Source organism: Ranitomeya imitator, chromosome 2, assembly GCF_032444005.1.
Source record: "Ranitomeya imitator isolate aRanImi1 chromosome 2, aRanImi1.pri, whole genome shotgun sequence".
NCBI lineage: Eukaryota > Metazoa > Chordata > Amphibia > Anura > Dendrobatidae > Ranitomeya > Ranitomeya imitator.
The window spans coordinates 351011296-351081242 of record NC_091283.1 but is presented as its reverse complement, the minus strand read 5'-3'; the positions used below and the strand labels follow the sequence as shown (position 1 = coordinate 351081242).

Genomic DNA, 69947 nt, shown 5'->3' with positions numbered 1-69947 from the left:
TACAAATTTATGCATTCTTTGATTTAAAAAAACAAACGTTCAATACATTATAAGATGAATACAATAATCCATGTGGAAGGGAAAAAAATATATTGCATACAAAAATAAATATACAGTGCATTGCGAAAGTATTCGCCCCCCTGGAACTTTTCAACCTCTTCCCACATACCATGCTTCAAACATAAAGATACCAAAAGTAAATTTTGGGTGAAGAATCGACAAAAAGTGGAACACAATTGTGAAGATGAACAAAATTTATTGGTTATTTGAAACTTTTATGGAAATTCAAAAACTGAAAAGTGCAGCGTGCAATATTATTCGGCCCCTTTACTTTCAGTGCAGGGGGCCGAATACTTTCGCAAGGCACTGTATATGTGTCAATGCACAAATGCAGCCCTACTCAGCTTAGCTAGTGTAAGGGTTCCACCTAGTGGTGGAAGAAAGCATTTCACAACAAAAGCAATGGGAGTACATTATTCTAATTTACTGAGATAATGACTTTTGGGTTTTCATTGGCTGTAAGCCATGATCATCAACAGAAATAAACACTTGAAATAGATCACTCTGTAATGACTATAAAATATATGAGTTTCATTTTTTTGTATTGAAGAACGAAAATAAATTAAACTTTTTGATGATTCTATTTTGTTAGAAGCACCTGTATGTGCTGAAGTGGTTAACCAGCAATTACTGGGGTCGGGTTTTTAGTGAGTAGTTGAGAGATGGGCGGAATGCCTACTCACAATATCTCCAGCTCAAGGGTTTGGCTGTGTTGTATGTTTGGAGAGGAAGGTCTCCAGAAGGTGGCTCCAGGTGGTGGTGTTGTCTGCGGGCAAAACCCGCTCACATGACTGTGATATACTCTATTTTGTTTTGCCATTATGCCAGAACGTCCATGTTTATTTTGCTAAACCCTGCTTTGGTTTATGCTGTGCTCTAATAAACCAGCAGATAGTTTACACAAGAAGCATTCCTGTTTTTACCTCTGCAAGCAGCTGAGTCATCCCTTCATAGTTGGTGCTGAGAATGTGGGCAACGATCCACGAACACGCGTTGCGGCTGTGGACAAACTGCATGTCCTGGTTAAAATCTGCCATCCTGCAGGAAACGTCCGGCAGCATGGAGGAGCTTGCCAAGCATCTGGTCCAGATCCAACAGCAGCAGAAGCTGGCAAGCCAACATCAGCAAATGGTGCAACAGGAAACAAAAACTGTTGGCACAGCAGCTCCAACAGCAGCAACAACAGGAGACACTAATGCAACAGATGGAACTCCTCACAGAGGCGGTTCGTGGGAGACCGGCAGTCTCCTTCCTAACTCCAGGTGATTACTAGTATGTGCGGAAAGTGGTAAGATGAGCTATGCAAAAGATGACTCTGGGGGATGATGTGAAAGCTTTTCTGACTGTTTTCGAAAGGGTGGCTGAACAGGAGAAACTTCCCCCAGAGAAGTGGGTGGAGGTGCTGGCACCATATTTGACAGACGAACCCCAAAAGGCGTATTATGGCTTAGCACTACAGGATGCCAAAGTACACTGCTCAAAAAAATAAAGAGAACACTTAAACAACAGAATGACTGCAAGTAAATCAAACTTCTTTGAAATCAAACTGTCCACTTAGGAAGCAACACTGATTGACAATCAATTTCACATGCTGTTGTGCAAATGGAATAGACAACAGATGGAAATTATTGGCAATTATTAAGACACACTCATAAAGGAGTGGTTCTGCAGGTGGGGACCACGGACTACATCTCAGTAACAATGCTTTCTGGCTGATGTTTTGGTCACTTTTGAATGTTGGCTGTGCTTTCACACTCGTGGTAGCATGAGACAGACTCTACAACCCACATAAATGGCTCAGATAGTGCAGCTCATCCAGGATGGCACATCAATGCGAGCTGTGGCAAGAAGTTTTGCTGTGTCTGTCAGCATAGTATCCAGAGGCTGGAGGCGCTACCAGCAGACAGTCCAGCACACCAGGAGATGTGAAGGGGGCCATAGGAGGGCAACAACCCAGCAGCAGGACTGCTACCTCAGCCTTTGTGCAAGGAGGAACAGGAGCACTGCCAGAGCCCTGCAAAATGACTTCCAGCAGGCTACAAATGTGCATGTATCTGCACAAACGGTTAGAAACAGACTCCATGAGGATGGTCTGAGTGCCCGACGTCCACAGATGGGGGTTGTGCTCACAGCCCAGCACAGTGCAGGACTCTTGGCATTTGCCACAGAGCACCAGGATTGGCAAATTCACCACTGGCGCCCAGTGCTCTTCACAGATGAAGGCAGATTCACACTGAGCACATGTGACAGACGTGACAGAGTCTAGAGACGCCATGGAGAGCGATTTTGTGCCTGCAACATCCTTCAGCATGATCGGATTGGCAGTGGTTCAGTAATGGTGTGGGGTGGCATTTCTTTGGAGGGCCGCACAGCCCTCCATGTGCTCGCCAGAGGTAGCCTTACTGCCATTAGGTACAGAGACGAGATTCGCAGACCCCTTGTGTGACCATATGCTGGTGCGGTTGGCCATGGGTTCCTCCTAATGCAGGACAATGCCAGACCTCATGTGGCTGGAGTGTGTCATCAGTTCCTGCAAGATGAAGGCATTGAAGCTATGGACTGGCCCCCCCGTTCCCCAGACCTGAGTCCTATTGAGCACATCTGGGACATTATGTCTGGCACAATCCACTAACGTCACATTGCACCACAGACTGTCCATGAGTTGGCAGATGCTTTAGTCCAGGTCTGGGAGGAGATCCCTTAGGAGATTATCCTCCGCCTCATCAGGAGCATGCTTTTTTAACTTAGGGTGCCAACCTCCACTGTCAGAAAGGGAATTGTGAAGGGCAAAACTAGTCCCGATCTTCCTTCATTTCTGCTCTTTTTTTAGATCACTATTTTTCTGTGCAAATGAGTGTGCATGTGTGTCTATGTATTGAGGTTTTAAACTAACTAAAAGAGACTTTAACGGGTTTTTTTGTAATGGTTTACATATTTGAGGTCCCATTAGTGATGAGCGAGTATACTCGTTGCTCGGGTGGTCTCCGAGTATTTGACTGCTCAGAGATTTAGTTTTCCTTGCCACAGCTGGATGATTTACGGCTGCTAACCAGCCTGAGTACATGTGGGGGTTCCCTGGTTGCTAGGGAATCCCAACATGTAATCAAACTGTCTAGTAGCCACAAATCATCCAGCTGCGGCAAGGAAAACTAAATCTCCGAGCAGTCAAATACTCGGTGACCATCTGAGCAACGAGTATACTCGCTCATCACTAGTCCCCATAGATTGGTTGCTTTGGTTGTTAAGATGGCTGTGTGGAGCTCATAATGCATGTAGAGGGCTTTGTGGTGTGTCAGACTGTATATAGGGGAATGTCGGCATACTTAATTCTGCTCAATATTAAGTCAATTATTACTATTTTATTGTATTATTATTGAGCAGAATTAATTTCATATTTAATGCAATGAATCACTCAGCAATATATATTCAGAGGTATAGCAGAAGATTGGATTATTAAAACTTAACCTTTAATAGGTATACAATAAAATGTATATAAAAAAAAATAAAAAATCATACAAACAACCGTGTACAACTGCCCTTAACCCAATGTGGTGGGATATGATGTACCTTAAATGTCAAAGTTGCTGTCTTCTGCATGCTATGAGACATACTCAAAAATAGGATATAATACTTGAGTACCGTTGTATTCGCAACTAAATGATTACCATAGGTGGTATTTGCTACCTTGTTTTTTTATACACCTTCTTGAAGTACTTGTTTTACCATATATTCATATTAAGATCTTTGTAGAAATTTCAACCTCTTATATTTTAGGATCATGTAATGAAAGTGCTCTTAGAGCATTTATTCTGGTATATCAATTAGGTCAGGGGGGAGAGATGGTAAACACAAAAAGGGAATCACAGTCTATGTAAGAAGGGAGTCATGTATGTGACTAGTGATGAGCGAATATATTCGTTGCCTGGTTGCTAGTGAATCCCCACATGTATTTATGCTGGCTAACAGATGTAAATCATTCAGCTGCGGCAAGAAAAACTAAATCTCCGAGCACTAAAAAATACTCGGGAGGACCCCCGAGCATGCTCGAGAAATCTCGAGTAACGAGTATATTCGCTCATCACTATATGTGACCATTCGTGTATTACAAAACCCCTATGTCTTCTATATAGGTACACCATAAAAAGATCACTGGGTTAAATATATCATCCAGTATACCAATATGCAGCCTGCTTAGATTGTACCATATATGTTCACAATATATGGCATCAAAAATTATCATGCTTCCTCCCTTATGGATCATAAGTATAGTGAGTCAGTGAGGTGTCATGGTCTGCTGAGTTTCTGGGATTAGGTGGTTTTAGGGTTAACCTGGAAAAACAGTTGATTCCTTCTGCTCAGGCAATGTTCCTCAACTCTGAGGACTGTTTTTTTTTTCAGCAGGACAATGCGCCATGCCACACAGCTAGGTCAATCGAGGTGTGGATGAAGGACCACCACATCAAATCCCTGCCATGGGCAGCCCAATTTCCAGACCTGAACCCCATTGAAAACCTCTGGAATGTAATTAAGAGGAAGATGGATAATCACAAGCCATCAAACAAAGAACAACTGCTTACATTTTTGTACCAGGAGTGGAATAAGGTCATTCAAAAGCAGTGTGAAAGACTGGTGGAAAGCATGCCAAGACGCACGAAAGCTGTGAATAAAAATCATGATTATTACACAAAATATTGATTTCTGAACTCTTTTTTGGTTAAAACATTAGTATTGTTGGTACTAAATGATTATGAACTTGTTTTTTTGCATTATTTGAGGTCTGCAAGCAATGCATTTTTTGTTACTTTGACCATTTCTCATTTTCAGAAAATTAAATACAATACTTATTGCTTGGAACTTCGGAGACATGTTGTCAGTAGTTTATAGAATAAAAGAACAATTTACATTTTACTCAAAAATATACCTATAAAGAGAAAAATCAGACAAACTGAAAATGTTGCAGTGGGCTCTTAATGTTTGCCAGAGCTGTATTCATATTAAGATCTTTAAGTATATATGTCACAGTACACCCATAATTTGAAAGTAAAAAAATCTCGGTCTAAAAAAGACAATTCTATATATATATACATATAGAGTATAGAGAATCACTCGGGTGTGCTGTGCAAAGCTACAGTGAACCCCACTGTGAGGAAGAGGCTAAAAAACCAACACAATACCACACGGATCAAAGTGCAGAAAAATTATACAAAGGCATAGGGTAAATAGTATATGGCTTTATTAATGGGATGCCTATATTTAACAAGAATCAATATAAAAAATATTTTTTAAAAACATAAATGAAATATGCGCAGTAACAGGATATATTGAGCTGTGTATATATTATACAGTAGTAACACCACCACAATACCAGGATTTTTACAAAGTTACAGGCTATACCAAAGTACGTGAAAAAGGAAATAAATAAAAATAAAAAAACAATTTATACCAAAACAAAACAATAGCCATATGTAATTTATGCCTACACGGCAAATAAAGTGACCAAGTGCCAAAGAATAGAAATAAAAAAATCTCCAAGTGCAAAAATCTAATTATGGTACTGTCTCACACATATAGTGTATATTGCACAGATATAATCCAGCCTGGTAAAAAAAGTTTTTGCAAACCTTACAGGGGCCCGTACATAGGTAACCTTACATGTATCAAAGAACAGTATGTGAAAAAAACAAGAACTGGAAAAAGCTGCCGTGGACTATAGTAAAGTGCAAGTTTCTACTGAGAAATAAAAATAGTCCTATTGAGGAACTAAAGTGCACATGTGCAGTGACCCACAATTAAACACAACGTAGTGTTTCCATGGAGTGTGTAATAGAAGCATGCAGTGGTATAGCCTAAAAATAGATTTCAATATACCTGAGGGGGTTAAATCTTGTATATGCGCTCACCCGACGCGCGTTTCGGAATGTATGTCTTCCTTCCCTCCTGACGAAGGAAGACATACGTTCCGAAACGCGCGTCGGGTGAGCGCATATACAGGATTTAACCCCCTCAGGTATATTGAAATCTATTTTTAGGCTATACCACTGCACGCTTCTATTACACACTCCATGGACACACTACGTTGTGTTTAATTGTGGGTCACTGCACATGTGCACTTTAGTTCCTCAATAGGACTATTTTTATTTCTCAGTAGAAACTTGCACTTTACTATAGTCCACGGCAGCTTTTTCCAGTTCTTGCTTTTTTCACATACTGTTCTTTGATACATGTAAGGTTACCTATGTACGGGCCCCTGTAAGGTTTGCAAAAACTTTTTTACCAGGCTGGATTATATCTGTGCAATATACACTATATGTGTGAGACAGTACCATAATTAGATTTTTGCACTTGGAGATTTTTATATTTCTATTCTTTGGCACTTGGTCACTTTATTTGCCGTGTAGGCATAAATTACATATGGCTATTGTTTTGTTGGTATAAATTGTTTTTTATTTTTTATTTTTATTTATTTCCTTTTTCACGTACTTTGGTATAGCCTGTAACTTTGTAAAAATCCTGGTATTGTGGTGGTGTTACTACTGTATAATATATACACAGCTCAATATATCCTGTTACTGCGCATATTTCATTTATGTTTTTAAAAAATATTTTTTATATTGATTCTTGTTAAATATAGGCATCCCATTAATAAAGCCATATACTATTTACCCTATGCCTTTGTATAATTTTTCTGCACTTTGATCCGTGTGGTATTGTGTTGGTTTTTTAGCCTATATTAAGATCTTTGTAGTAATTTGAACCTCTTATATTTCAGGATTGTGTAATGAAAGTGCTTTTAGTGCATTTATACTGGCATATCAAGTAGGGTGGAAAGGTAAATGCACCAAGGGAATCACAGTTTATGTAAGAAGGGAGTCATGTATGTGACAATTCGTGTACCTACAAACGACTGTCTTCAATATAGGTACACCATAAAAAGATCAGTGGGCTAAATGTATCACCCAGTATACCAATAAGCAGCCTGGTTAGACTGTACCTCTTATGTTCACCAAAAATTTTTCCGGGATCATGCTTTCTTCCTTATGGATCATAAGTATGTACACAGAATGTTTTCAAAGACACAAGCATTACTACACAGGTATAAATATCTAAAAATAAAGTTTGATCTCACCCATTTGGCCAGAGATTATCCCAAATTCAATGCTCTGCACTAATGTCAAGCCTCCCTACATTAGTGTAGTGCAGCAGGGTTGGTGTAGTGCAACAGATAGGCAGGCACCAAAGAACGTTCAACACAGTGTCTTTATTCTCAGACTCGCATACAGGAGTGATAAATCCGGATCGCAGACGGGTTTTAGCCAATACAGTCCATGTTCAAAACCCGTTGCCGTGGGCAATGGCACCGCCGTGTCTTTTTGGTGCATAAGCCGCCTTGAAGTGCCTGGCTCTGTGTTAGCTCCACCCAGGCCTGGGTGCACAGAGCCTCTTGCTCTGCAGCTTGCAAACTCCAAACTGACACACCCCAGACAAAACTGACAGACTTTAAATGGAATTGTGACCATAGAGCCACTTCCAAAACCAGGAGTGGAGAGAGGGATTCCCCCACTACCAAACGTGCAAATTCCTCTAAAAATTAAAGCCCTTTACTGGTTTTACTTTTAAAAATCTGACTGGGTCACTACTTTGACCCAATCCACTTTCTTTTATTTTGCCTTGTGAGTCACAGGCGTTCTGCAGTTAGTGGAGCGCCCCCAAGGGCTAGGGGATTACTCGGTACCGTGCCCTTTGGTTCTCGTCGGGGATGTCACGGTGGCTGACCCGGTCCGTGGCCCTAGGGGAACATCCGTTGATAAGATGGGAAAATGTCTTTAAAGGGATAATGTTCATGACGCCACCTGTGGTATTCGGTCAGGGTGACCGACGCTGCTTAGGGGTCCGCTGGGGTGATGTTATGGCAGCTAGATGGTATACCTTCCCACAGGTGAAGTATGTCCCCAGGGCTTCCCAGAGTGTAGATGGTGGAAGGTGGATGATGTAAGGCGCAGTGAATAACGAGGACACAAGGTTGCAGTCTCTTTACCTTTACTGAAGGCTTCAGCATCCACAGTCCAGGGTAGGGACCACAGGGTAGGCAGAGCCCGGCCGGTCTGAAGGCAAATCCAGAGTCCCCTTATCCAGGTGGAATTCAATAGCCTTCCTCTAGCACCTGAGTGTTGTAGTTCCTCCCTGATGAGCAACTCGGTGAGGTCCTCACAACTATTGTAGGTGTTAAGTCTCTTTCTCTCTGTCCCCCTGACGGATAGGACAAACCGGTATGACTGGTGGCCTGAGGCTTTTTATAGGGACCCTAGAGATGCCCCGGCCCCCACAAGTTGCCACCGTGCCTCCTGGGTATATGGTAGGGCAGCCAACGTGGAATCAACTGTCCTGCCAGTCTCTGAAGTAAAGCATAGAAATCCTTACTCCCTCGGTGTTCTGGCTACCGGCACTGCGCTTCAGAAGGAGGCAGCCTGCTTCTAGCTGGTCCCCCTCTGATATTCTTCTCCTTTTGCTATGACTTCATTTCTCACTCACTGCAACACAATTCCTTTCAATGTCTCCTTCTTGGGATGCTGCCGCATGGGATGCAGGCGCAGCTCCGTGTACTCTCGCTTTCCACAGTCTGGAGCTGGCTGGAACCCACTCCAACCAGCCTCTGCCAAACTCGGTCAGGGCTGACTGAGTAACTTCCTAACCAACCCACCAGTTTTACCCAAGTGTGAGGAGTGCCATAGTAGATAGAAGCTTAGCTCCCCTGCCGGACTGGAGTGTGAAGTGTGTTTTGTGGTTGTGATACCTGGACAGAAGATCTCCTTCATTGCCTTCAGAAGTAACATCACTCCCCCTGGTGGAAGAATAACATTACTGCATCGACCAGGACTCTGGAGCGCTGCATTAGCACAAGGCCCTCCAGCGGGTTTAAATAAGCCTCCGTTCGCATCCTGGGGAACACGTCAACCTTTGCATATGATCCCTCTCATGTCAGGAACACCGCACTGCACTTGCTCACTGAGCCAGTGTGAATGTCCTGAGTAAAACAAACTGTGCCCAAAGATACCTGTGGAGCGGGGCAGCAGCGGTGAAGATGTGTGCTTCAGACAAACAGGACCTGAAGCATCTGACTGCTGGGGTCATGGCCTAAGCTCCGGAGAGCTAGGAGCTGAAGGAAACCTCCTAGAAAAGGTAACTACGGGATAAAGTTACCAAGGGATTAGACAGAATGGATAGTCAGGACATGGCCAGGGGGTCATACACAGAGAGGACAGCACAGTACAAGAGAAGCAGGCAGAGGGTAGTCAGGAAGTAGCCAAGGGGTCATATACAGAGAGGGCAGTGCAGTACAAGAGAAGCAGGCAGCGACAAGTCAGGAAGTAACCAAGGGGTCATACACAGAGAGGACAGCACAGTACAAAAGAAGCAGGCAGAGGGTAGTCAGGAAGTAGCCAAGGGGTCATATACAGAGAGGGCAGCGCAGTACAGGAGAAGCAGGCAGCGGGAAGTCAGGCAGTAACCAAGGGGTCATACACAGAGAGGGCAGCACAATACAAAAAGGGCAGGCAAAACTCGTAACAGGGACACAGCCAAATCAGAACCAGGCAGACATAACGTAGCACAGGCACAAAGCACAACAGGGTCAAACACACTCAGCCAAGGGTCAGAGTGTAAGCTACAGGGAAAGGCCCCACAATGAGGCTGTAAGAAGCCTCCCAGAGTGAGGCCATCCAGTCGAGAGTAGTTTTGGCCCTCTACCGGTCTGCAGCTTTGTCCCCAATGACTGCTGCTTGACCTTGTTGCAATGGACTAATGTCTATGAATTTTTAAGGATGGAGGCAACATGACGCTCACTGTGTCCCTCTGCAAGTAAAGCTAGAATTCAGCCTATTTTCTCACTCACAACTTTTCTTTTCAACTCCTTTCTCATGGATAAACGTTATTTTTTCATTCCTATTACTTTTGGGATATTACTAGCACTTGTTTCGCCATCCAACTTGTCCTATTGCAAGAGGATTGTGAACACCACAGCAGCATTTTTTATACTTTCCTTCATTAAATAAGATTTTATTCAGGTGATCACCTAATCAGAAGCACATTAAGTAAAATGAGGTGTACTCTGGTTGGAATTCAACTGACACTGAAATGGAATGGCTGTCAGACATGTAGAGAAGCTGATTTTTATAAAACTGGGCAGTGGTCTCTTAATTTTTGCCAGAGCTGTATATGGTAAAACAAGAGCTTCATGAATATGTATAAAAAACAAAGTAGCAAATAGCACCTAATCATTTAGTTGAGAATACAATGGTACTCAAGTATTATATCCTATTTTTTAATTTTGAGTATGTCTCATAGCGTGCTGAAGATCGCAATATTGACATTTTAGGTACCTCATATCCCACCACATTGGGTTCAGGGTACCTGTGTATATACACGGTTGTTTGTATGTTTTTTTTTATAAATTTTAATATATACCTATCAAAGGTTTAGTTTTAATAATCCCCTTTTTTGCTATAACAGAATTAATTGTCGCCTATTGGTTCAGCTTCCAAAATAGTTATGGTCTATCATTTAGCCCCTTTGGAAAATTAATCTCCCCCCTACTCTATTTTGTATAGCGCTATGTTATTTATAGTCCTGTACGGGGAAAATTTGCAAGATGTGCTACATGCACCACTATCTCTGAAAGGTGGCTTTCCTTCATAGGATGCTGTCCTTCCCGTGGTTGTTCCTTCCCAGGGAAAGGCCTGGCTATTCACTGCTTGCGTCGAGAAACACGTGATGGTGTCTCCGCAGCTTCTTTACATGCATCTGCATATTTCCCATAAGGGATGGGGGCAGTGTTCTGGAATCACTGCGTTGAGAAACACGTGATGGTGTCTCCGCGGTGTTGGATGTTTTGGTCTCCCCGAGGCCAATCATCTGTGCCTTTATAGCCTTTTTACTAGGCACTGCTCCTAATAGCCAGATTCCTACTCCACAATGATGAGGGGCAAAAACCCCAAAACAGCTGTCTGTGGATGGATACCATGCTTGGCATAGGTGGCTTTCCTTCATAGGATGCTGCCCTTCCCGTGGTTGTTCCTTCCCGGGGAAAGGCCTGGCTATTCACTGCTTGCGTCGAGAAACACGTGATGGTGTCTCCGCAGCTTCTTTACATGCATCTGCATATTTCCCATAAGGGATGGGGGCAGTGTTCTGGAATCACTGCGTTGAGAAACACGTGATGGTGTCTCCGCGGTGTTGGATGTTTTGGTCTCCCCGAGGCGAATCATCTGTGCCTTTATGATCTTGTCCCTGACATCCTCTTTGGTCTTGCCCACGTTGTAGAGATTAGAGTCTGACAGTCTGTGGACAGGAGTCTTTTATAAAGGAAACTATGTAAGACAGCTGTCTTTAATGCAGGTAACGAGTTGATTAGGAGCGTCTAACTGGTCTGTAGGAGCCAGAACTCTTAATGGCTGGTAGGAGATCAAATACTTATTTCTCACTGCAAAATACAAATAGATTTATATAATTTATACAAATGATTTTCTGGATTTTATTTTTGAGATTTTATCTTCTCAATGTTAAAGTGAACCTACTCTTAAAATTATAGACTGTTCGTGTCTCTGTCAGTGGGCAAACTTACAAAATCAGCAAGGGATCATATACTTATTTCCCCCCCACTGTATACCTCTTTTAGGCTACGTTCACATTAGCGTCGCGTCGCTGTTGCGTCGGCGACGCAGCGGCGACGCGCCCCTATGTTTAACATAGGGGACGCGTGCGTCTTTTTGCACGCGTTTTCCGACACGTGCGTCGTTTTAGACGCTAGCGTCGGACGCAAGAAAACGCTACAAGTTGCATTTTTCTTGCGTCCGATTTCGTCAAAAAACGACGCACGCGTCACAAAATGCGCACGTTTTTGCGCGCGTTTGCGCGCGTTTTTCCGTGCGTCGCCGACGCAACAGCGACGCGACGCTAATGTGAACGTAGCCTTAAAGCATCACATAATTTTTGCCTAGTCAACAGCCGCCCGGCACTGATCCCTAAAGTTGAGTTTTCTGTCCACCCATATGCCCAAGTCATTTTCAGTGACAGTTTGACCCAATATTTTATCATTTACCACATTTGTATACATTTAATTTTCTGTCAAAGTACATAACTTCTGTAATATTAAATTATCCTTCACTGTGTAAACTTATTTGCCGTGCTTGGTATCATATGCAAATATTAAAATTCTACTCAAGCACAAAACAAAATCCATCTCACCACTTGCTATCCGTGCTCCAAAAGTGTGGGAATTGCACAGGAGCAGGGTGTGAAATCCAATAGAGAAGACAGAAAAATCCAGCTCACGGATGAAGTCCAAAACAGTGCATTTTATTTTCCAAGGTTCATAAAGCAAAAGATTAAAATTGTGTGTTCACAAAAAAAAAAGACAATACAGGCATCTTTGACGCGTTTCGACCCACAAGCGTTCTGTCAAGACACCATCCAATTGAGCATACAAGATTTAATAACAATCTGAGCATGTGCACACACCAATTTCCTGATTGCAAACAAATCAATTAAATCACAGGTGGGGAAGCACTACAGCTAAACATAAATTTCCCATGCATGGCTACAAAAGATTTAAATGTTACATAATATCATACACAGGGACATTATGATAATTTATATTGCCTCTATATTTTACAACACAATCAGTATTGAACACATTCCATGAAAAAAAACATATTTTTGCGGATAAAATAAAAATATAATATTTCTTTCTGACTTTAATTTGTCTCTGTTGGTGTGATGATTCATTTTACCATCAAAGTTGGTAGAATCTCAAAAAGGTTCTCCATTAGAATTTAAAATTCTACTCTATATGCAGTCTGTAAGATCATTAATAAATATGTTAAAAAGAAGAGGGCCCGATACTAACCCCCATAGTATCCCACTATTAACAGTGACCCAATCCGAGTCACAACTGAGCCAGTTGTTAACCCAGTTATAGACATTTCCTCCCTAGTCCTATTTCTCTCATTTTATATACCAACTTTTTTGTGTGACACTGTATCAAACGCCTTTCAAAATGTCAGACAACATTCACAGTGTTACTCTGCTTCATTCTGGAACTTACCTCCTCATAAAGGCTGATCAGATTAGTTTGACAAGACTGATCCCTCATAAACCCATGATCGCGTTGGGTGATGAGTTATTCTTATTGAGATACTCCAGGATAGCATCTCTTAGAAAACCCTCCTCCTTTGGCAAGGAGTTTCTCTGTTAAGATTTTATGCCTCCATTTGCTTTTTACACACTTTTTTCTCTATTATTAACGACTCGTCGCTACTCTTACAGCTCTATTTAGCATTAATGGTTTTCTCCTATTTTTAGCATGTCTATTTTGATAGGGTATTGTTATGTTTGCTAATGACAGGTGTTATGAAGGCAATCCAGAAACACAGTGTGCTTAGCGATCAGAGCGCACACAGTGATCTGACAAATACCCAAAAATACAAGAACGAGCTCTGAGACGTGGAAACTCTGTAGACTGCACACCTGATCCTATCCTAAACACAACTAAAAGCGGCTGTGGATTGCGCCTAACAACTACCTAGGCAACTCGGCACAGCCTAAGAAACTAGCTAGCCTGAAGATAGAAAAATAGGCCTGACTTGCCCCAGAGAAATTCCCCAAAGGAAAAGGCAGCCCCCCACATATAATGACTGTGAGTAAGATGAAAAGACAAAACGTAGGGATGAAATAGATTCAGCAAAGTGGGGCCCGATATTCTAGGACAGAGCGAGGACAGTAAAGCGAACTTTGCAGTCTACAAAAAACCCTAAAGCAAAACCACGCAAAGGGGGCAAAAAAAACCCCACCGTGCCGAACTAACGGCACGGTGGTACACCCTTTGCGTCTCAGAGCTTCCAGCAAAACAAAAGACAAGCTGGACAGAAAAAAAGCAACAAAAAAAGCAAAAAGCACTTAGCTATACAGAGCAGCAGGTCACAGGAACAATCAGGAGAAGCTCAGATCCAACACTGAAACATTGACAAGGAGCAAGGATAGCAGCATCAGGCGGAGTTAAGTAATGAAGCAGTTAACGAGCTCACCAGAACACCTGAGGGAGGAAGCTCAGAAGCTGCAGTACCACTTGTGACCACAGGAGTGAATTCAGCCACAGAATTCACAACAGTACCCCCCCCCTTGAGGAGGGGTCACCGAACCCTCACCAGAGCCCCCAGGCCGACCAGGATGAGCCGCATGAAAGGCACAAACAAGATCGGAAGCATGAACATCAGAGGCAAAAACCCAGGAATTATCTTCCTGAGCATAACCCTTCCATTTAACCAGATATTGGAGTTTCCGTCTAGAAACACGAGAATCCAAAATCTTCTCCACAATATACTCCAATTCCCCCTCCACCAAAACCGGGGCAGGAGGCTCAACAGATGGAACCATAGGTGCCACGTATCTCCGCAACAACGACCTATGGAATACATTATGTATGGAAAAGGAGTCTGGGAGGGTCAAACGAAAAGACACAGGATTGAGAACCTAAGAAATCCTATACGGACCAATAAAACGAGGTTTAAATTTAGGAGAGGAAACCTTCATAGGAATATGACGAGAAGATAACCAAACCAGATCCCCAACACGAAGTCGGGGACCCACACGGCGTCTGCGATTAGCGAAAAGTTGAGCTTTCTCCTGGGACAAGATCAAATTGTCCACTACCTGAGTCCAGATCTGCTGCAACCTATCCACCACAGAATCCACACCAGGACAGTCCGAAGACTCAACCTGTCCTGAAGAGAAACGAGGATGGAACCCAGAATTGCAAAAAAATGGAGAAACCAAGGTAGCCGAGCTGGCCCGATTATTAAGGGCGAACTCAGCCAACGGCAAAAAGGACACCCAATCATCCTGGTCTGCAGAAACAAAACATCTCAGATATGTTTCCAAGGTCTGATTGGTTCGTTCGGTCTGGCCATTAGTCTGAGGATGGAAAGCCGAGGAAAAGGATAGGTCAATGCCCATCCTACCACAAAAGGCTCGCCAAAACCTTGAAACAAACTGGGAACCTCTGTCAGAAACAATATTCTCAGGAATGCCATGCAACCGAACCACATGCTGAAAGAACAAAGGTACCAAATCAGAGGAGGAAGGCAATTTAGCCAAGGGCACCAGATGGACCATTTTAGAAAAGCGATCACAGACCACCCAAATGACTGACATCTTTTGAGAAACGGGAAGGTCAGAAATGAAATCCATCGAAATATGTGTCCAAGGCCTCTTTGGGACCGGCAAGGGCAAAAGCAACCCACTGGCACGAGAACAGCAGGGCTTAGCCCTAGCACAAATCCCACAGGACTGCACAAAAGTACGTACATCCCGTGACAGAGATTGCCACCAGAAGGATCTAGCCACTAACTCTCTGGTACCAAAGATTCCAGGATGACCAGCCAACACCGAACAATGAAGTTCAGAGATAAGTTTATTAGTCCACCTATCAGGGACGAACAGTTTCTCTGCTGGACAACGATCAGGTTTATTCGCCTGAAATTTTTGCAGCACCCGCCGCAAATCAGGGGAGATGGCAGATACAATGACTCCTTCCTTGAGGATACCCGCTGGCTCAGATAAACCCGGAGAGTCGGGCACAAAACTCCTAGACAGAGCATCCGCCTTCACATTTTTAGAGCCCGGAAGGTACGAAATCACAAAGTCGAAGCGGGCAAAAAATAACGACCAACGGGCCTGTCTAGGATTCAAGCGCTTGGCAGACTCGAGATAAGTCAAGTTCTTATGATCAGTCAATACCACCACGCGATGCTTAGCTCCTTCAATCCAATGACGCCACTCCTCGAATGCCCACTTCATGGCCAGCAACTCTCGATTGCCCACATCATAATTACGCTCAGCGGGCGAAAACTTCCTGGAAAAGAAAGCACATGGTTTCATCACTGAGCAATCAGAACCTCTCTGTGACAAAACCGCCCCTGCTCCAATCTCAGAAGCATCAACCTCGACCTGGAACGGAAGAGAAACATCTGGCTGACACAACACAGGGGCAGAACAAAAACGACGCTTCAACTCCTGAAAAGCTTCCACAGCAGCAGAAGACCAATTAACCAAATCAGCACCCTTCTTGGTCAAATCGGTCAATGGTTTGGCAATGCTAGAAAAATTACAGATGAAGCGACGATAAAAATTAGCAAAGCCCAGGAACTTTTGCAGACTTTTCAGAGATGTCGGCTGAATCCAATCCTGGATGGCTTGGACCTTAACTGGATCCATCTCGATAGTAGAAGGGGTAAAGATGAACCCCAAAAATGAAACTTTCTGCACACCGAAGAGACACTTTGATCCATTCACAAACAAAGAGTTAGCACGCAGGACCTGAAAAACCATTCTGACCTGCTTCACATGAGACTCCCAATCATCTGAGAAGATCAAAATGTCATCCAAGTAAACAATCAGGAATTTATCCAGATACTCACGGAAGATGTCATGCATAAAAGACTGAAACACAGATGGAGCATTGGCAAGTCCGAACGGCATCACTAGATACTCAAAATGACCCTCGGGCGTATTGAATGCAGTTTTCCATTCATCTCCTTGCCTGATTCTCACCAGATTATACGCACCACGAAGATCTATCTTAGTGAACCAACTAGCCCCCTTAATCCGAGCAAACAAGTCAGATAACAATGGCAAGGGATACTGAAATTTAACAGTGATCTTATTAAGAAGGCGGTAATCAATACACGGTCTCAGCGAACCATCCTTCTTGGCTACAAAGAAGAACCCTGCTCCCAGTGGTGATGACGATGGGCGAATATGTCCTTTCTCCAGGGATTCCTTCACATAACTGCGCATAGCGGCGTGTTCGGGCACGGATAAATTAAATAATCGACCTTTAGGGAATTTACTACCAGGAATCAAATTGATAGCACAATCACAATCCCTATGCGGAGGTAGAGCATCGGACTTGGGCTCTTCAAATACATCCTGATAATCAGACAAGAACTCTGGGACCTCAGACGGGGTGGATGACGAAATCGACAAAAATGGAACATCACCATGTACCCCCTGACAACCCCAGCTGGATACCGACATGGAATTCCAATCCAATACTGGATTATGGGTTTGTAGCCATGGCAACCCCAACACGACCACATCATGCAGATTATCCAACACCAGAAAGCGAATAACTTCCTGATGTGCAGGAGCCATGCACATGGTCAGCTGGGCCCAGTATTGAGGTTTATTCTTGGCCAAAGGTGTAGCATCAATTCCTCTCAATGGAATAGGACACCGCAAAGGCTCCAAGAAAAACCCACAACGTTTAGCATAATCCAAATCCATCAGATTCAGGGCAGCGCCCGAATCCACAAACGCCATGACAGAAAACGACGACAAAGAGCATATCAAGGTAATGGACAGAAGGAATTTGGACTGTACAGTACCAATGACGGCAGACCTAGCGGACCGCTTAGTGCGCTTAGGACAATCAGAAATAGCATGAGTGGAATCACCACAGTAGAAACACAGACCATTCAGACGTCTGTATTCCTGCCGTTCAACTCTAGTCATAGTCCTATCGCACTGCATAGGCTCAGGTTTAACCTCAGGCAGTACCGCCAAATGGTGCACAGATTTACGCTCGCGCAAGCGTCGACCGATCTGAATGGCCAAAGACAAAGACTCATTCAAACCAGCAGGCATAGGAAATCCCACCATGACATCCTTGAGAGCCTCAGAGAGACCCTTTCTGAACAAAGCTGCCAGCGCAGATTCATTCCACTGAGTGAGTACTGACCATTTCCTAAATTTCTGACAATATACTTCTATATCATCCTGACCCTGGCACAAAGCCAGCAAATTTTTCTCAGCCTGATCCACTGAATTAGGCTCATCGTACAGCAATCCGAGCGCCAGGAAAAACGCATCGACACTACTCAATGCAGGGTCTCCTGGCGCAAGAGAAAATGCCCAGTCTTGAGGGTCGCCGCGCAAAAAAGAAATAATAATCAAAACCTGTTGAATAGGATTACCAGAAGAATGAGGTTTCAAGGCCAGAAATAGCTTACAATTATTTTTGAAACTTAGAAACTTAGTTCTATCTCCAAAAAACAAATCAGGAATAGGAATTCTTGGTTCTAACATAGATTTCTGATCAATAGTATCTTGAATTTTTTGTACATTTATAACGAGATTATCCATTGAAGAGCACAGACCCTGAATATCCATGTCCACACCTGTGTCCAGAATCACCCAAATGTCTAGGGGGAAAAAAAAAAAGTGAACACAGAGCAGAAAAAAAAAAAAAATGATGTCAGAACTTTTTCTTTCCCTCTATTGAGAATCATTAGTTTTGGCTCCTTGTACTGTTATGTTTGCTAATGACAGGTGTTATGAAGGCAATCCAGAAACACAGTGTGCTTAGCGATCAGAGCGCACACAGTGATCTGACAAATACCCAAAAATACAAGAACGAGCTCTAAGACGTGGAAACTCTGTAGACTGCACACCTGATCCTATCCTAAACACAACTAAAAGCGGCTGTGGATTGCGCCTAACAACTACCTAGGCAACTCGGCATAGCCTAAGAAACTAGCTAGCCTGAAGATAGAAAAATAGGCCTGACTTGCCCCAGAGAAATTCCCCAAAGGAAAAGGCAGCCCCCCACATATAATGACTGTGAGTAAGATGAAAAGACAAAACGTAGGGATGAAATAGATTCAGCAAAGTGGGGCCCGATATTCTAGGACAGAGCGAGGACAGTAAAGCGAACTTTGCAGTCTACAAAAAACCCTAAAGCAAAACCACGCAAAGGGGGCAAAAAAAAAAATCCACCGTGCCGAACTAACGGCACGGCGGTACACCCTTTGCGTCTCAGAGCTTCCAGCAAAACAAAAGACAAGCTGGACAGAAAAAAAGCAACAAAAAAAGCAAAAAGCACTTAGCTATACAGAGCAGCAGGTCACAGGAACAATCAGGAGAAGCTCAGATCCAACACTGAAACATTGACAAGGAGCAAGGATAGCAGCATCAGGCGGAGTTAAGTAATGAAGCAGTTAACGAGCTCACCAGAACACCTGAGGGAGGAAGCTCAGAAGCTGCAGTACCACTTGTGACCACAGGAGTGAATTCAGCCACAGAATTCACAACAGGGTATACATTGTACAAAGGTCCTATTAAGGATGCTTATAAAAGTGTCCCATTTGCTTTGTACTTTTTTTTCTTTTTTAAAGACATTGTCCAATTTGATGGCATTAAGATCAGACCAGAACTGACACTCTTCCCTTTAAACGGCCTTCTTACTGTCACCTAGTTAGCGACCTCACAGCTCCATGCTACTTTATCCCCCCCCCCCCATCTACCCCAGCAAGCACCTGCTCAATTAGTAGCACACTCCTTTCTATGTTGTCAGTGGATCTCTGTGTTGCAATCTGCTCATTTAGATCCAGAACCTGGGCATCTAAATCTACAATATGAACACATTTAACGCAGCAGTATGCAACCTCAAACGACTGTTCAAGGACTGCATACATCCAACAAGTTGTACACTGGATGGCATGGTCAATAACTGAGCACTTTTTACTAATGGGGATTACACAACATAGAAATATAAGAAAGTAAATACAGTGACTTAGTATGGGTTACTCTCTTCTAAATTTTCTTAATCCAAGGTCACAAATTCAAGAAAAATCACACTTGGGAACAAATCATTCACAAACGCTTTAATTGATTTCAGATGCTTGAAATATAGTTAATTTTACCTTAGCTGCAAAACAACCTGCAACACAATTCAATGACTGCAAGGAAATTTTTAGATTTTTTGCTGATATTTATTGATAATTGCATACATTTCCTAATCATCAGCCAGAGCTCCAAATTGCTTACCCTTGCACATTTAAATGTGTGACTTACTTTGATAGTTTAAATATACACTGGAGAAAAAAAGTATTTAGTCAGCCACCAATTGTGCAAGTTTTCCCACTAAAAAAAGATGAGAGAGGCCTGTAATTGACATCACAGGTAGACCAAAACTATGAGAGTCAAAATGACTAAACAAATCCAGAAAAATCACCTTCTGTGATTTGGCAAGATTTATTTTGCAAATTATGGTGGAAAATAAGCATTTGCTCATTAACAAGAGCTCATCTCAATATTTTGTTATATATTCTTTGCTGGCAATGACAGTGCTCAAACGTTTTCTGTAAGTCTTCACAAGGTTGGCACACACGGTTGGTGGTATGGTGGCCCATTCCTCCATGCAGATCTCCTCTAGAGCAGTGATGTTTTGGGCCTGTTGCTGGGCAACACGGACTTTCAACTTCCTCCAAAGGTTTTCTATGGAGTTGAGATTTGGCTAGGCCACTCCAGGACTTTCATATGCTTTTTACGAAGCCACTCCTTCGTTGCCTTAGCGGTGTGCTTGGGATCATTATGCTGAAAGACCCATCCACATTTCATCCTCAATGCCCTTGCTGATGGAAGGAAGTTTGCACTCAATATCTCACGATACATGGCCCCATTCATTCTTTCATGTACATGGCTCAGTCGTCCTGGTCCATTTGCAGAGAAACAGCCTCAAAGCATGATATTTCCACCCTCTTGCTTCACAATAGGCATGGTGTTGTTTGGATGCAACTTAACATTCTGTTTCCTCCAAACACAACGAGTTTTATTTCTACCAAACAGTTCTACTTTGGTTTTATAAGACCATATGATATTCTCCCAACACTCTTCTGGATAATCCAAAAGCTCTAGCAAACATCAGAGGGGCCCGGACATGTACTGGCTTAAGCAGGGGGACACGTCTGACTGCAGGTTCTGAGTCCCTGGCGGCGTAGTGTGTTACTGATGGTAGCCTTTGTTACGGTGGTCCTAGCTCTACGCAAGTCATTCACTAGGTTTCCCTGTGTGGTTCTGGGATATTTTCCTCACCATTCTTGTGATCATTTTGACCCCACGGGGTGAGATCTTGATGGAGCCCCAGATCGAGATTATCAGTGGTCTTGTAGGTCTTCCATTTTCTTATTATTGCTCCCACAGTTGATTTCATCACACCAAGCTGCTTGCCTATTGCAGATTCAGTCTTCCCAACCTGGTGCTGGGCTACAATTTTGTTTCTGGTGTCCTTCGACAGCTCTTTGGTCTTCACCATAGTGGAGTTTGGAGTATGACTGTTTGAGGTTGTATACAGGTGTCTTTTATCCTGATAAGTTCAAACAGGTGTCATTACTACAGGTAATGAGTGGAGGACAGAGGAGACTCTTAAAGAAGAAGTTACAGGTCTGTGAGAGCAGAAATCTTGCATGTTTTTTAGGTGATCAAATACTTATTTTCCACCATAATTTGCAAAATAAATCTTGCCAAATCAGACAAGGTGATCTTCTGGATTTGTTTTCTCATTTTGACTCTCATAGCTGTGGTCTACCCTCTGAAGTCAATTACAGACCTCTCTCATCTTTTTAAGTGTGAGATCTTCCACAATTGGTCGCTGACTAAATACTTTTCTTCCCCACTGTATATAACTTTTCATGTACAATTTGTCAAAATAATGATTTAAAAGATATATACACATATATAATTGCTAGATCCCTGATATAATTTCGTTAACACATTTTACACATTCTCAGCATGAAAATGATATCCCTCTATGTGACTTTTCTTATGTTTAACAAGATTTACTTTGTAGGCAAAACATTTGTCACAGTCTGAACATGAAAATGGCTTCTCACCAGTGTGAACTCTCTGATGTGTAGAAAGATTTGTTTTCTGGCTAAAACATTTCCCACATTCGGAACATGAAAATGGTTTCTCCCCTGTGTGAGTTCTTAGATGAACAACAAGATTATATTTTTCGTAGTAACCTTTCCCACATTCTGAACATAAAAATGGCTTCTCCCCTGTGTGAGTTCTTAGATGTATAATAAGTTTAGATTTATTGGAATAACAAATCCCACATTCTGAGCACGAAAATGGCTTCTCACCTGTGTGAGCTCTCTGGTGTCTCAAAAGAAGCGATTTCTGTACAAAACATTTCCCACATTCCGAACATGAATATGGCTTCTCTCCTGTGTGGATTTTGTTATGTACAACAAGAGCTGAATTGGATGAAAAACACTTCCCACATTCAGAACATGAAAATGGCGTCTCGGCACGGTGAATTCTCTGTGTAACAAGAGTCAATTCGTGCTTAAAGCTTTTCCCACATTCTAAATATAAAAATGGCTTTGTTTCAGTGCAAGCTCTTTGATGTTCCACATCCCATGTGTTGTTTCTATTTTGACGAACAGTCTGTATGGAGTCAGAAGATAGTACATGTTGAAATGGATCAGATGATGGATCTTTGCTGCAAAGCGTTGAAGGTAAATGTGGGATAATGATATCTTCTTCCAATGTATCTGGTTTGATACCATGATCATCAGTTTTGAAATCTAAGCTCCAGGTAGGATCATCTGCCCAAAAAAAGTTTTTAAGATATTCAATTTAATTCAGTAAAATTCAATTATTAATTGATCAAGACAGTAGAGGTAACAAATCTTCAATCTAAGCACTAATAGATTATGATGCTAGCCTGAGGTTAAGCTCAAACACTCCCTTGAAGCTAACTGCAGGTTAGCACACAGCAAGGCACGGTTGTGAAGCAGTATGTTCATGTAAGAAAACCCATGGCACTGCAGCAAGTGTAGAGTTGGAATAGCACACGTGCTTTGCATTTTTATTAGTAAAATACAAAAAAAAAACCCATAGGATTAGTTTTTATATTTCTTCTATACAGAATGAAAGCCAATGAGGGAGATTTATTAACCCCTTCATGACATGCGCCGTACTAGTATGGCGCATGTCGTGTCTCCCCCTTTGATGTGGGATCCGGCACTGAGCCCACATCAAAGTCGCGACATGTGCGCGCAATAGCGGCAGGTGGAATCGCAATCCACCCACCGCTATTAACTAGTTAAATGCTGCTGTCAAAAGCTGACAGCAGCATTTAACTACCGCTTCCAGCCATCAGGCCAGAAATGCATGCATCGCCGACTCCCGTCACATGATCGGGGGTCAGCGATGCGTTGGCATAACAACAAGAGGTCTCCTTGAGACCTCTATGGTTGTTAATGCTGGCTTGCTGTGAGCTCCACCCTGTGGTCGGCGCTCATAGCAAGCCTGTAATTCTACTACATAGGGGCGATCTGAGGATCGCTGCTATGTAGCAGAGCCGATCAGGCTATGCCAGCTTCTAGCCTCCCATGGAGGCTATTGAAGCATGGCAAAAGTAAAAAAAAAATGTTTTAAAAAATATGAAAGAAATAAAAAATAAAAAAAAATATAAGAGTTCAAATCACGCCTCTTTCGCCCCATTCAAAATAAAACAATAAAAAAAAAATCAAACCAATATATATTTGGTATCGCCGCGTTCAGAATCGCCCGATCTATCAATAAAAAAAGGATTAACCTGATAGCTAAACGTCGCAGCAAGAAAAAAAATTAAAAACGCCAGAATTACGTTTTTTTGCTCGCCACGACATTGCATTAAAATGCAATAATAGGCGATCAAAAGAACATATCTGCACAAAGTGGTATAATTAAAAACATCAGCTCGGGGCGCAAAAAATAAGCCCTCACCCAACCCCAGAGCAAGAAAAATAGAAACGCTACGGGTATCGGACTATTGCGCAATTTTTTATTTTTTTAGCAAAGTTTGGAATTTTTTTTCACCACTTAGATGAAAAATAAACTAGACATGTTTGGTGTCTATGAACTCGTAATGACCTGGAGAATCACAATGGCAGGTCAGTTTTAGCATTTAGTGAACCTAGCAAAAAAGCAAAACAAATAAAACAAGTGTGGGATTGCACTTTTTTTGCAATTTCACCACACTTGGAATTTTCTCCCCGTTTTCTAGTACAAGACATGTTAAAGCCAAAGGTGTCGTTCAAAAGTACAGCTCGACCCGCAAAAAATAAGCCCTCACATGGCCATATTGACGGAATAATCAAAAAGTTATGGCTCTGGGAAGGAGGGGAGCAAAAAACGAAATGCAAAAACTAAAAAGGATGCGTCTTGAAGGGGTTAAGACTGACATAGACCTACAGCAGCTTTCTTCAGACTCTAGCACTGTTTTTCTGTGACATCACCACTCTGCAGACTGGCTGGATCACACATGCGCTCTACGTGACCCGGAAGTCTCTTTTTTAATAAAAATCCTATGGAGAGTTGGAACGAGTCTCCATAGCCTTTCATTGTGAAATTGATATTCATGAGCAGGCTAGACGGAATTGCGGTGACGTTACAGAAAAGAACAGTGCTGGACACATGAGAAAGTGGCGGTAGGCGAGTATATTAACCTCTTAAGCCCCGAGGGTGGTTTGCACGTTAATGACCGGGCCAATTTTTACAATTCTGACCACTGTCCCTTTATGAGGTTATAACTCTGGAATGCTTCAACGGTTCCCGGTGATTCTGACAATGTTTTCTCGAGACATATTGTACTTCATGATAGTGGTAAAATTTATTTGATATTACCTGCGTTTATTTGTGAAAAAAACAGAAATTTGGCAAAAATTTTGAAAATTTTGCAATTTTCCAACTTTGAATTTTTAGGCCCTTAAATCACAGAAATATGTCACACAAAATACTTAAGTAATATTTCCCACACGTCTACTTTACATCAGCACAATTTTGGAACCAATATTTTTTTTTTTTAGGGAGTTATAAGGGTTAAAAGTTGACCAGCAATTTCTCATTTTTACAACACCATTTTTTTTTTAGGGACCACATCACATTTGAAGTCATTTTGAGGGGTCTATATGATAAAATATAACCAAGTGTGACACCATTCTAAAAACTGCACCCCTCAAGGTGCTCAAAACCACATTCAAGAAGTTTATTAACCCTTCTGGTGCTTCACAGGAATTTTTGGAATGTGTAAAAAAAAAATGAACATTTAATTTTTTTTGTCAAAAATTTTTTAACTTCAGCTCCAATTTGTTTTATTTTACCAAGGGTAACAGGAGAAAATGGACCCCACAAGTTGTTGTACAATTTGTCCTGAGTACCCCGATACCCCATATGTGGGGGTAAACCACTGTTTGGGTGCATGGCAGAGCTCAGAAGGGAAGGAACACCATTAGACTTTTCAATGCAAAATTGGCTGGAATTGAGATGGGACACCATGTTGCTTTTGGAGGGCCCCTGATGTGCCTAAACATTGAAACCTCCCACAAGTGACACCATTTTGGAAAGTAGACCCCCTAAGGAACTTATCTAGATGTGTGGTGAGCACTTTGACCCAAAAAATGCTTCACAGAAGTTTATCATGTAGAGCCGTAAAAATAAAAAAACAATATTTTTTCACAAAAATGAACTTTTCGCCCCCAATTTTTCATTTTCCCAAGAGTACTAGAAGAAATTGTACCCCAAAAGTTGTTGTGCAATTTGTCTTGAGTACTCTGATACCCCATATGTGGGGGGTAACCACCGTTTTGGCACATGGCAGAGCTCGGAAGGGAAGGAGCGCCATTTGGAATGCAGACTTAGATGGAATGGTCTGCAGGTGTCACGTTGCATTTGCAGAGCCCCTGATGTACCTAAACAGTAGAAACCCGCCACAAGTGACCCCATATTGGAACCTAGACCCCCCAAGGAACTTATCTAGATGTGTTGTGAGAACTTTGAACTCCCAAGTATTTCACTCCAGTTTGTAACGCAGAGCCGTGAAAATAAAAAATCATTTTTTTCCTACAAAAATGTTTTTTTTAGCCCCTCAAATTTTTATTTTCCCAAGGGTAACAAGAGAAATTGGACCCCAAAAGTTGTTGTCCAATTTGTCCTGAGTACGCTGATACCCCATATGCTGGGGTAAACCCCTGTTTGGGCGCACGGGAGAGCTCGGAAGGGAAGGAGAACTGTTTTACTTTTTCAACGCAGAATTGGCTGGAATTGAGATCGGACGCCATGTCGCATTTGGAGAGCCCCTGATGTGCCTAAACAGTGGAAACCCCCAAATCTAACTGAAACCTTAACCCGAACACACCCCTAATCCCAACCCTAACCACATCCCTAACTCCAACACACCCTAACCCTAATCCCAACCATAACCCTAACCACACCCCTAACTCCAACACAACCCTAATCCCAACCATAACCCTAACCACACCCCTAACCCTGACACACCCCTAACCCTAATCCCAACCGTAAATGTAATCCAAACCCTAACCCTAGCTCCAACCCTAACCCTAGCCCTAATGGGAAAATGGAAATAAATACATTTTTAAAGTTTTTTTTATTTTTCCCTAACTAAAGGGGTGATGAAGGGGGGTTTGATTTACTTTTATAGTGGGTTTTTTTAGCGGATTTTTATGATTGGCAGCTGTCACACACCAAAAGACGCTTTTTATTGCAAAAAATATTTTTTTGCGTTACCACATTTTGAGAGCTATAATTTTTCTATATTTTGGTCCACAGAGTCATGTGAAGTCTTGTTTAATGCGGGACGAGTTGACATTTTTATTGGTAAGATTTTCGTTACATTTTTTGATCGCTTTTTATTCTGATTTTTGTGAGGCAGTATGACCAAAAACCAGCTATTCATGAATTTCTTTTTTGGGGGCGTTTATACCGTTCCGCGTTTGGTAAAATGGATAAAGCAGTTTTATTCTTCGGATCAGTACGATTACAGCGATACCTCATCTGACACTTTGCTGTGCACTGCGTCAGATCAGCGATCACACAGGCATAGCAGGGAGGCTTACCAGCGCTTGCTCTGAGCAGGCGCTGGTAAGCCACCTCCCTGCAGGACTCAGATGCAGCCCTGTGGCCATTTTGGATCCGGGCCTGCAGGGAGGAGGAGATAAGAGACCCTCGGAGCAACGCGAGCAAGATGGGAACCCTATTACCATCAGCTAAAGGAAAACATTACTAAATCCATTCATGGCCAGCAGACTGCAATTGCGAGATAATGCTTGATATATTTTTTTTTAATATCTACGGTCTCAAAATTTTGTTTTATCATTTCTATTTCATTACCTTTTTGCTGAAAAAAAAAGACTAAAATATGGCTGCAACATGTCTGTCTTTTATACTCGCACTCAATTGTCTCAGTTGTACAATAAATAACGGCCGGCGATGACGAGTTGATAAATTAACGCTCTGTAAGAAGATCGATCTTGTGCAAGCCTAGAGAGGTCCACCAGGGAATTCGCCATTACTTTGACAGTATCAAACCATCAGGTTGCTGGTCTTCCTTTTCACCTTGTTCCTTCTATTCTTCCGACATTCCGACATTCATGTCTTTTTTCAATGATTGCTCTTCATATGATGTGTCCAAAGTAGGCAAGTCGTAGCCTGGTGATCCTTGCTTCCAGTGACATTGTTTTGCTTCCTAAGCATCGTTTTATATAATTTACACTTAGAAATTTCAAAGCTGGTAATTGTCATTATTCAGGTTGGCCACTTTAAGTTTAAACTATCGGAATACAATATACTAAGTTTCTTGCTTGTATTCAAGAGATGAAAACTCTGAAAGATTCATTGCAAATCATGCATTTTTTTTTCATCCACCTAGTCCTCATGCAGATGCCTTTCAGATTAAAGCTGGGGCCATCCGACAACACATGTTGCATAACATGAACATGATTTTGCTTGTGAAATTGCATCTAATGTTTATCAATGGACCTCAGATGTAATGTGACGTGTCATAAAATCCTAACCTAATAGATTTTGGCTTGAATGTTTCTAATCGCATGCAACTTTGCTCCCAGCATAGTCAGTACAAGTTCCGTGGATGTTGATTACTTTTTATGCAAGAAAATCACAGCTTCAAAAATTCACGTGACAACAAATGGGTTAAAACTTGCACAAAAGCTTTTATACTTTGTGAATGAGCTTTGCTGTTGTGTGACTCATGTCATCGTGTGGACCAAGTCTTCAGTACATCTTTTGTTTGCAGGACTTACCATTGAATGCTGCCTCAGTAATGCATAGCTTTGGCATCAATATTTTGGAATGAGCTCTGTGGATTATTGCAAGTCAAGTCACATACAGTGGGGCAAAAAAGTATTTAGTCAGTCAGCAATAGTGCAAGTTCCACCACTTAAAAAGATGAGAGGCGTCTGTAATTTACATCATAGGTAGACCTCAACTATGGGAGACAAACTGAGAAAAAAAAATCCATAAAATCACATTGTCTGTTTTTTTAACATTTTATTTGCATATTATGGTGGAAAATAAGTATTTGGTCAGAAACAAACAATCAAGATTTCTGGCTCTCACAGACCTGTAACTTCTTCTTTAAGAGTCTCCTCTTTCCTCCACTCATTACCTGTAGTAATGGCACATTAAAACTTGCACTATTGCTGACTGACTAAATACTTTTTTGCCCCACTGTATCTTCCAGTCAACTCCCTGAGTCCAATACCTAAATCAATCAGTTGAAGTGTGGAGACAAGCATTCCACTCCAGGCCTTAGCCTTAGCATTTTACATTGCCGTTAATTAGGGACCTTAATTCACTCAATTTCTATTATACCCCTATCCCATGGCAATCCACGGAGACCACAATTTATTGAACATTTCAATTTTCCCTTTCTTCTTATAAAACCCCTTTTCCAGTGTCAGGCCCTGCTTCACATACTGGAGGAATTCTCCTCTTGACGGCGGTTCTTCCCTAATCCAATTTCGCGCTATTACCTTCCTAGCCATGTATAACAATCTGGCAATAGCTATCTTTAGGTTGTTATCCACTCCAATCTCATCCACGCATCCCAACAAGCACACAATTGGATCCCTTGGCACCGTGCATCCATATGCACCTTCCATACGACTCAAAACTACCAATCAAAAGGCAGCCAGTCTCGGACACGTCCACATCATATGAAATATATCAGCATCTGTAGATTTACACCTCGGGCATTCAGAATCATCACGCAAACCTGCCTTATATAGTACCATCGGAGACTTGTGAAACCCTGTGTATTACATAGAGCTGTGACAGTCTATACGGTTCGCTCAGTGACAGTCTTGGGACCCATTCTAGCACCGACTCCCAAGTCTCGTTATCCATTGGGCCCAGATCGCTCTCCCACTTAACTCTCGCCATTATTGGAAACCCCAATAGGAAAGTGTATAACAGGTCTTTATACAAAGTAGATATAACCCCCCCCCAGTAGTCCCTTCATTACACACATACTCCAGCACTATATCCCTTTGAATTCTAATACCTCCACTCCTATTCTGAGCTCTAAAAGCATGCCTCATCCGCAAATACTGATACTCCCCTGCAGTCCCAAGACCAAATTCCACCTGCAAGTGGGAAAATGATTTCAACTCACCTCGCTTAATTATTTGATACACGTACTGAATCCCTTTGACCTGCCATTCTGTCAGTACCCCCAGTGCCTCAAACTCCTGTAAATTATTGTTATGCCATAGCGGTGAGAATCTAGTTAAGTCCGTGATCCCACGAATATGTCTCAGCCTACCCCACAACCTGCGTATCAACAACACAGTCGGGTTTAATTTCCCCAGAGCCCCCAGGGATCCATCCTTCAAACATTGTACTACTGGCCTTCTTTTTGTCACCACTTCCATTACCGCTGTACCGCTCCAAATGACCCCTCAAGTGCCAATCTCTTTAGATGCTGACTTTTGGCTGCTAGAAAATATATTTCAGGGTTAGACAGTGCCAAGCCCCCATCTTCCTTGGGTCGCTGTAGTGTCTCCAGTTTGATACGCGGATATTGTCTCCCCCATATTAAATTCCTAAACAGAGAGTTAATCTGTCTAAATTTCCCGCGCGGTATCCAAACCAGCGCATTATGAAGAATATACAGTATTTTCGGCATCATTTTGATAAGATTCACCCTACCTACCACAGATAAAAGCAGCTTAAACCAAGCATCCACTTTTGCTTTAAGAACGCCTAAGATTGGAGTCAAATTCCTATGTATATAGTCAGTAACAGGCATAGATACCCATATTCCAAGGTACTTAAATTGGCTCGTCACCTCCAGTCGCCCATCCTCCAGTGGCGCCCCACCAGCGTCGTCCCCCTTAAACAAGATAGACTTACTCCAGTTTATCTTAAGTCCCGACACCGATCCGAATCGTTCAATAATCCCAATGGCTCCCTCCAAGGACACAACCGGGTCAGCCAGAAATAGCAGAATGTCATCCGCATACAACGCCACCCTTTCTTCAATCATCCCATATTTAAACCCAGTCACCTCATCAGACCGTCGCAGCTTAGCAGCCAGTGGTTCCACAGCCAGAGCAAACAAAAGAGGAGAGAGCGGACACCTCTGCCTCGTCCCTCTAGCCAGTTGTATGGTCCGTGATAACTCCCCGTTTACCCTAACCCTGGCCATCGGCATAGAGTACATCAGCCGAATCCAAGATATGAACTGCGGTCCAAACCCCATACTCCGCAACACCTGCCAGAGATACCCCCACTCCACACTATCGAACGCCTTATGGGCGTCTAAAGATGCAATAACTCTCTGGCTACAGTTATCAGATCTGAGTTGCAAATTCATATACAGCCTTCGTAAGTTTATCGCAGTGGACCTATCAGGCATAAAGCCAGACTGGTCTGAGTGCACCAGGCTAGAAATGACACTTGTCAACCTCATCGCCAATACCTTAGCCAGGAGTTTAACGTCTATAGTAAGCAAGGAGATTGGCCGATATGAATCCGGCTGTTTCGAGTCCTTCCCCTCCTTAGGAATCACCACTATTATGGCTTCTCGCATAGATGCCGGCAGACTTCCTCTATTCCTAGCCTCCTCCAGGACCGCCTTTAATCTAGGGATCAGCACTTCCCCCAAGTTTTTATAAATTTCGGCAGGAAATCCATCTACGCCAGGCGCCTTTCCATTAGCCATAGATTGCAATGCCCGACCCAACTCCTCCTCCGTGATGGGAGCCTCCAAATTCTCTCTATCTATGTCACTCAGCCTTGGGAGCTCCAATTCCTCAAGGAACGCCACTGTGTCCTCCATCGAACCATCCACCCGAGAGGAATATAAGTCCGCATAAAAATCCGCAAAAACCTCCAAAATCTCTGAAGTCCCAGAGACCGCCATACCGCTCCCCGACACCAGAGAGTGGACAAAGGAAGTATTTCTCTGGGCGGAAGCCACCAGCGACAGCAAATGACCCACAGATTCGCCCTCCTGGTAATAAGCCAGATTCATAAATTCCCTCTTCCTTTCAGCCTTAGGCTTGGTTCACACTACGTTAGTGCAGTCCGTTCAACATATCCGTTAAACGGACTGCACTAACGCAAGTGCCGGCACTTGCACAGCGCTAGCGCAGATGGAGCTTCTGCTAGCTCCATCTGCGCTAGCGGCGAGCTACCAGTGACGGACCCGGAAACGCTGCAGGCGGCGTCTCGGATCCGGCACTCAATGACGGCGCATCACTAGCGCACGCCCATTGTGGGCGTGCGCTAGCGATGCGCTCGCCATTGCTTGTAATGGCGGCGTTAACGGACTACGTTACACCGCGTTATGCCGCGGTGTAACGTAGTCCATTAAACGGGTTCACACAACGCAGTGTGAACCCAGCCTTACCCAGCAAAACTTCCTCCAGCTGACCCTGAGCTGCCTTTAACCTCCTCCCAGAGTACCCGTTATTATCATCTCGTCTTCAGCTATCCTCAACCCATCAATCGCCAACTTCTCTGCCTCTCTCGATTTCCGCTTACACCTGCTAATATCCCTAAACAGTAGCCCTCTTAAGTACGCCTTCATGGCTTTCCACACAGTAAGAGCGTCTACACTTCCCTCATTTATCTAAAAAAATTCTACCAACTCCTGCTTTATCTTTTCCAAGTCTATACTATGTAGCCAATAAGGGTGAATTTTCCACTCCCTCCTGCTCCCGGTCCGTGTCCCCACCGGTCGAAACTCCACTTCAACTGGACTATGGTCTGAGAGAGCCCTACGTAAATATCTCACATCCCCTACCATCGTATCCATCAAACGGTTACCCAGCGCCAAATCAATCCTGGACCTTTGTCCTTTGAGCTGGCGAGTAACATGAATACCCCCTTTCCCCAATATGTCTAACTCTCCATAAATCAATCATACCTACTTCCCGGACATAGGTCCCAAACGTAGTAATATGTCCCACTGTCCTATTCTGGGGTTTTTTGTTTTTATCCCAAAAGTCATCACATATATTATTAAGATCGCCAATATTTAGAAATGTTCAAGAAAAGCACATCCAGCCCATGAATGGCAGCGCTTCCCAGGACTCACATTCAAAGATGATATTTCATATTTTTTTATTTCATAACTTAAAATAGAAGAGATACAACGCGTTTCGGATACAGTATATATCCTTCTTCAGGTATCATAAAAACACAGTACAAATCCTACTAGTATAAAATTCAATTACACTTATATATAGTATCACACCTTTTATCCCAGTCTCAGAAACTTGATTTGGGGTGTGGACCAAGTTCAGGAAAACACCCACTGATTGATACAGCCTTGTTAACATTGATGCAAGAAAGAGAGAGAAAAAAAAAAAAAATAATAAAAATAAATAAAAAAATAAAAAAATATCAAAGGGAAAAAAAAAAAACACAAGAAGAAAAAAAAAATCACAAGAAAAAAAAAAAATCCTCTAAACTCTCTCTATGATATCATTCAATCCATTTGGAAATAATGTTCCCAAACGATATATCCAAAACGTTTCTTTCCTGTTTAAAAGAGCATTCCTGTTTGCAACTCCAGAGGGTATCTGCTCCACTGGAGTTACTTTTATGTTAAAAATTTTATTATGTTTAAGTAGTAGATGCCTTGAGAGACTATGTTTTAAAAAGCCATTTTTTGCTCTATTTCTGTGGCCATTAATGCGGGACCGCAGTGTCTGTACAGTGCGTCCCACATACTGCAAACCACAACTGCATGTGATGACATATACAACATGATCACTACTACAGGTGAGTCTTTGTGAGATTTCAAAGACATCACCAGTATTATTGCATTTAATAGTTTTAGCCCCATGATCTAGGATCCCACAGGTGCAACATTTTTTGGAGTTACATTTAAAAACTCCGGTGCCTTGAAGAACTCCACATAAAGTTTGATCCTTATTTTTATAAATGTTTTTTCTTTTTGGATCCAACTGTTTTTTTAATTTACTGGGGGCCACCAAATTTTTCAAAGTTTTACCCCTTCTATATGTAATCCCTGGTTTATCAGGGAGATGTTTTCCCAAGACAGGGTCACGCTTCAAGATGTACCAATATTTAGAAAGCACAGTTCTTATGATTTTATTGCCCCTATTGAATGTTGTCACAAAATTCAATTTCCAGCGATCATCACTTTTTTCCTTACCAGTAGTCAAAGTGTCCCCCTTCCTGGTTTTTCCTTTTAAACATTCTTCCTGTGTTTTTATTTTGTTGTCCCTATATGCACCATTTATCAAATTTTTCGGGTATCTTTTTTCTTTAAATTTTCTTTTTAAAATTTTAGACCATTTTTTCTTTATTAATTTGTGATGTAAAAAATCACAAATTAATAAAGAAAAAATGGTATTTCTTGATTTAGAGATCAGCCATAGTGGTAAAAAAATCATCACGAAATCCCACTTCAAAAAAGTGGATTCAAATGGCTTTTTAGATTTCAATAGTGCACATTACAAGAAGTGGAAGGTTAATATACCCCACAGCCAATTTTATCGCATCAGAAAGAATTGTACGAGAGAATCTGATTATGTAGCTCAGTCTAAAATTTTAAAAAGAAAATTTAAAGAAAAAAGATACCCGAAAAATTTGATAAATGGTGCATATAGGGACAACAAAATAAAAACACAGGAAGAATGTTTAAAAGGAAAAACCAGGAAGGGGGACACTTTGACTACTGGTAAGGAAAAAAGTGATGATCGCTGGAAATTGAATTTTGTGACAACATTCAATAGGGGCAATAAAATCATAAGAACTGTGCTTTCTAAATATTGGTACATCTTGAACCGTGACCCTGTCTTGGGAAAACATCTCCCTGATAAACCAGGGATTACATATAGAAGGGGTAAAACTTTGAAAAATTTGGTGGCCCCCAGTAAATTAAAAAAACAGTTGGATCCAAAAAGAAAAAACATTTATAAAAATAAGGATCAAACTTTATGTGGAGTTCTTCAAGGCACCGGAGTTTTTAAATGTAACTCCAAAAAATGTTGCACCTGTGGGATCCTAGATCATGGGGCTAAAACTATTAAATGCAATAATACTGGTGATGTCTTTGAAATCTCACAAAGACTCACCTGTAGTAGTGATCATGTTGTATATGTCATCACATGCAGTTGTGGTTTGCAGTATGTGGGACGCACTGTACAGACACTGCGGTCCCGCATTAATGGCCACAGAAATAGAGCAAAAAATGGCTTTTTAAAACATAGTCTCTCAAGGCATCTACTACTTAAACATAATAAAATTTTTAACATAAAAGTAACTCCAGTGGAGCAGATACCCTCTGGAGTTGCAAACAGGAATGCTCTTTTAAACAGGAAAGAAACGTTTTGGATATATCGTTTGGGAACATTATTTCCAAATGGATTGAATGATATCATAGAGAGAGTTTAGAGGATTTTTTTTTTTTCTTGTGATTTTTTTTTTCTTCTTGTGTTTTTTTTTTTTTTTTTCCCTTTGATATATTTTTTTATTTATTTTTATTATTTTTTTTTATTTCTCTCTCTTTCTTGCATCAATGTTAACAAGGCTGTATCAATCAGTGGGTGTTTTCCTGAACTTGGTCCACACCCCAAATCAAGTTTCTGAGACTGGGATAAAAGGTGTGATACTATATATAAGTGTAATTGAATTTTATACTAGTAGGATTTGTACTGTGTTTTTATGATACCTGAAAAAGGATATATACTGTATCCGAAACGCGTTGTATCTCTTCTATTTTAAGTTATGAAATAAAAAAATATGAAATATCATCTTTGAATGTGAGTCCTGGGAAGCGCTGCCATTCATGGGCTGGATGTGCTTTTCTTGAACTACTTATCCTGTGTGAGCCTTACTCTGGCTCTCTCACTTGGATCCACCCGAGGCAAGCTGCAAGCCCTGTATATTGAAAAGTATCTCAGAGGGAATTTGGAGGATACACGATCTAAAGCCATTTTAGTCTTTTATCAGGTGAGTGCATAAAATTGTGCATCCTTTAAAGACTATAATATTGTGTTTACGCACTTAGGGCGCCGCGATTTGTCTGTTCTTCTCTCCCAAACAGGTTTTTTTTTTAATATTTAGAAATGGTAACCCCAACGCTCTACCCTCTCCAGCACTTCTCTTATTTTCTTGCTTGAGTATGAGGGCGGAATATACATTGCCGCTATACACATCAACACTCCATTAATTTTACATTTCACCACCACATACTGACCATCCACATCCTCCTTTACCGCTACCTCCTCATACTGCACCCCCGCAGGTATTAACACAGACACACCCCGAGAGTACGTAGAGAAAGTAGAATGATACGCCCTCTGTATCCAGCGCCTATTCAATACATTCACCCTCTCCCGCACTAAATGTGTCTCCAGCAAACATATCATTGAGACCTTCTGTTCTCGAACATACTGCAACCCTGCCGTCCATCGTGTTTTATCCGCCAGACCTCTCACATTCCAACTCAATATTTTAATTCCATCCCCCATCATGTGGCTCATCATTCCTCATAATATCCAATTTCCCAAGTATGAGCTGTCCCAACCCTCCCGCCCCCCTACCCCTTCCCAACTTGCCCCCCTAACCCCCCCAATGTAGCACATTCTTCCTCTCATCAAGAGTGGGAATCCACTGCCCACTGCAAACACTCTCCCTTACTTAACCCTCTCCGTTCGCGTCCCGCTGCCATGGCAATCATAATTTCCCCCAACTTTTCACTTTATTATATGTTAACATTCCAACTTATATGAACATATAGAAAAAGTACCAAACCAATTTACAGTACCCGGCATAGCCCTCCTCCCCCATACTTAGTAGACGGTACTGTCCCTTCTGGCCAGTCCCTCAACTTGGCCCAGCAAAACCCTCAGCAGTTGCTCAACTCTTAAACCAATGCTAACAAGCGCAGAACCCTCTGCCAGCGACAGAGAAAACAATTCCCAACCAGATCTCGCCGAAATGTCAGTCGCCCATTCCCTTAAGCTTTTTCTCATTAGTATCAAGCCACTGGGTAGCGTCCTCCGGTGTCAGGAAAAAGTGGGTCTTATTAAAAGCCACCAGTCTCAGCTTTGCGGGAAACATCACCGAATACTGCACTCCCAACTCCCTCAATCGTCGCTTGACTCCAGTAAACTTCATCCGCTGCTTCTGAACCGCAGCGGAATAATCCAGAGTGTTACAGAACCCCCAGCACCAAGAATATGTTATGCAGTATATATTATGTATAATAGGTTCCATGTGAAATGCATCAGTCCACAGGCTGCGCCCCTGGGCAGAGAGGACACGATATCCCCCTTCTGTCCTCCCCCACCCTTGTAATTCCCACAGTAAATATCAGCAGGCTCCGGCCCCCTGCGGCTATTGTAATGTATGTCTGGCCTGCTTTTTCTATTGGCCTGCCCTGTGTATCTGTGTTATATATTCTGTGTGCTGTGAAGAAAGTGTGTTCTTTTAGACTGGAAATACGTGGAGTAGCAGTCAGCTTTTATATGTTCTCACGTAATCAAGGAATTCCAGCCAGCGTCCTTCATTCAGAATCCAGCAAAAGCAGAGTGGACCTCCTGAAACACGGGGGGTGCTGAAAGAGGTACTACAGCACAGTAGACCCCGTTACACGGATAAATGGCGATTTTTTGACCTCCAGCCGTCAGATCCTCCATCTCTCTAGCCTTTCTAAGGATAATGTCTCTGTCCCTGTAGTTTAGTATTTTGGCAAGCATGGTACGGGGATTCGCTCCTGGGGCAGGGGGCTGCGGTGGGACCCTATGAGCCCATTCAACAGCAAAAACTTTTGTCAACACTGTGCTCCCAATTTTCTCCAGCAGCCAGTTTTCAACAAATTCTGTGGGATTTCTCCCCTCAGTCTTTTCAGGCAGCCCCACTATACGTATATTATTCCTTCTGCATCTATTTTCCAGATCCTCATTTTTGGCTGCGAGCTCAGCTATTGCTTGGGCGAACTTCTTCTCAGCTTTTTGTAATTTCACTATGTGATCTTCTGCCGTGCTCACCCTCTTCTCCACCACTCCTATACGTTTGTCCATTTTTTGCAGGGCCGCATTAATCTGTGCCGTGTCCCCTTTAACCTCCTGCATCTGCTTGGCTAGGGAATTTAGGGATTGCTGGCATGAAGAGATCAGTGTGATAACATCCCTAAGGGTCGGCTCCTCTTCCTGCAATATGCCTTCAGGTCCCCCACTAGCCCCCGCCATGCTGCCTCTCTCCTTCCCCCTCTGTACCTCATGCTGCTCAGCCATGCCTGTAACCTCCTCCTCCTTGTCAGCTCCAGCTCCGGATCCTTGTTCTGCATCTGCAGCTTCCACCCTGGCATACTGCTGCAGCTTCGCTGCCACCTCCATGCGTCGCTGACATGCTGCATTCTCCCTGTCAGCGTCTTCTCTGACCTCGGCGCCATCTTGGCCGGCTCCTGCATCTCTGATGCCCGCGTCTTTCTGCCGCCTCCTGGTCATTGCTGCCGAATCGGCACCGCCGCTCAGCACCGCTGTGTTCTCCGGAACTTCAGCCAGCCGGAATTTGGTAAATATACCCGAAGATCGGGGTTAATTTAGGATTTTTTGTCCTTCTGGCAGCAGGAGCGCTCTTCCCTGCGTCCGCTCACATGGCCAGCTAGGACACGCCCCCCCTCCATGGGTATTTTCAAGAAACAAGCAGCAATGAATGTTGCAGACAGAAAATTGCAAACTGCCACTGTAGTGACCAGTACGCTCGTGAACAGTGCGTTGCAGTCACCAGTAAGTTATGCCCAGCCCTTAAGTTAGGCGGGCTCTCATCGCTTCAGAAATGCCAACCGTGGACGCTATATGTGGTTTAGGTACACTGTGGCTCAGAAGGGAGGGGGCATTTGGATCTGGATTTAGGAATGGAGAAATTGCTGAATTTCTTTTGAGGGGTGAGGAGTTATTTCACTTTTCCAGATCTTTTGTACTGCCAGTAACATGGAAGCCAAATATATTTCCATTAACAGATGACAGACCTGAGTGGGGACTTGCTTTTTAATGGACTGATTTGAAGCTTTTATTGGGAACATTTAGGGTTTCGATCTAACGCTCTTAGTGCCATGACTCAGATGAAACCTCCGAGGGATCCATTCACTATGAGGCAGCAGAGTTACTCCAAACTCAGTCTCCCATTTTTGCTGGGTATATAATCTAATACTATTCTAAGGGATAATTCTCTAAGGGATAATTCCGTCTTATATGGCCGGCTATTTGAGTCCATGCCTTACGGTTATTCATTTCAATCATCTTGACGGGTATGCATTTTTTTGTATTGATCTATGTACATTATATTTTTTTGCCAAGTGCTGTTATATTATTATGTGAATGCATAATTCTATCTATAACATCAGTCTATATATTCTGGGGTAGTTTGGTCTTGGAGACCCTGTTGTACATTTTTAATTGTTTTTAGACTAATTTTTTTCCTGTTTTTTGTCCAATAAAATTATACGTTTTATATTACATAACTCTGTACTCCATCTGGCTTCTGTTCAAAGGTGTCCTTTTTAGAAGTGCACAAAACTGTGGCCGACGGCACTTTTATGCAATCCCAAAGAGACTGACACCGCCAGATAACAGGTAAGACAGCGTCCACAGTGCCTCCATCTGCCTCATTATAGGGAATCTTCCGCAAGAGGTACTGTCTGAATCACGAATTTCAGAGATTGACACAGATATCCCTTTGTAAGCGTTCAGCGCAGAGCACAGGATAAATGTTCGCCAAGACTTACTTCGAACTTTGGGAGGCAAAATGAAAAGAAAAATCAACAGAATAAGAAGAATTGGTTTTATTTTTTACGCTGGTATAAGTGATTATGCGACTTTATTCTTTGGGTCGGGGCGATTACAGCGATACCAGATTTATATGGGTTATGTTTGGCTGCTGTCACACACTAAAAGATGTTTATGGAGCTGTATGGTGGCTCATTTGTCGGCGATGCGAGCATTTCCGGCCGCGCGTTTGACAGCGGCATTTAACTAATTAATAGCGGCAGGTGGAACGCGATTACACCTGCCGCTATTGCGCACACATGTCAGCTGTACAAAAGAGCTGACATGTCGTGACTTTGATGTGGGCTCAGTGCCGGAGCCCACATCAAAGGGGGAGACACGACATGCACGGTACTAGTACGGCGCATGTCGTGAAGGGGTTAACATTGGTTACGCAGGACATGCGGAAGTACAATACAGACCAAAAGTTTGGATACACCTTCTCATTTAAAGATTTTTTTGTATTTTCATGACTATGAAAATTGTACATTCACACTGAAGGCATCAAAACTATGAATTAACACATGTGGAGTTATATACTTAACAAAAAGTGTGAAATAACTGAAATTATGTCTTATATTCTAGGTTCTTCAAAGTAGCCACCTTTTTCTTTGGTGACTGCTTTGCACACTCTTGGCATTCTCTCGATGAGCTTCAAGAGGTAGTCACCGGGAATGGTTTTAACTTCACAGGTGTGCCCTGTCAGGTTTAATAAGTGGGATTTCTTGCCTTATAAATGGGATTGGAACCATCAGTTGTATTGTGCAGAAGTCTGGTGGATACACAGCTAATAATCCTACTGAATAGACTGTTAGAATTTGTATTATGGCAACAAAAAAGCAGCTAAGTAAAGAAAAAAGAGAGGCCTTCTTTAATTTAAGAAATGAAGGTCCGTCAGTCCGAAAAATTGGGAAAACTTTGAAAGTCTCCCCAAGTGCAGTGGCAAAAACCATCAAGCGCTACAAAGAAACTGGCTCACATGAGGACCGCCACAGGAAAGGAAAACCAAGAGTCACCTCTGCTTCTGAGGATAAGTTTATCCGAGTCACCAGCCTAAGAAATTGCAGGTTAACAGCAGCTCAGATTAGAGACCAGGTCAATGCCACACAGAGTTCTAGCAGCAGACACATCTCTACAACAACTGTTAAGAGGAGACTTTGTGCAGCAGGCCTTCATGGTAAAATAGCTGCTAGGAAACCACTGCTAAGGACAGGCAACAAGCAGAAGAGACTTGTTTGGGCTAAAAAACACAAGGAATGAACATTAGACCAGTGGAAATCTGTGCTTTGGTCTGATGAGTCCAAATTTGAGATCTTTGGTTCCAACCACCGTGTCTTTGTGCAACGCAGAAAAGGTGAGCAGATGGACTCTACATGCCTGGTTCCCACCGTGAAGCATGGAGGAGGAGGTGTGATGGTGTGGGGGTGCTTTGCTGGTGACACTGTTGGGGATTTATTCAAAATTGAAGGCATACTAAACCAGCATGGCTACCACAGCATCTTGCAGCGGAATGCTATTCCATCCGGTTTGCGTTTAGTTGGACCATCATTTATTTTTCAACAGGACAATGACCCAAAACACACCTCCAGGCTGTGTAAGGGCTATTTGACCAAGAAAGAGAGTGATGGGGTGCTACGCCAGATGACCTGGCCTCCACAGTCACCAGACCTGAACCCAATCGAGATGGTTTGGGGTGATCTGGACCGCAGCGTGAAGGCAAAAGGGCCAACAAGTGCTAAGCATCTCTGGGAACTCCTTCAAGATTGTTGGAAGACCATTCCTGGTGACAACCTCTTGAAGCTCATCAAGAGAATGCCAAGAGTGTGTAAAGCAGTCATCAAAGCAAAAGGTGGCTACACATGTGGAATTATATACTGTATTTTCTGGCGTATAAGACTACTTTTTAACCCTTGAAAATCTTCTCAAAAGTCGGGTATCGTCTTATACGCCAGGTGTCGTCTTATGGGGCAGGTGCAGAGTAATCTGCGGTCGCCGCATATTGTGGGGGGAGCGACCCCAATGACAAGGAGAGGGGGCACCTCACCGGGAAGGTGTAAGTGAAGCAGAGGCAGAGAAGGAGATAATAGGATACAAGGGTGAGCCAGATTAGTGAAAGAGAAGTGTTTTTCTAGGCACAGCATTGCTTTTTTGCATACCCCTGGCATCCCAGACGCTGACAGTTTGCTTCACTTACACCTTCCTGGTGAGGAGCTCCCTCACCTCGTCATCGGGACCACTCCCCCCCACTATATACTTCGACTGCAGATTGCTCCGCACCCACCCTATAAGACGACACCCGGCATATAAGACAACCCCCGACTTTTGAGAAGATTTTATATTTTAACTGGAAAAGTTGGGGGTCGTCTTATACGCCCAGTCGTCTTATACGTCGGAAAATACGGTACTTAACAAAAAAGTGTGAAACAATTGAAATTATGTCTTATATTCTAGGTTCTTCAAAGTGTGAATGTACAATTTTCATAGTCATGAAAATACAGAAAGACCTTTAAATGAGAAGGTTTATCCAAACTTTTGGTCTGCACTGTATGTGGATGCGTCGTTTTGACTAACCCGCCGTCCGCACAAAACGCATCTTGTTGCATTCCTATGCGGTTGGTGGGCGCGTCAAAACAATGCATCCGCATACATCCGCATGTCCTCCGTACCCAATGTTAAAGATAGGTACGCAGGACGCATGCAGAAGTATGCGGAAGTAGGCGGGGCTTAACGGAGGATGTACGCAGCCCTCTGCAAAACCCCCGAACGCAAATGTGAACTTAGGGCTTAGGGAGTGAGGTGATACCCTCTCTTGGCTTTGGTGTCATAAATTGCTTATTTTGGACTGATAGCGAATTTAGATTGTGAGCCCCATTGGGGACAGTGATGATAATGTGTGCAAACTGTAAAGCGCTGCGGAATATGTTAGCGCTATATAAAAATAAAGATTATTATTATTATTATTATTATTATTAAATATCTTTCGTTAACATATTGTTTCAAGGCAGTCTGTTCAGGCCCAGACAATATGTAAAGGCAAGCTTTAGATTATTTGGCATTAGGGAAAAGATTAATAACACAATCCTTGGGATGATGGGGAGGTAATATTACTGCCTCTTTTTTTCTGAGAACACATCTCCGAAGTCTTTCAGGTACCCCAGCAGACCCTTGAAATTAGCGGAGCATGTTTGTACAGATTTTAGACATTTCTTGTAACAATTGGGGCTCCATTTAACAATTTCCTTCTGACACCAATCAATAACAGGATTGTGAAGAAGCAGCCATGGAAGTCCCAGTACCAACCTAGCAGGTAAAATATCCAAAACAAAACAGGAGATAAATTCAGAGTGAAGGTTCCCACTTGGAGCATGAAATCCACCATTACCCCCTTGACCAAATGTCAGACTAATGGTGTCTTGTCAATGTAGAAAATTTGAAAGTGTATTTCCAAACGAACTGCCCCGAATTATATTTTAGAACCAGTCCCAAATGAATATAGTTAGCAACAGACCCACAGTAATTGAACATCAATGCTGATAACACCTGGCTCTTTAAGGATAACACCATATTCATCAGTACTTTATCAGTGGAAGAGTAAAGTATCTGGGAGTCTGGGTGACCTCTGCAGCCATCACCCGGACAGTTTGCTTGGCTGAGGACGAGTTGGACAATTCTTGACAAAATATCCAGTGAGACCATAGTACAGACAGAGTTCAAGATATTGTCTACATTTTCTCTCCACAGCATGAAGACTGGCAACTCTAACTGCCAATGGCTCTACCTCCGATAAATGGACCTGCTAATGGGAAGTATAACTGGCAGCCTGCAGTACACCACATCTCTCAAGGATTCTGCGGTCCATTCATATGCTGAAACTCAGTACAGTTGTCCTTAGCCATGCATCCCCCCATGCCAGGTTACTGAGCTATGCCTCAGTGACCTGGATTATGTTGGGTTCATCATCATAGATCAGACCTAAAGAGTCAAAAAAGCGTCCACAGAAGAACGTTCTGCGGCTTGTGGGGACAAGCAAAATGCCGAGGTCTGAGAATTAGCTCGTGGTAAGGACATGATTAATCCCACCCACTGGAACGGAGCATCTGATGACCAGAGACACAGGGTAAAAAAGTAACCTATAGCTTTCCCTAAACGTTTTTTCTCTCGAAAATTTATAAGAGACGGCAATTACAGGTTCAAGAGAGACCAACTGTCCATCAAAGGTATTGACGTCACAGCCACTGCCAGCAGCGGAGAGATATAGGAAGTTTTCAAACCATTTATCTGACCCTGCAGAATATATTGCGATTCTGACATTCCTTAGTCACCTGCATCAGATTCAGCACCTGGTCAAGGAGCGTGTGAACAGGATCCACACTGACAAAAAGACAAAATGTAAGGCCAGCCGTAATGATATGGAGTCACTTCTTATGGACAAGCCGTGAGTTGGGATAGTCAAGGAGTGAGAGGTCAATAGAAAAGAGGGTATGTCATAAACAAAGGGAAGAAACAAAAGCGTAGTCAGGTAACGGTAAGAAGTCAAAATACCAGGAAGACAGCGTATCAAAGCAAAGGGGCTAAACAAATGGATGGTCAGAACAAGGTCCAAGGTCAGCCAGCGATGAACAAGCAAAGCACACAGAACACAAACCACACTGAGCTGAAGCTACAGCTTGCAGTTATCTGATCCAATGGTCCAAAGGAAATAGGTTGGTAACCTGGAAATAATTAAAACGGTTGTCCACCCCTAAATCTTTAATGTAATAGTATAAATTATACTTACATTACTGCTCCCCCAACCCTTTTTTTCTTGTCTGCCCTATGACAAAATCACTGGCAAAATGCTGAGTGGGGTTAATCGGCCATGTAATAGGCTGTGTTTTTGTGGACAGCTGACGTGTGTGGGTGGGACCAAAACATCCAACACCGCGGAGACACCATGACGTGTTTCTCAACGCAGTGATCCAGAACACTGCCCCCATCCCTTATGGAAGTATGCAAATGCATGTAGAAAAGCCGCAGAGACACCATCACGTGTTTCTCAACGCAAGCAATAAATAGCCGGGTCTTTCACCAGGAAGGAACAACGACGGGAAGGGCAGCATCCAAAAGGAAAACCACCTATGCCAAAACATGGTATCCATCCACAGACAGCTGTTTCGGGAGTGTTCCTTTTACCAGGCACTGCTCCTAATAGCCAGTTTCCTACTCCACACTGATGAGGGGCAAATTCCCCGAAACAGCTGTCTGTGGATGGATACCATTGGCATAGGTGGTTTTCCTTTTAGATGCTGCCCTTCCCGTGATTGTTCCTTCCCGGTGAAAGACCTGGCTATTTATTGCTTGCGTTGAGAAACACGTGATGGTGTCTCCGCGGCTTTTCTACATGCATTTGCATATTTCCCATAAGGGATGGGGGCAGTGTTCTGGATCACTGCGTTGAGAAACACGTGATGGTGTCTCCGCGGTGTTGGATGTTTTGATCTCCCCGGGGTCATTCATCCTTATGTTTATAGTCCTTTTAACAGGCACTGCTCCTAATAGCCGGTTTCCTATGTCCTGTGTCTCCGCGGCTTTTCTACGTGTGTGGGTGGGAAGCGGTCCACCATATCTCCAACTCTGGGTGTTATCTAGAAGGTAAATAGGCAGCCTTCTGACTAATTGAGTATGCTGTGTACTCTGGATTTATTTTGTTTGCACTGGTTTATGAAGCCTGTTTTAATAAACCAGTTGAAAATTTACAACAGAAAGTATTCCTGTGACTACCTTTTTAAGCAACTGAGTGTGCCGATCTAGCACAGCCCAGATACCTTCACCGGTCTCTGTACTGTTTCTGGCCAGAAGAGCATATGACCGTTGTAGTAAGTTACTGATGGCAGAGGAGCACAATTTTGCTGTGACCATTGACTTATATTCAGCAATGATATGTCCGAGTGGAGAGAACAGACTGTATAGAGAATTCCTGAGATTTTTTTTTTGTGTGGGAAAAAAGTGTCAATTGTGCCCATTTAACTATTCCACTAAAAATGTTGAAAAAAATAAAATAAAATCCAAAACAATCCATTTAATAAAAAATACAGTAGAATTGTACCAACCAGTGACCGAGTAAAATTTAGAGGCTGTAACTCACCTGGGTGGTTATCTGTACAAATCTCTTTACACCTCTCATCACCCCTCACATATGTCTCTGTAGTATTAATATTGGTCAGATCTTTACCCTAAAACAAATATAGTAAACGTTACCGACAGACGGAGAAGTCACATCTATGATCAGCTCTAATCCTGCCATCTCCACCGTTCTCATTATACAAGTTTAAAACATATAATACTGGTGGATAAAACAAGACTGAGCACAAGACCTTCACAACCGTCTACACATCATAGGGGAGATCTCATGACACCTTCAATACATCTACCTGATAATCCTGAGAAACCTTGGGCTCTTCTTGTCTACAGTCCTGTGGAAGAGGAGGACATCTCTCTGATGTTCTTCTCTTACTGGATAGAACTGAAGGAAACACATACAGGGACTGAATTCATTCTTTACATACAGATAATTATAGGCCGTGTGTACTTAATTCTGTCTATTACCTGGTGATGTGAGGGGCTGGGGAACCTCCATCATGAAGTCCTCGTACGGCTCTTTGTGTCCTTCTAAATACTCCCACTCTTCCATGGAGAAATAGACAGCGACATCCTGACACCTTATAGGAACCTGACACATACAATGATACTGTCATCTCCTCGATCCCTTCATAGCATTACAGTGTAATGTCCCAGGATTCCCACCTCTCCACTGAGCAGCTCAAGCATCTTGTAGATGAGTTCTAAGACCTTCTGGTAATTGATGTCCTCGTGTATCAAGGGGTGAAGTGGAGGCTCTCTGGTTGGGCTCAAAGTTCTTGCCCAGGTCTCAAACACAGGGGTTTCACTAAAGTTTTTCTTCACTACTGTGTAATCCTGGTTATGGAGAGACACATTAATAAATCTCACTACAGACATTTCCAGAGTCCTCACCTCTCCAGTTCTGTCCATCTGTTATTCCCATAGATAAGAATGATGTAATGTGACGTCATCAGAATCTCTCACCTCTCCAGTAAGCCGGAAGAGGATCTCTAAGGTGAGGTGTAATATCCTCTCCGCCATCGTATCCTTGTCCATCCTTGATGGCTCAAGCAGGAAAAAACTCATACAGAATATCTATACTGAAAGGATCCGATATTGAATGGACCTGAATGGGATACAGATGAGCCGATGTAACATCATAAAGAATTCAGTGTAAAACTATAAAGGATGTTGAATGCTTCATATGACAATAGTCCTATCACCTACACATCAGCATCAATGCTGGGAGCAATTTTGTAGTAGAAATGTTGTGATTATAAACTAAATTTGGGTCAAGGGAGTCCTAGTGATTGACATTAGTGAATACGGCAGCTCCACAACTTTTGACAATTGTGCACACATCCTGGCAGTTAGCAGATGTGACATACCCTGCCCCTCTCATCTGGTGCTAAAGTGAGCAGAGCAGGACTAAACCTTAAAAAAAAATCACCATTATAGCCCTATGTCACACTACAAACTGACACTAGAATCAACATTACCATCTTCAGGATTATTGTAACCACCAAGAAATACTGCAATATAGAGAATACAAATGCCATACAAATGATCTTAGAGAGATGCACATGAAAGACTACCATCATCCCCATTACGAGCAGTGTGCTATCAGGTCCCTTACTGTGATGCTAGTCACTACTCACAGATAAGCTGTGAGGCTGGGTAGTCAAGAGGTCTAAAGTCAAAAGCCAGGAAAGTACTTAATGGACAAAGTGGTGAGACAAAAGCGTAGTCAGAAAACGGTTCCAAATCAATATTCCAAGAAGGTAGTGGATTAATTCACGATACAGAGGCTAGGCAAATAGATGGTCAAAACAAAGCCTACGTTGAGCAGCAAAGGTCAGAATACCAAACAAGGAGCACAGAGCAAGCACATACCTCATGAACAATGCTACAATTGGCAGCAATCAAAGACAGAGAGGTGGTTAAATAGCCAGGTAGTTACTCTGAACAGGTGACAAATGGATGAAACCCCAACCCACCCTACTCATGATTCTACTGACAGCTCAGCATGTCCCAGCATCCGACTGGACAGCTGAGCTATCCATCACCATAAGGAGAGCTCACCATGCCCCATTCCTAAATTGGACAGAACTGTCATTCACTGGGTGCAAACAGTAAGATAAGATAAATTGTGACACATCCTAGAGATAATATTTATATCCCACTTATATCAGACTTTAATAGCAAATCCAGTTTAAAAATTAGCACCAATTAAAAAGGTCCATATCTCTGGAACATATGACAGATTCTATTAAAAAAAACAGTTGGGGAACACAGAATAAAAGAAGAGTAAAAACGGGTCCCTTTTCACCTCTTTAAACCCTTAGTAACAGAGCCAATTTTGACCTTAATGACCAGTCCAAATGTTTGAACTCTGACCACTGTCACTTTATGTGATAACTCTGGAGCGCTTGAACGGATCCCAGAGATTCTGAGAATATTTTTTCTTGACATATTGTACTTCATGACAGTAGTAAAATTTGTTGGATACAACTAGTGTTGTGAAAATATAGTAAATTTAATGAAAATGTTGCAATTTTCAAACTTTTTATTCTTATGCCCTTGACCCAGAGAGTTATGTCATACAAAATAGTTAATAAATAAAAATGTCCATCATGTCTACGTTACATCTGCATCATTTTTTAAACAATATTTTTGCTAGGAAGTTAAAGGGTTAAAAGTTGACCAGCGATTTCTCATTTTTCCAACAAAATATACAAAACCATTTATTTTATTTTTTTTAGGGGCCACATCACATTTGAAGAGACTTTGGGGGGCCTATATGACAGTAAATACCCAAAAGTGACACCAGTCTAAAAACTGTACCCCTCAAAACCACAAAAAATAAGTTTTTAACCCTTCAGGTGCTTCACAGGAACCAAAGCAATGTGGAAGTAAAAAATGTACAACAAAATTTGTTGTGCAATTTCTCCTGAGCACGTGGATTCCCCATATGTAGGTGAAAACTATTGTTTGGGCGCATGGCAGGGCTCGGAAGGGAAGTTGCACGGTTTGACTTTTTGAACGCAAAAATAGTTGGAATTGAGAGGGGACGCCATGTCGCATTTGGAAAGCCCCTGAAATGTTTGTAACTTCTCTACAAGTGACCCCATTTTGGAAAGTAGACCCCTCAAGGAATGTATCAAGATGTTTGGTGAGCACCTTGAAGCCCAAGTTGCTTCACAGAAGTTTATAACGTAGAGCCGTAAAAATAAGAAAATCTAATTTTTCCCACAAAAATATACTTTTAGCCCCAATTTTTTTATCTTCACAAGGGTAACAGGAGAAAATGGACCCCAAAATTTGTTGAACAATTTTTCCTGAGTTCGCCGATACCCAATTTGTGAAAAAAAATACTCTTTGGGCGCATAGCACGGCTTGGAAAGGAAGGAGAGACTTTTTAGACTTTGATTGAATGGTCTGCGAGCATCATGTTGTGCTTGGAGAGCCCCTGATGTGACTAAACAGTGGAAACCCCACTTTGGAAAATAAACCCCATCAAGGATTTTACCCACGGGTATAGTGAGTATTTTGAACCCACAGGTACTACACAGATTTGATAACATTAGGTCATCATATGGAACATTTTCATTTTTTTTCATGAAAATGTTGTTTTAGCCCCAAATTTGTAATTTTCACAATGGATAATAGATGAAAATGGACCCCATAATTTGTTATTCAATTTCTTGAAGATAACCCATATGTGGTCAAAAACATCTGTTTGGGCACATGGCAGGGCTAGGAAAAGAAAGAGTTCTATTTGTCTGAAATTGTGAAAGAAATGTCGCTTTTGGAGAGCCATGCAGAAACCCCGACAAGTGGCTCCATTTTGGAAATTAGACTCCTCAAGGAATTCATCTAAGGGTGTACTGTGCATTTTTTTTTCTCCAAATAATCTTTATTGGATTTTAACAATTATATTTAACCGGGAAGGGTAAACGAGGGAGGGGAGGAAGGGAGGGAAGGGATATGAGACTAGGGAAAGACCCCTATACAATAGGGGAGACAAGCAGACATTTAGTTCAGTAGAATTAAACATGGTAGCTGTATCATAAGAGAACCACTTAAGAGTAGGTTAGGTAAAATATGCAGAGACAAGAATAGTATATGTATCTCTCTAAACTATGTAATAACGGACTTTAAAAGAGCAGTAGGCTACGAAGTTAACTAAAAATAGTGTAGGCCAGCGGTTGAAATTATGTATAAAGTTGCATATTAAAATAGGTAGCATCACTTAAACAATATTGCAAAAATTTAGTAACCAGAATTAGCGTAACTGATGGTAAAAAATGACAGCCTGTCAAGGTAGGACCATCGTTAATGGTCCGAGACTAATTGGGCAACAAGTTCGGTTCAATCACATGTTGTGACCTGGACTATACAAAGAGAAGATAAACATTCAGGAGTTAATTTTGGGTTTGGAAGTAGGGTCAGAAGAAGATCCGGGATGTCCTATACCCGCACGATCTAGGAAGTCCATCGCCTCTGCTGGAGAAGTAAAAGTACGCCATTTTGCCGCAAAAAGGAATCTCAGGCTAGAGAACTGGTGCCAGTTATATTGCATTCCAGCCTGATGCAGTCTATTAGTGGCGAGCTGAAACAATTTACGTTTTTGCATAGTATCTTTGCATAGATCCCTGTACAATGTCAAGTGTCCATAATGAGACGAGAGGAACCTTGGCTCTCTTGCGGCGTCGAGCAACGAGTCTCTAAGCCAATTGGGGTATAGTGAGACGATGACATCCGCAGCAGTATTAGGCGGGAGAAAGGGAGGTCTCCGTATCCTGAATGCTTTTACTATTAGGTTTTTACCTTTAGTTTCGGGGAGCATGTAAGATATCATAGAGGAAATATATTTTTCTAACTGGGATTTCCCCACCGATTCCGGGATACCGCGGACTTTCAGGTTGTTTTTTCTTTTGTAATTTTCAAAATCAGTTAATTTGGCCCTGAAGGAGTCTATATCGTTTTTTAGATTGACCAGGGGATCTGGATGTGCAGGCTCGCCCTCCGCATTATTGCGAGACGCCAACCCTTGGTGTTTGCTTGGAGAGTAGGATTTATTCGGGATGTTGGGGGAATCATCAGAGGACGTGTTGACGTTAGAGGAAGGGACGTTGCCAATTTGCGAAAAAACTTCTCTGAATAGTTTTTTGAATATTTTTTCAGATGACCTAGTTCCCTTTAGCTCCATAGATGACAAAAGAGCCCTACACAGGTTGACCATGAATTTCATAGAGGGATACTCGTCAGAGGCCACAATTTTATCAATCGGGGAGTAATTAGGGACCTCAGTACAAGGCTGCTCCTGCTCCATGTCGCTCACATATGAGGTTTTTGATGTGTCATCTGAGCCACTTAAGTCCTCCATATCACTGGACTCCTCTGAGCACCCCTCTAAATCTGTTAATCCCTCATTGTCACAGTCATCCATAAGATCCTTATAATCACGGTCGGAGGAGGCTGAAGACACTGTGTGATTGTTTGATTGTGCATCCCTCTCCATCAAAGATGTCATAGAAAGGTCAGGGGTCAAGTAAGGGTTATCAAAAATAGACTGTTCTTTAAGTTTCTCTTCAAGCCCAATGGCGAAAGATTTAATAAGTGATTTGGGCAGCAAAGCAGCATGTTCAGCTATTTTTCCAAATGAAGTGTATTCATTATCATCATATAGGCACTCATTGGTGGTGTTTATTTGGTTGCCCGATTTCATTTCTAATGCCTCCTTCCTATCAAAAGTCCGTAATGGGGGTGAAAGGGAGCCACAACTGAGGCTGAGTCCCTGCTGTGAATATGGCTCCGCCCCGTCCCTCACAAACCTGCCCCCTCCTTGAATATCTTTTTCAGTGTCACCTTTAATAACGTTATTTTTATTGGGGATCAACCTCCCCCCCTTACTCTGGGGGGGCGATCGCTTCCCCAAGCACTCTCCTTCAAGAGCCAGTGCGGCAGGCGAGACCCGCCGCTTCTCTGTAGATTTATTGTCCCCCGCTGCAGCTCCCGGCGTCTGGCGTCTCCTGACACTTCCGGGTACGAACTCCTTCGCATCGTACCTCAGTGAGCTGTGCTGCATCGGCGGGATCACTCCGCCGCCGGTCTGTCGCTCCGTCCGATTCTCCGCTCCTGGCTCCCATAGCGACGCGGTGGCTTGCGCCGCTGACATGGGTCCTCGGCTCCCTCTCCTCACCACCTGGCGTCTCTGATTTGCCCGGCGTCGCTGGTTTAACAGGCGTCGGGATCCCCGCAGCCGGCACCTCAGTGCCGTCCAGAGTGTCCCTCCGCCGCGTCGCTGCATTGTAGCTCTCAGCGGTCCCTCTGCCTCCCGCCGATGTACCTGCAGTCTTTGTCAGAGTTGGTGCAGGGGCAGGGGACCCTGGAACTGCTGTCTGGGTGATTTTCTGAGCACTTTGGTGCCGCAGGACCGCTGGTTTTCGGCTCTTAGCTCTGCTGCTTAGGCTCCCGGGACTTCTTTCTTCCCCACCAGGGGGAAGCCTGCTGCTGCCGCCATTGTTTTTCTCCCGGGTACTTCTCTGCCCAAATGAGGGAGAATTCTTAGGTGTGCCAGCTATTTTCCTCTTCCCTCTTGATCCTGGCATGTTTATAGGTGTTGAGGGATAGAATAGTCCAGATTTAAGTAGGCTAAATTAGTAGCAATTAGGGGATTAGCAGGAGCCCTGCAAAAGCACGTCCACTCCTGTCCCTTGGCAAACCACGCCCCTGTACTGTGCATTTTTAACCAACAGGTGATTTACAAAATTCAACAACATTTAGGCCGGGATCACACATGAGAGAAACACGTCCGTGTCTCGCATGTGAAACCTAAGCTCTGTCGCCGGCACTCCAGAGCGGAGTGTGCGGCCGCACAGGAACACATGGAGCTGCACGCTCCGCTCCCAAGTGCCGGCGCCAGAGCTTGGGTTTCACATGCGAGACACGGACGTGTTTCTCGCATGTGTGATCCCGGCCTTAGATGCGAGAACAAAAAATTTAAAAAAATTCCACTAAAATAGAGTTTTACCACCAGCAACACCCTTCGGACTAGACCGCCCATAAGTGATTAGTCAAACACACTAGTTGTACCGAGGTACCATATAAAAATAATATATAAAATCCTATATTAAAATCAAGATACCCAGGATCACCAAAATGTGTCAATAATGTAGTATAACACTACAGAAGAGCTGAAAAAAGTCGTGCTTATAGCATGGTAAGGCCAAGAAACCATTCACAGCAAAGGATGTAAGTAATTAAAGATTTTATTTATTGCATGGTATACATCAATTAAAAAGATTATTTTAATATTTAAAAACCAAAAATTATATCATTTAATATACATGTATGTAACATCAAAATAGTGCCCATACCTATTTGGCTACCATAATATATATTATATATGTATGTCCATACCCGTAAGGACTTACTGTGGTAAAACAATTAATAGTGAAAAAACGAAAAAAAAAATTTCAATAGTGTGTATAAAAGCTCTTTCTATAATAAATTGTAACAATGTGCATACCAAGAACAAGAGCAAATAAGAGTGCAATCCGTGAAGAAAGTGCAACTGCATAAGGTGCAAGAGATTATATGAATAAGGTGCTATATATTCACATATGAAGCCACTTACTTTAGGGTAACGAAGGAGCTGTGCGTCCGAAACGCACGTCGGGGTGCACCATACACTATTTGGCGATCTGTCTATTCAGCCCATATACCCTAAGTGGCTTCATATGTGAATCTATAGCACCTTATTCATATAAGGTAGCCAAATAGGTATGGGCACTATTTTGATGTTACATACATGTATATTAAATGATATAATTTTTGGTTTTTAAATATTAAAATAATCTTTTTAATTGATGTATACCATGCAATAAATAAAATCTTTAATTACTTACATTCTTTGCTGTGAATGGTTTCTTGGCCTTACCATGCTATAAGCACGACTTTTTTCCGCCCATAAGTGAGAATAATAAAAGTTATTTTTCTTCTCTTACAGGTCAAGTTGGGGGCTTATCTACAGTATTATAGATTGCTGTTTATCAGCCCTGAAAGGCTGTGGCCGTAACTTATATTGGCCAAAACTGGTGACAGGTTCCCTTTACATACTGCTGTCACGATTGACAGTAGTATTTAAGGGGTTAATCGGCACCAGGTTTGAGTGTCAGGGCATAATTATGAACGTAACCCATTGGGGTGTAAAAATAAAAAGTAGTATAACACTTATCTGACATAAACAGGTGTATATTGAAGTTCCTGTGCTTGTTAGGTGAGAAATGAAGAATGAATACGTGCAGACTATAGAGGAATGTATACGTTCCGTATTATTGTTACTGGTCAGTCATTGATACTTGTATATTAGTACATTACAGCACTAACGGGCAGTGATATTGTATAATAGGGAGTGGTGCGGGGCCACCCCTTTAAAAAGATTAGCGTTTGTTACATTAGGTGTGAATATGCGGTACACTGGATAGGACACAGACAGACAGGGGCAGACGCCCGACACAGACACAGACGGGCAGCAACCAGACACAGACAGGGGCATGCACCCGACACAGACAGGGGCAGCGGCCCGACACAGACAGAGACAGGGGCAGACGCCCGACACAGACAGGGGCAGATGCCCGACACAGACAGAGACAGGGGCAGATGCCCGACACAGACAGAGACAGGGGCAGACGCCCGACACAGACACAGACAGGGGCAGACGCCCGACACAGACAGAGACAGGGGCAGACGCCCGACACAGACAGAGACAGGGGCAGATGCCCAACAGAGACACAGACAGGGGCATGCACCCGACACAGACAGGGGCAGCGGCCCGACACAGACAGAGACAGGGGCAGATGCCCGACACACACAGAGACAGGGGCAGACACCCCACACAGACAGGGGCAGACGCCCGACACAGACAGAGACAGGGGCAGACGCCCGACAGACAGAGACAGGGGCAGACGCCCGACACAGACAGGGGCAGATGCCCGACACAGACAGAGACAGGGGCAGACACCCGACACAGACAGAGACAGGGGCAGACGCCCAACACAGACAGAGACAGACGCCCGACACAGACAGGGGCAGATGCCCAACACAGACAGGGGTAGATGCCCGACAGAGACAGGGGCAGATGCCCGACAGAGACAGAGACAGGGGCAGACGCCCAACACAGACAGGGGCAGATGCCTGACACAGACAGAGACAGGGACAGACACCCGACACAGACAGGGGCAGATGCCCGACACAGACAGAGACAGACACCCGACACAGACAGAGACAGACACCCGACACAGACAGAGACAGGGGCAGACGCCCGACATAGACAGACACAGGAGCAGACGCCAGACACAGAGACAGACGCCCGACACAGACAGGGGCAGACGCCCGACACAGACAGGGGCAGACGCCCGACAGACAGGGGCAGACGCCCGACACAGACAGGGGTAGATGCCCGACACAGACAGAGACAGGGGCAGACACCCGACACAGACAGAGACAGGGGCAGACGCCCGACACAGACAGAGACAGGGGCAGACACCCGACACAGACAGAGACATATGCCCGACACAGACAGGGGCAGATGCCCGACACAGACCGAGACAGGGGCAGACACCCGACACAGACAGAGACAAATGCCCGACACAGACAGGGCTCAGATGCCCGACACAGAGACAGGGGCAGACGCCCGACACAGACAGGGGCAGACGCCCGACACAGACAGGGGTAGATGCCCGAAACAGACAGAGACAGAGGCAGATGCCCGACACAGACAGAGACAGGGGCAGACGCCCGACACAGACAGAGACAGGGGCAGACGCCCGACACAGACAGAGACAGGGGCAGACGCCCGACACAGACAGAGACAGACGCCCGACACAGACAGAGACAGGGGCAGACGCCCGACACAGACGCCCGACACAGACAGAGACAGGGGCAGACGCCCAACACAGACAGGGGCAGACGCCCAACACAGACAGGGGCAGATGCCCGACACAGACAGAGACAGACACCCGACACAGACAGAGACAGGGGCAGACGCCCGACACAGACAGAGACAGGGGCAGACCCCCGACACAGACAGGGGCAGACCCCCGACACAGACAGGGGCAGACCCCCGACACAGACAGGGGCAGACCCCCGACACAGACAGGGGCAGACCCCCGACACAGACAGGGGCAGACGCCCGACACAGACAGGGGTAGATGCCCGACACAGACAGGGGCAGACGCCCGACACAGACAGAGGCAGATGCCCGACAGAGGCAGATGCCCGACACAGACAGAGACAGGGGTAGACGCCCGACACAGACAGAGACAGGGGCAGACGCCCGACACAGACAGGCGCCCGACACAGACAGACAGGGGCAGACGCCCAACACAGACAGGGGCAGATGCCCGACACAGACAGAGACAGACGCCCGACACAGACAGGGGCAGATGCCCAACACAGACAGAGACAGGGGCAGACGCCCGACACAGACAGAGACAGGGGCAGACGCCCGACACAGACAGAGACAGACGCTCGACACAGACAGAGACAGGGGCAGACGCCCAACACAGACAGACGCCCGACACAGACAGGGGCAGACGCCCAACACAGACAGGGGCAGATGCCCAGCACAGACAGAGACAGACACCCGACACAGACAGAGACAGGGGCAGACGCCCGACACAGACAGAGACAGGGGCAGACGCCTGACACAGACAGGGGCAGACCCCCGACACAGACAGGGGCAGACCCCCGACACAGACAGGGGTAGATGCCCGACACAGACAGAGACAGGGGCAGACGCCCGACACAGACAGAGGCAGATGCCCGACAGAGGCAGATGCCCGACACAGACAGAGACAGACGCCCGACACAGACAGAGACAGGGGCAGACGCCCAACACAGACAGGGGCAGACGCCCGACACAGAGACAGACGCCCGACACAGACAGGGGCAGACGCCCAACACAGACAGGGGCAGATGCCCGACACAGACAGAGACAGACACCCGACACAGACAGAGACAGGGGCAGATGCCCGACACAGACAGGGGCAGACCCCCGACACAGACAGGGGCAGATCCCCGACACAGATAGAGACAGGGGCAGACGCCCGACACAGACAGGGGCAGACCCACGACACAGACAGGGGCAGACGCCCGGTATCCCGCGCATGTCCTACTACTTGAGCTAAATACATGAGATGATGCCCCCTGTCCCATCGAGACTATAGAAGCATTATGCCCAGTACTGCTGCAATCCACTAATATTCAAGAAACAAAAAAAAAAAAAAAACTATTTTTGCACCAATATTATTATTCTTTTTACTACATTTCCCCCCATAAATCGCTTCCACTACAAAGTTTAGCTCACAGCACAGATACCGGCCCCTCACACATCTACTTCAGAGGGAAAGGAAGACGGTCTGTCTCTTAGAATGTGATGACAGAAAAAATGCTAAAGGGGTTAACGTCCCTCGCCCAGTAACGGGGGCTCCAGCACTTACCTCCGTACACCACATATATGGCTGTTCTGTGCACAGGACCTGTGATGAGGTCACAGGAGGGGAGGAGTCAGGGGTCACATGATCAGGGGCCTCAGTGTATGCAGGACTCTGCTGTGCTGGTTGTCATGGTGCTGGATGAGGGGAAGTTTACGTGTGGGGTCAGGAGGGGTTTACAGGGTGGATGTAGCAGAACCGTGTGTGTACAGGGTGTACGGAGCGGAGCCGTGTGTGTACGAGGTGTATGGAGTAGAGCTGTGTGTGTACGGGGTATACGGAGTGTATAACACCACGCTGTAGAATTTGTGCCAGCATCCCCTTCACCTCATGGTACATTTGCGGTGGAATCTGTTGGTATCACTCTCTAATGTGTTCGGCATTTTTAGTGGGAATTTCGTGGGTGATTGCTGAAGTGCAGCTGAAATCATCATCATGGTGGACAAATAAGTCCTGATATCGCCCCAGCAGATTCCACCCATTGCACTTGTTGAGGTAAAAGTTCCGTGAGTTCAGAGTGCATTTGTTCCAAGATTCGGCACCCCTCCTGTAGGTGCTGGGGTTCTGATACAGTAGATATGTCCACTGCCACTATCCAAGGATCTCCCTGTTTTACTGTCAGTTGAACAGCCTGTGACAGTATCAGTTCTTCTGGCATGCCCAGAATTTGCGCCACTTCACTTCTGGGTGGAAGCGTGAGGTTACCTTCCCCAACTTACATCACACTGGTGTAGTTCCATTGTGCACAGTGGCTAGCGTTCACGCAACGAGGAGCCCTGGAGGTAGCTGCTCCATCAACGCTGGCTCTATCTGAATCTCGACTCCTTTCAGGGGGGTGCAAGTTTGGATGGGTAGGGTGAGCACAGTTTGGCCCGGTGGTAGAACAAGGTTGGTTGCGGCTGGAACTATCACTTTTCCCAGCGTCCCAGCATATCTATTTGCAGATATACTTGATTGATTTCAGAGAGTGGCAAGATTCGACATTTATGTGGGCCTGGAAGATTTTTGAGAGCAAAGGGTTGTAAGGCACTACCCACCTGTTGTCAATTTCTATCTCTTGGAGTGATGATCCAACACGCATTTTGAGCTTTGCTGTAAAACCACCATCCCCTGGCTTTCTTCTTCGGTAGACAGGATATCCAACTTGTCCTGTTTGGGTTTCTTGGACCAGGGATCGTTGGTAATGCTTTGAACACCTGCCATCAATCATACAGGGAGAATTTTTGTTGAGACTCCCACACGGACCATGGATCATGTTTTTTGTGATGGTGTCAAACAGCAATGGGTCAATCTGAAGGTCTGGCAATTCGGCACTGATGATATTGTCAATTTCGGTAGGCTGTATTTTTTGCTTCAGCCAGATCAAGATGTGGGCATGAAGAAGGACTCTTTTTTGCCAATCAACTGAATACATCCAGCACTGCGTCTTACCATAAATATGTGATTTTGTGATGAGATTAGTCATTTTTGAAAGTTTCTGTTGAAAACCCGAGCAATAAGGTCATGGCGATTCACTGTTTCTTTTGGCCTGGCAACAGGTGCCCTCCAATTTCCTCCCAGGCAGGATTGCAAGTAAAGGTGATGAAAAGATCTGGACGGCCATACTTTCTCACATAATTCATTGCATCCTGTGTGTATTCATGCATGTGTCGTGGGCTTCCAGTGACAGTTGATGGAAGAAAAACCATTTTCCCCAACTCTTTTGGATCAGCATCATTTGCAAAAGCATCTCTATATTCCTCTGCCCTAAGATTCTTTTGATTTAGTCGGATATATAAAAGACGTTCATTCTTAATCTTTGCATATATGTCAACAATAAATTGGTGGAAGAGGTGTATGCATTTCAAGATGTGATTTTCCTCTGCAAATCTTGTCATGATCCTATATGCATAGAAGTCCATGGCAGACCCTTTTTTTCCTGAAGGGTGCCTGTTGTAGGATCTTGGAAACAGGAATACATGGGCTACTTGCACAGTGAACAAGTCTGTAGGATCATGTTCACACACCACCAAGAAACTTGAAGACACAAACGAGCATAGCAAAACCAGAAACATCCAGTTACAAAAAAATCACAGTAATCCACAAGTGCTAGTAAAAAGAAGTAAAAACCAGGGTATTTGGTTGATACTTTGTTTGCAAAAAATGTATACTAAGCTGCTCCACCAAACGTCAAGGTATACCCATATAGAGCAGTCCTAACTGATGTATGCAATCCCTATCTGATGTATTTAAAAACCTGATCATCTGTATATTACCTGTGTGAACAGGGTTCAGAGAGGAAATGTCCATGTGGACACGCTGAGTGGAACTTTCCTCTGTACCGTCCACATCTCAACTAGCATGAAAAACCACACTTCTGACATAAGCTTGTGGTTGCATGATGTCACAGACCTGGCAGTGTATTAGACTTCAGTTTATTAGGGGTTAATCAGCAACAGCTTAAATGAGTTTGTGCTTATTGATTGGTCCTTGTTATCTCTCCTTATGAACAGGTCTGATATGATTGGGCCAGAGAAAGGGCACCAAAAGAGCACCATGACATATGGACATACTGTATGTGTATATATCTTATATATAATTGCCTAGAATACTACTTCCTGCAATTTGTGCCAACTTCCGTGGCTTTGTCCGGAGCTAATGTCCGGAGCTAATGTCCGGAGCTAATGTCCGGAGATAAGTGACGTCAACAGTGTCCAGTGTCTGATTGGTTGCCGCCTGCTGTGAGCGACCAATCAGAAACGTGCCGTACTGTGACACACTCCGCCCGCCATTTTGGTGTGATTTTTGAATTTTTACCTCACAGCAAGTTTCTACTGCGTGGAGGCGGGCCCAGTGACGTTGCTCTTCAAGCTCCTACCGAATTTCAAGTATATATGGATTCTAGACTCCCGATACTTTAGAATCGGGCTGCCATCTAGTATATATATATATATATATATATATATATATATATATATATATATATATATATATATATATACAGTGGGGCAAAAAAGTATTTAGTCAGTCAGCAATAGTGCAAGTTCCACCACTTAAAAAGATGAGAGGCGTCTGTAATTTACATCATAGGTAGACCTCAACTATGGGAGACAAACTGAGAAAAAAAAAAAAACAGAAAATCACATTGTCTGTTTTTTTTATCATTTTATTTGCATATTATGGTGGAAAATAAGTATTTGGTCAGAAGCAAACAATCAAGATTTCTGGCTCTCACAGACCTGTAACTTCTTCTTTAAGAGTCTCCTCTTTCCTCCACTCATTACCTGTAGTAATGGCACCTGTTTAAACTTGTTATCAGTATAAAAAGACACCTGTGCACACCCTCAAACAGTCTGACTCCAAACTCCACTATGGTGAAGACCAAAGAGCTGTCAAAGGACACCAGAAACAAAATTGTAGCCCTGCACCAGGCTGGGAAGACTGAATCTGCAATAGCCAACCAGCTTGGAGTGAAGAAATCAACAATGGGAGCAATAATTAGAAAATGGAAGACATACAAGACCACTGATAATCTCCCTCAATCTGGGGCTCCACGCAAAATCACACCCCGTGGGGTCAGAATGATCACAAGAACGGTGAGCAAAAATCCCAGAACCACGCGGGGGGACCTAGTGAATGAACTGCAGAGAGCTGGGACCAATGTAAGAAGGCCTACCATAAGTAACACACTACGCCACCATGGACTTAGATCCTGCAGTGCCAGACGTGTCCCACTGCTTAAGCCAGTACATGTCCGGGCCCGTCTGAAGTTTGCTAGAGAGCATTAGGATGATCCAGAGGAGTTTTGGGAGAATGTCCTATGGTCTGATGAAACCAAACTGGAACTGTTTGGTAGAAACACAACTTGTCGTGTTTGGAGGAAAAAGAATACTGAGTTGCATCCATCAAACACCATACCTACTGTAAAGCATGGTGGTGGAAACATCATGCTTTGGGGCTGTTTCTCTGCAAAGGGGCCAGGACGACTGATCCGGGTACATGAAAGAATGAATGGGGCCATGTATCGTGAGATTTTGAGTGCAAACCTCCTTCCATCAGCAAGGGCATTGAAGATGAAACGTGGCTGGGTCTTTCAACATGACAATGATCCAAAGCACACCGTCAGGGCAACGAAGGAGTGGCTTCGTAAGAAGCATTTCAAGGTCCTGGAGTGGCCTAGCCAGTCTCCAAATCTCAACCCGATAGAAAACCTTTGGAGGGAGTTGAAAGTCCGTGTTGCCAAGCGAAAAGCCAAAAACATCACTGCTCTAGAGGAGATCTGCATTGAGGAATGGGCCAACATACCAACAACAGTGTGTGGCAACCTTGTGAAGACTTACAGAAAACGTTTGACCTCTGTCATTGCCAACAAAGGATATATTACAAAGTATTGAGATGAAATTTTGTTTCTGACCAAATACTTATTATCCACCATAATATGCAAATAAAATGTTAAAAAAAAACCAGACAATGTGATTTTATGGATTTTTTTTTCTCAGTTTGTCTCCCATAGTTGAGGTCTACCTATGATGTAAATTACAGACGCCTCATCTTTTTAAGTGGTGGAACTTGCACTATTGCTGACTGACTAAATACTTTTTTGCCCCACTGTATATATATATATATATATATATATATATATATATATACATACACATACAGTATGTCCATATGTCATGGTGCTCTTTTGGTGCCCTTTCTCTGGCCCAATCATATCTGTATATATATATATATATATATATATATATATATATATATATATATATATATATATATATATATATATATATATATATATATATAGTGAGGGAAATAAGTATTTGTTCCCCTACCAACCATTAAGAATTCTGGCTCCTACAGACCAGTTAGACTCTCCTAATCAACTCGTTGCCTGCATTAAAGACAGCTGTCTTACATAGTCACCTTTATAAAAGACTCCTGTCCACAGACTCAATTAATCAGTCAGACTCTAACCTCTACAACATGGGCAAGACCATAGAGCTTTCTAAAGATGTCAAGAGACAAAATCATAGACCTGCACAAAGCTGGAATGAGCTACAAAACTATAAGTTAGATGCTGGGTGAGAAGGAGACAACTGCTGGTGCAATAGAAAGAAAATGGAAGAATTCAAAATGACTGTCAATCGATATCGAACTGGGGTACCATGCACAATCTCACCTCGTGGGGTATCCTTGATCATGAGGAAGGTGAGAGATCAGCCTAAAACTACACAGGGGGAACTTGTTAATGATCTCAAGGCAGCAGGGACCACAGTCACCAAGAAAACCATTGGTAACACATTACGCCGTAAAGTTTTAAAATCCTACAGTGCCCGCAAGGTCCCACTGCTCAAGAAGGCACATGTGCAGGCCCATCTGAAGTTTGCCAATGAACTGCTGGAAAATTCTGTGATTGGGAGAAGGTGCTGTGGTCAGACAAAAATTGAGGTCTTTTGCAATAACTCAACTCACCGTGTTTGGAGGAAGAGAAATGCTGCTTATGACCCAAAGGCCACCATCCCCTCTGTCAAGCATGGAGGTGGAAACATTATGTTTTGGATGTGTTTTTCTGCTAAGGGTACAGGACTACTTCACTGCATCAGTGGCAGAATCGATGGAACCATATACCATAAAATCCTGAATGACAACCTTCTTCCCTCCGCCAGGACATTAAAAATGGGACATGGCTAGGTCTTCCGGCAAGACAATGACCCAAAAAAAACATACAGCCAAGGCAACAATGGAGTGGCTCAAAAAGAAGCCCATTAGGGTCATGGAGTGGCCTACTCAGTCTCCAGACCTTAACCCCTTAACCCCCAAGGGTTGGTTTGCATGTTAATGACCGGGCCAATTTTTACAATTCTGATCACTGTCCCTTTATGAGGTTATAACTCATGGAACACTTCAATGGATCCCGATGATTCTGACATTATTTTCTCGTGACATATTGTACTTCATGATAGTGGTAAAATTTCCTTGACATTGCTTGCGCTTATTTGTGAAAAAAATGGAAATTTGGCGAAAATGTTGAAAATTTCGCAATATTCCAACTTTGAGTTTTCATGCCCTTAAATCACAGAGATATGTCACACAAAATACTTTATAAGTAACATTTCTCACATGTCTACTTTACATCAGCACAATTTTGCAACCTAAATTTTTTTTTGTTAGGGAGTTATAAAGGATAAAAGTTAAATAGCAATTTCTCACTTATACAACACCATTTTTTTAGGAACCACATCACATTTGAAGTCACTTTGAGGGGTCTCTATGATAGAAAATACCCAAGTGTGACACCATTCTAAAAACTACAACCCTCAAGGAGCTCAAAATCACATTCAAGGAGTTTATTAACTCATGAGGTGTTTCACATGAATTTTTGGAATGTTTAAAAAAAAATGAACATTTAACTTTTTCACAAAAAATTTAATTCAGATCCAATTTGTTTTATTTTACCAAGGGTAACAGGAGAAATTGGACCCCAAAAGTTGTTGTGCAATATGTCCTGACTATGCTGATACCCCATATGTGGGGGTAAACTACTGTTTGGGCGCATGGCAGAGCTCGGAAGGGAAGGAGCGCCGTTTGACTTTTCAATGCAAAATTGACTGGAATTGAGATTGGACACCATGTCGCGTTTGGAGAGCCCCTGATGTGCCTAAACAGTGAAACTCCCCCCAAGTGACACCATTTTGGAAAGTAGACCCCCTAAGGAACTTATATAGATGTGTGGTGAGCACTTTGACTCACCAAGTGCTTCACAGAAGTTTACAATGTAGAGCCGTAAAAATAAATAATATATTTTTTCACAAAAATGATATTTTCGCTCCCAATTTTTTATTTTCTCAGGGGTAACAGAAGAACTGGACCCCAAAAGTTGTTGTGCAATTTGTCCTGACTATGCTGATACCCCATGTGTGGGGGTAAAACACTGTTTGGGCACATGGCAGAGCTCGGAAGGGAAGGAGCGCCGTTTGACTTTTCAATGCAAAGTTTACTAGAATTGAGATTGGACACCATGTCGCGTTTGGAGAGCCCCTGAAGTGCTTAAACAGTGAAACTCCCCACAAGTGACACTATTTTGGAAAGTAGACTCCCTAAGGAACTTATCTAGATGTGTTGTGAGAATTTTGGACCAACAAGTGTTTCACTACAGTCTATAACGAAGAGCCGTAAAAATAAAAAATCTTTTTTTTCCACAAAAATGATTTTTTAGCCCCTAGTTTTGTATTTTCCCAAGGGTAACAGGTGAAACTGGACACCAAATGTTGTTGCCCAATTTGTCCTGAGTATGCTGATACCCCATTTGTGGGGGGGGGACCCCATTTGAGCGCATGGCAGAGCTCGGAAGGGAAGGAGTGGCGTTTGGAATGTAGACTTAGGTTACGTTCACATTAGCGTTGTGCGCCGCTGCGTCGGCGACGCAACGCACGACGCACGCAAAAATGCACCAAAACGCACGCAAAAACGCTGCGTTTTGCGATGCATGCGTCGTTTTTTGCCGAAATTTGGACGCAAGAAAAATGCAACTTGTTGCGTTTTCTTGGTCCGACGCTTGCGGCAAAAAAGACGCATGCGTCGCACAACGCAACAAAGAAAAACGCATGCATCCCCCATGTTAAATATAGGGGCGCATGACGCATGCGTCGCCGCTGCGTCGCCCGACGCAAACTAGCATAACGCTAGTGTGAACGTAGCCTAAGATGGAACGGTCTGCGGGCGTCACGTTGCGTTTGCAGAGCCCCTGATGTACTTAAACAGTAGTATCTCCCCACAAGTGACCACATATTGGAAACTAGACCCCCCAAGGAACTTATCTAGATGTGTTGTGAGAACTTTGAACCCCCAAGTGTTTCACTACAGTTTATAACGCAGAGCCATGAAAATAAAAAATCTTTCTTGACCCACAAAAATGATCTTTTTAGTCACCAAATTTTTATTTTCCCAAGGTTAACAAGAGAAATTGGACCCCAAAATAATAATAATGATAAAGCATTGTTTTTTGCCTCGTTTTTTTTTACGGTGTTCACTGAAGGGGGTAACTAGTGGGACAGTTTTATAGGTCGGGTCATTACGGACGTGGCGATACTAAATACGTGTATTATTATTGTTTGTTTTATTTACATAAAGAAATGTATTTATTTGAACAATTTTTTTTCTTCATTTAGGAATTTTTTTTTTCTTACACGTTAATATTTTTTTTTTACTTTATAACATTGCCCTAGGGGGGGACATGACTACTATATAGTGTCAGATTACTGATCTGACACTTTGCAAAGCACTGTGTCAGATCAGCGATCTGACAGGCAGTGCAGGAGGCTTGCTGTCGCCTGATCTCAGGCGCTTGCAACCCACCTCCCTGCAGGACCCGGAAGGCCCCCTGCGGCCATCTTGGATGCGGGGCCTGCAGACGGAGGAGACGCTCGAAACAACACGATCACATCACGTTGTTCCGAGAGTCTCAGGAAGGCACGCAGAGAGCCCCCTCCCAGCGCGATGCTTCCCTATGCCACCGGATCGCTGCGATCAGGGGGCGGTCCGTCACCGCTCCTGGCACATAGTGCCGGATGTCAGCTGTGATAATCAGCTGACCCGCCCTCCCCCCGTGAGCATGGCTGATCGCCTATGACTTACTATCCCGTCCCTGGGAATTAAGTCCCAGGTCACCTCGACGGGATACTACGTCAGATGGTAGAAAGGGGTTAATCCCATAGAAAACTTATGGAGTGAGTTGAAGATCCGAGTTGCCAAGCAACAGCCTCAAAATCTTAATGATTTAGAGGTGATCTGCAAAGACGAATGGACCAAAATTCTTCCTGATGTGTGTGCAAACCTCATCATCAACTACAAAAAATATTGAATGCTGTGCTTGTCAACAAGGATTTTGCCACCAAGTATTAAGTCTTGTTTACCAGAGGGATCAAATACTTATTTCTCACTTCAAAATGCAATTAAATGTGTATAATTGTTACAATGTAATTTTCTGGAATTTATTTTTGATATTCTATCTCTCAATGTTAACCCCTTAATCCCATATGACGTACTATCCCGTCCAGGTGACCTGGGACTTAATTCCCAGGGACGGGATAGTACGTCATATGCGATCGACCGCGCTCACGGGGGGAGCGCGGCCGATCGCGGCCGGGTGTCAGCTGCCTATCGCAGCTGACATCCGGCACTATGTGCCAGGAGCGGTCACGGACCGCTCCCGGCACATTAACCCCCAGCACACCGCGATCAAAGATGATCGCGGTGTGCCGGCGGTGCAGGGAAGCATCGCGCAGGGAGGGGGCTCCCTGCGGGCTTCCCTGAGACGATCGGTACACGGTGATGTACTCACCGTGTACCGAGCGTCTTCTCCCTGCAGTCCCCGGATCCAAAATGGCCGCCGGGCTGCATCCGGGTCCTGCAGGGAGCACTTCCGGGTCAGGATCAGGCTGCAGCTGCAGCTCTAATCCTGCCCGGCTGTATGTCAGATCACCGATCTAACAGAGTGCTGTGCACACTGTCAGATCGGTGATCTGTATTGTCCCCCCCTGGGACAAAGTGAAAAAGTAAAAAAAAAAATTTCCACACTTGTAAAAAAAAAAAAAAAAAAAAATTCCTAAATAAAGCAGAAAAAAAAAATATTATTCCCATAAATACATTTCTTTACATAAAAAAAAACAAAAAAACAATAAAAGTACACATATTTAGTATCGCCGCGTCCGTAACGACCCGACCTATAAAACTGGCCCACTAGTTAACCCCTTCAGTGAACACCGTAAGAAAAAAAAAAAAAAAAACGAGCCAAAAAACAACGCTTTATTATCAGAACGCTGAACAAAAAGTGGAATAACACGCGATCAAAAAGACGGATATAAATAACCATGGTACCTCTGAAAACGTCATCTTGTCCCGCAAAAAACGAGCCGCCATATAGCATCATAACCAAAAAAATAAAAAAGTTATAGTCCGCAGAATAAAGCGATGCCAAAATAATTATTTTTTCTATAAAATAGCTTTTATCGTATAAAAGCGCCAAAACATAAAAAAAATTATATAAATGAGGTATCGCTGTAATCGTACTGACCCGAAGAATAAAACTGCTTCATCAATTTTACCAAACGCGGAACGGTATAAACGCCTCATCCAAAAGAAATTCATGAATAGCTGGTTTTTGGTCATTCTGCCTCACAAAAAATCGGAATAAAAAGCGATCAAAAACTGTCACATGTCCGAAAATGTAACCGATAAAAACGTCAACTCGTCCCGCAAAAAACAAGACCTCACATGACTCTGTGGACCAAAATATGGAAAAATTATAGGTCTCAAAATGTGGAGACGCAAAAACTTTTTTGCTATAAAAAGCGTCTTTTAGTGTGTGACGGCTGCCAATCATAAAAATCCGATATAAAAAACGCTATCAAAGTAAATCAAACCCCCCTTCATCACCCCCTTAGTTAGGCTAGGTTCACATTGCGTTAATGGGTTAACGCTAACGGACAGCGTTGCACGGCGAAAATGTCACAATTAACGCCGTGCAACGGGTCCGTTAGCACAACCATTGACAGCAATGTGATTTTCGGGTGTAGCGCATCGCTAGAGCGTACCATTTTCGGCTCGCGCTAGCAAGGTGCCATTCTTTTGTGGCGCGCCTCGGACGCTGCTTGCAGCGTCCGCGGCGCGCCCGAGGTCCGATCCCCGATCTTCCAGACCGGGGACGTTAACGCGACCACTAAACACGACACCTAAAAAGACATTGCGTTAGCGCAATCCGCTAGTGCTAAACGGATTTCACTAACGCAATGTGAACCTAGCCTTAGGGAAAAATAATAAAATTAAAAAAATGTATTTATTTCCATTTTCCCATTAGGGCTAGGGTTAGGGCTAGGGTTAGGGCTAGGGTTAGGGCTAGGGTTTGGATTACATTTACGGTTGGGATTAGGGTTGGGATTAGAATTAGGGGTGTGTCAGGGTTAGGTGTGTCGTTAGGGTTACAGTTGGGATTAGGGTTAGGGGTGCGTTTGGATTAGGGTTTCATTTATAATTGGGGGGTTTCCACTGTTTAGACACATCAGGGGCTCTCCAAACACGACATGGCGTCCGATCTCAATTCCAGCCAATTCTGCATTGAAAAAGTAAAACAGTGCTCCTTCACTTCCGAGCTCTCCCGTGCGCCCAAACAGGGGTTTACCCCAACATATGGGGTATCATCGTACTCGAGACAAATTGGACAACAACTTTTTGGGTCCAAGTTCTCTTGTTATCCTTGGGAAAATAAAAATTTGGGGGGCTAAAAATCATTTTTGTGGGAAAAAAAAGGATTTTTTATTTTCACGGCTCTGCGTTGTAAACTGTAGTGAAACACTTGGGGGTTCAAAGTTTTCACAACACATCTAGATAAGTTCCGTGGGAGGTCTAGTTTCCAATATGAAGTCACTTGTGGGTGGTTTCTACTGTTTGGGTACATCAGGGGCTCTGCAAATGCAACGTGACGCCTGCAGACCAATCCATCTAAGTCTGCATTCCAAATGGCGCTCCTTCCCTTCCAAGCTCTGCCATGCGCCCAAACAGTGGTTCCCCCACACATATGGGGTATCAGCGTACTCAGGACAAATTGAACAACAACTTTTGGGGTCCAATTTATTCTGTTACCCTTGTAAAAATACAAAGCTGGGGGCTAAAAAATCATTTTTGTGAAAAAAAAAAAGAATTTTTATTTTCACGGCTCTGCGTTATAAACTGTAGTGAAACACTTAGGGGTTCAAAGTTCTCACAACACATCTAGATAAGTTCCTTGGGAGGTCTAGTTTCTAATACGGGGTCACTTGTGGGGGGTTTGTACTGTTTGGGTACATCAGGGGCTCTGCAAATGCAACGTGACGCCTGCAGACCAATCCATCTAAGTCTGCATTCCAAATGGCGCTCCTTCCCTTCCGAGCTCTGCCAAGCGCCCAAACAGTGGTTCCCCCCCACATATGGGGTATCAGCGTACTCAGAACAAATTGGACAACAACTTTTGGGGTCCAATTTATTATGTTACCCTTGTGAAAATACAAAACTGGGGGCTAAAAAATAATTTTTGCGAAAAAAAAAATATATATTTTAACGGCTCTGCGTTATAAACTGTAGTGAAACACTTGGGGGTTCAAAGCTCTCAAAACACATCTAGATAAGTTCCTTAGGGGGTCTAGTTTCCAAAATGGGGTCACTTGTGGGGGGTTTTAATGCTTAGGCACATCAGGGGCTCTCCAAACCAACATGGCGTCCCATCTTAATTCCAGTCAATTTTGCATTGAAAAGTCAAATGGCGCTCCTTCCCTTCCGAGCTCTGCTATGCACCCAAAAAGTGGTTTACCCCCACATATGGGGTATCATCGCACTCAGGACAAATTGCACAACAACTTTTATGGTCTAATTTCTTCTCTTACCCTTGGGAAAATAAAAAATTGGGGGCGAAAAGATCATTTTTGTGAAAAAATAAGATTTTTTATTTTTACGGCTCTGCATTATAAACTTCTGTGAAGCACTTGTTGGGTCAAAGTGCTCACCACACATCTAGATAAGTTCCTTAAGGGGTCTACTTTTCAAAATGGTGTCACTTGTGAGGGGTTCCAATGTTTAGGCACATCAGGGGCTCCCCAAACGCAACATGGCGTCCCATCTCAATTCCAGTCAATTTTGCATTGAAAAGTCAAATGGCGCTCCTTTCCTTCCGAGCTCTGCCATGCGCCCAAACAGTGGTTTACCCCCACATATGGGGTATCGTCGCACTCAGGACAAATTGCACAACAAGTTTTGTGGTATAATTTCTTCTCTTACCCTTGGGAAAATAAAAAATTGGGGGCGAAAAGATCATTTTTGTGAAAAAATATGATTTTTTATTTTTACGGCTCTGCATTATAAACTTCTGTGAAGCAATTGGTGGGTCAAAGTGGTCACCACACATCTAGATAAGTTCCTTAGGGTGTCTACTTTCCAAAATGGTGTCACTTGTGGGGGGTTTCAATGTTTAAGCACATGAGGGGCTCTCCAAACGCAACATGGCGTCCCATCTCAATTCCTGTCAATTTTGCATTTAAAAGTCAAATGGCGCTCCTTTCCTTCCGAGCTCTGCCATGCGCCCAAACAGTGGTTAACCCCCACATATGGGGTATCAGCGTACTCAGTACAGATTGTACAACAATGTTTGGCATCCATTTTATCCTGTTACCCTTGGTAAAATAAAACAAATTGGAGCTGAAATAAATTTTGTGTGAAAAAAAGTTAAATATTCATTTTTATTTAAACATTCCAAAAATTCCTGTGAAACCCCTGAAGGGTTAATAAACTTCTTGAATGTGGTTTTGAGCACCTTGAGGGGTGCAGTTTTTAG

The 69947-nt window shown here is 43.4% G+C and overlaps 1 protein-coding gene across 1 annotated transcript; it reads right to left on the bottom strand.

Annotated features, from left to right (window-relative positions):
* Positions 1-19762: 19762 nt before the first annotated feature.
* Positions 19763-56663, bottom strand: LOC138663759 (oocyte zinc finger protein XlCOF8.4-like). Its single transcript, XM_069750087.1, has 7 exons — positions 56618-56663; positions 46095-46236; positions 45795-45965; positions 45597-45720; positions 45422-45513; positions 45136-45223; positions 19763-22502 (listed from the first exon to the last, which is right to left on the bottom strand). Exons 2-7 carry the CDS (start codon positions 46194-46196, stop codon positions 21667-21669), a joined length of 1413 nt encoding a protein of 470 aa, XP_069606188.1. The 5' UTR covers positions 46197-46236; positions 56618-56663; the 3' UTR covers positions 19763-21666.
* Between the last annotated feature and the right edge of the window lie 13284 nt (positions 56664-69947).

Excerpts from the sequence above, each read along its gene's own strand:
- LOC138663759 (XM_069750087.1), bottom strand. The coding sequence starts at position 46,196 with ATGAGTTTTTTCCTGCTTGAGCCATCAAGGATGGACAAGGATACGATG. Across the intron at positions 45,514-45,596 it reads CCAGCCCCTCACATCACCAG|TTCTATCCAGTAAGAGAAGA; the intron begins GTAATAGACAGA and ends TGTTTCCTTCAG. Across the intron at positions 45,224-45,421 it reads AGGTTTCTCAGGATTATCAG|GGTAAAGATCTGACCAATAT; the intron begins GTAGATGTATTG and ends TATTTGTTTTAG.